Source organism: Chenopodium album, chromosome 11 (genome assembly GCF_948465745.1).
Source record: "Chenopodium album chromosome 11, dcCheAlbu1.1, whole genome shotgun sequence".
Taxonomy (NCBI): Eukaryota; Viridiplantae; Streptophyta; class Magnoliopsida; order Caryophyllales; family Amaranthaceae; genus Chenopodium; species Chenopodium album.
The window spans coordinates 52,597,639-52,668,552 of NC_137844.1; the positions used below are offsets into that span (position 1 = coordinate 52,597,639).

General features: G+C 32.8%; 8 protein-coding genes, 1 long non-coding RNA gene and 2 other non-coding genes across 11 annotated transcripts; 6 read left to right on the plus strand and 5 right to left on the minus strand.

Annotated features, from left to right (window-relative positions):
* Window positions 1-3,013: 3,013 nt before the first annotated feature.
* Window positions 3,014-4,903, plus strand: LOC145569157 (uncharacterized). The gene is made up of 6 exons (XM_081628518.1): window positions 3,014-3,436; window positions 3,519-3,636; window positions 3,718-3,799; window positions 3,924-3,975; window positions 4,053-4,107; window positions 4,202-4,903. Exons 1-6 carry the CDS (start codon window positions 3,059-3,061, stop codon window positions 4,522-4,524), a joined length of 1,008 nt encoding a protein of 335 aa, XP_081484644.1. The 5' UTR covers window positions 3,014-3,058; the 3' UTR covers window positions 4,525-4,903.
* A 1,525-nt stretch (window positions 4,904-6,428) lies between these two features.
* On the plus strand, window positions 6,429-7,878 carry LOC145569158 (uncharacterized). Its single transcript, XM_081628519.1, has 4 exons — window positions 6,429-6,830; window positions 6,927-7,044; window positions 7,198-7,279; window positions 7,406-7,878. Exons 1-4 carry the CDS (start codon window positions 6,429-6,431, stop codon window positions 7,494-7,496), a joined length of 693 nt encoding a protein of 230 aa, XP_081484645.1. The 3' UTR covers window positions 7,497-7,878.
* A 3,874-nt stretch (window positions 7,879-11,752) lies between these two features.
* On the plus strand, window positions 11,753-12,553 carry LOC145569160 (uncharacterized). The gene is made up of 3 exons (XR_014096058.1): window positions 11,753-12,162; window positions 12,252-12,372; window positions 12,458-12,553. It is a non-coding gene; the product is annotated as an uncharacterized LOC145569160 (long non-coding RNA).
* Window positions 12,554-12,564: 11 nt separating this feature from the next.
* On the minus strand, window positions 12,565-14,153 carry LOC145569159 (uncharacterized). The gene is made up of 3 exons (XM_081628520.1): window positions 14,014-14,153; window positions 13,059-13,166; window positions 12,565-12,954 (listed from the first exon to the last, which is right to left on the minus strand). The coding sequence occupies exons 2-3, from the start codon at window positions 13,129-13,131 to the stop codon at window positions 12,752-12,754; spliced, it is 276 nt and encodes a 91-aa protein (XP_081484646.1). The 5' UTR covers window positions 13,132-13,166; window positions 14,014-14,153; the 3' UTR covers window positions 12,565-12,751.
* A 9,523-nt stretch (window positions 14,154-23,676) lies between these two features.
* On the plus strand, window positions 23,677-24,173 carry SP1L5 (SPIRAL1-like5). The gene is made up of 2 exons (XM_081628521.1): window positions 23,677-23,929; window positions 24,040-24,173. The coding sequence occupies exons 1-2, from the start codon at window positions 23,705-23,707 to the stop codon at window positions 24,112-24,114; spliced, it is 300 nt and encodes a 99-aa protein (XP_081484647.1). The 5' UTR covers window positions 23,677-23,704; the 3' UTR covers window positions 24,115-24,173.
* Window positions 24,174-35,628: 11,455 nt separating this feature from the next.
* Window positions 35,629-38,501, plus strand: LOC145569162 (putative polygalacturonase). Its single transcript, XM_081628522.1, has 6 exons — window positions 35,629-35,764; window positions 35,877-36,227; window positions 36,663-36,780; window positions 36,903-37,077; window positions 37,159-37,229; window positions 37,664-38,501. Exons 1-6 carry the CDS (start codon window positions 35,729-35,731, stop codon window positions 38,374-38,376), a joined length of 1,464 nt encoding a protein of 487 aa, XP_081484648.1. The 5' UTR covers window positions 35,629-35,728; the 3' UTR covers window positions 38,377-38,501.
* Window positions 38,502-39,028: 527 nt separating this feature from the next.
* LOC145569163 (mitogen-activated protein kinase homolog MMK2-like) lies at window positions 39,029-43,529 on the minus strand. Its single transcript, XM_081628523.1, has 6 exons — window positions 43,233-43,529; window positions 41,685-41,814; window positions 41,297-41,434; window positions 40,396-40,728; window positions 39,704-39,887; window positions 39,029-39,592 (listed from the first exon to the last, which is right to left on the minus strand). Exons 1-6 carry the CDS (start codon window positions 43,409-43,411, stop codon window positions 39,420-39,422), a joined length of 1,137 nt encoding a protein of 378 aa, XP_081484649.1. The 5' UTR covers window positions 43,412-43,529; the 3' UTR covers window positions 39,029-39,419.
* Window positions 43,530-57,863: 14,334 nt separating this feature from the next.
* Window positions 57,864-61,635, plus strand: LOC145569164 (heat shock protein 83-like). Its single transcript, XM_081628524.1, has 4 exons — window positions 57,864-58,142; window positions 58,240-58,381; window positions 58,992-59,272; window positions 60,095-61,635. Exons 1-4 carry the CDS (start codon window positions 58,002-58,004, stop codon window positions 61,628-61,630), a joined length of 2,100 nt encoding a protein of 699 aa, XP_081484650.1. The 5' UTR covers window positions 57,864-58,001; the 3' UTR covers window positions 61,631-61,635.
* TRNAA-AGC (transfer RNA alanine (anticodon AGC)) lies at window positions 59,439-59,511 on the minus strand. Its single transcript has one exon. It is a non-coding gene; the product is annotated as a tRNA-Ala (tRNA).
* Window positions 59,848-59,920, minus strand: TRNAA-AGC (transfer RNA alanine (anticodon AGC)). Its single transcript has one exon. It is a non-coding gene; the product is annotated as a tRNA-Ala (tRNA).
* A 1,028-nt stretch (window positions 61,636-62,663) lies between the features above and the next one.
* Window positions 62,664-70,346, minus strand: LOC145566837 (uncharacterized). The gene is made up of 9 exons (XM_081626125.1): window positions 70,214-70,346; window positions 69,443-69,572; window positions 67,213-68,097; window positions 65,725-65,743; window positions 65,260-65,346; window positions 65,103-65,151; window positions 63,975-64,248; window positions 63,709-63,838; window positions 62,664-62,923 (listed from the first exon to the last, which is right to left on the minus strand). The coding sequence occupies exons 1-9, from the start codon at window positions 70,344-70,346 to the stop codon at window positions 62,840-62,842; spliced, it is 1,791 nt and encodes a 596-aa protein (XP_081482251.1). The 3' UTR covers window positions 62,664-62,839.
* Between the last annotated feature and the right edge of the window lie 568 nt (window positions 70,347-70,914).

Consider the following 70,914-nt stretch of genomic DNA (forward strand, 5'->3'; position numbering starts at 1 on the left):
TCACAAATTTTCAGAGGCATACTTTCATTTTTTTTCTCCATAAGTTTATCTATAATCAAACAAGCTAAGAAAAATCCTTTTCACAATCATAATTTGCATCAAATTTTTTTTATAAAAATAGTTTTTTATCAAAACAAATAAAGCCCGCTTAAGAGGAAAAATAGTTGTATATCTTTCAATTGATACATCAAAATACAAAATTATGCATATACATTCAAGCTGAGTTGTGAAGAACAAAAAGAAGAAACGAATTAAGTATTAAAAAAAAAAAAAATACAATATATAAAAGGATAGCTAACTAATTAATTAATCATGGACGACCATCGACCTTCAGCACATTAGCTAAGAAATGAAGAACATCTGCAGCAATTCTGATTTTAATCATACCCCTCCTTGGTATTCCTCTGCCTATAGTATTTCTTGAACAACGTTTTCGACCGTATTTTGTACTGCGTTTAACAGTCGAAGTATTGCAAACTTTAGTCCTACTCATAAAAATTGTATTTTTCACGTTGATCAGTGTAATTAATTATGTAGATGGTTGTAATTTCCTGCTGAGAAAATTCTTTAATAATGAATATTGAGGAGAATTTGTTTGATTGAATAATTTCCCTCATTTTAGGGTTTATTTATAATTTGAATAAACAGAGAAATCAGATATATAGAGGAGGTTATCAAATTTTTAACTTACAAAGGAGTTGTAATTATGTTCAATAATTGTAGGCAGTTTGCCAACTGGATTGGTCTAGCTGTGATTCTGTTCAAATATTTTATTTTTCCAATTAGTCAAACTAAAAATATAGTTGCATGCATTGTTAAAGTTGTTGTTTTTGATTTGTTAACCAAGTTGACCAATGTTTTTGACTGCTAAGTTTAGTGAAGTAGTCCGTATAAATGTATAATACAGAGGGGACCTTCCACTGAGATTATTTGGGATCTGGCCCCTTGATAAATTATTGTAATGAATTTAAATAAATTTATTTTACCTATAAAATATTTGGACATAGTGATTAGTTTTAAGCGAGAGGTAAGAAATTCTAATTACAGCTTGTCTAATATTTTTTGCCAAGATCCGCCACTAATATAATATAATACATATGATCCACGTGATAATTATTGATCTTTTGTGATAGGGATGTGGACTGTGGAGGCAACCCTTCTAAAAATATCCAAATTATTTATGTTTTTTTTTTTATTAAATTTATTAAAACCCATAATACGAGTACTTCATATAAAAACTTGACGAATACCCATATGGATTTTTATAAAAAACTGAATTGTCAAGTATAGGTATAATTAATCACAAAGTTTCATATGCGGCTGGCCGCACCGTACGGCCAGCCGCAATATAATATTTTTTTTTTATTTTTTTTCTCTCTCTTCTCTATCTCCCATTCTCTTTCCTATTTTCTTCTTCCCACCTAAACACACTCCTTTCATGAACTCTCTTCTATCTCTCCTCTCTCCTCTCTCCTCTTTCTCTCTCCTATTTTCATCTTCTCTAGTTAGCCCACTCAAATTAAACAAGTTAAATGGAGCAACGGTGGTAGGGGGTAAGGAAGCTCCTCATACTCCGTCGCCGAAAAACAAGCTAGAGGTTTTAAGGCCAAATTTAGCCATGAACACTCTAGATCTAGAGTTTTTATGGCTGAATTTGGCCTTTTTAGCCATATTTCAAGTGAAATTCAAAGCTAATATTTGTTTTAAGGTATTTGTTCGATTTAATTTTTTATTTAACAATTTTAATGGTTTTTAGTGGTACAGGAATTGGTGGTGGTGTGGTGGAGTTTAAGGTTTTGAGGACGGCGGTTGAGAAAGGTTGGTGTTGGTGGTGGTTACGGTGGGTTTGGGTGTGGGTTAATGGTTACTAGGTCGGGGGCTACTAGGGGTTACTAGATTGGTCAGGGGTTACTAGGTCGGTTAGGGAGTTACTAAGGGTTAATAGGTCGGTTAGGGGTTACTTAGGGTTACTAGGTTAGGGGTTACTTGGGGTTACTAGGTCGGTCAGGGGTTACCAAGTCAGTCAAGGGTTACTTGGTCAGGGGTTACTTTGTCTGGGGAGTTACTAGAGGGGTTACTTAAGTGAGGTTACTTGAGGGGTTACTAGAAGGGTTACTGATATGGCATTTTGCCGCACCATAAACGCGCTGATAATTAATTGAAGCTAATAAAGACAATGCATAACTAAGCAAACAAATTAAGCAAAAAAATTTGTTAAATGAAATAGTTTTCATTTCAATAGAAGTATTGTAAAGAAAAGCAAAAATGAAATGTACTGTATAATTTTAACAACCAAGAAGGGGGGAAAAAAATTCTTTTTTGTTGTCTTTTCTAATGTTATTCAATTTTTGGAAGTGCTTTATAAGCCAAACTTTCTTTTGGTGATAGCTAAAAATTTCCTCTGCTTTCATAGATTTGATTGATTAGCATGGTGAAATTATATACTTCGTATATCAAGTTTTAATGTTATTTATTGTGTCAAATTATGAATTTAGGGTTTATAGCTCTATTGTTGATTTGATCAAGTTGAAATAATGAACATTATAAATTAATTCACGCGAGACGTACAATATTTCTAGTGACATAATTATATATTTTATTTTATTGTGCTACTCCAATAAGAAGAAAAAAGCACCGCTTTAAATTGTTTAATTAGATCAAATTGAACTTTGTCGATAGTACGTGAATTGTTATTGTTTGTAGATACACCAATACGCGATCTCTAATGTCATTGTGGTAGATAAATGAACTTGTTCAACCAGCATGAAGTAATTGTTGTTGTAACCAAGGAAGAAGGATAATATCATCATCAAGAGCGCGAAAACGGATCAAAGCACTGATTCCTGAAGTAAAGAAGTCATTCCAACAATAATGGGAAGAAGTAAGCAAAATATCCAATTCCTTGCCTTAATCACAAGGCAAGAACCACAGTTGTTCCATCTAAAAGAAATAAACAAACACTTCTCCTCTACTCTACGTACATACCCTGTAATATATACCACAGTTGTTCTTGCAGTTTAATTTTCTGCAAATACACCTTGATCTAACAATTTGAAGGATGGCTTTTTCACCTTCCTTCACTTGCAAAAATACGCCTAACGTTTCTCAGTTCGGCCTAACATCTCTCACATATATAGCCTCTCCAACATGTAGAAGAAACCTACATGTACCTAGAGGGAATGAAGTTAAACTCGAGCCTAATTTCGGGACAACAAACTTGAGAAAATGTATCAGCCACCAAAGGAAACCCGGGATGAGTACCACATTAGCAGCAGCAGATTCTGAAGTCAACCGTGAGGTTCACTTCTTGTCTGATATCGTCGAGAAGTTTTACAAATGCATCAACCAGGACAACAAGAAGGAGCTAGAAGATCTCATCTCTAGTGATTGTCACCTTGAGGATTCGGCTTTCCCTTACACAATCAAAGGGAAGAAGGTTAGAAGCTTAAATGTTATCTACTTGTATTACACACGATCAAACTCGTATCAAACAGTACATTCTAAATGTTTTCCTGCAGGAAGTTATGCGCTTGTTAATTCAGCTAGCTGAATCTATGGGAAAAAGTGTCAAGTTCAAACTAGGAACTGTTTGTGAAGGAAACGACGAGCTCACAGCTTCTGTAAATTGGCATTTAGGTAGCAAAATCTCTAGTTGCTTATTTAGCATAAACTAGTCTATATATACATTGAAATTTAATCTACTGTCATACTATGCAGAGTGGGAGGAGTCCCAAATCCCTTTCTCTAAAGGCTGCAGTTTTTTCCAGTGCTCGAATAAAGGCGATAAACTTGTAATAAGGTACTGTAATTAATTATTAATAAGTCTAAGAAAAACCCATCATTCATATCTTATGCAATACACAAATGAGTATTCTGACAATTCTTAACAACAGTAACAAATTTTACATTGCATTTTATTTCAGGAAACTACAAAACATTACAGAGTCCCCTGTAAAACCGGGTATATTAGCTATGGTATGGTCTTCTTAACATCTCCCTGCATTATGATCGCGTACTTAAGAAAATGTTTTGATAACAAATAAATTTAACAGGCTTTGCTTAAGATGGTGAGATCACTCTTCGACGAATTCCCTAAGGCAGCAAAATGTAAGCAAAAACTTCATTCCAATTTCATAATGTTCCTACAACTACTTATTTCAAACGCGTCACACTGACATTACACATATGTAACACATGACAGGGTTTTTAAACAGTCCACATATCATACTCCGTGCAGTGTTGAGCATATACGCCTTATTCGTAGCCCCCTTTGTAAACCCTATTATAACATTCTACATCACACTATGGAATATCGTGGCTCGGGCACTTGGCTACGTGATGAGTTTCTTGCACATCGTAGGAAGAATTTTTAATAAAAACTCTGCATCAACTGACATTGATAAACTATCAACTGAGATTGATAAACCATCAACTGAGATTGATAAACCATCAACTGACATTGCTAATGATACCTCAAATATGGAAACTGAGCAGGAACCTAGCAGTTTGCCAGAACAAACTTAGGCATTGCTAGTGATGTCCTGTTCCGAGCACGAGTCCAACATAGTAAGGGTAACAAACGGTCCGAAAATGGGAGGAAGCGGAGGCAGCCTGATGAAGGCCACAATTGTTCTCCTTGATTTACCAGTCTATTCATTTCAATTATTTTTCAGCTCTAACAAAGGAGCAATACCACCTCTTGTAGATACCAATATAGTAAATGTAATAGACCTACAACTCTACAAGTTTATATTGCTTTTCATTGAGTTTGGTTATGATTTTTCTTGATCATTTGAACTCAATGTCAATTGCACCTTTTGAGCTGCTCTCCATTGCTATAAGGTATTTGTAAAAATTACATTATAATTTGAAAAGTATTTTGATGTTTATATGTTATCTAGTACTTAGATCAAATCTTCTCCTTTATTTTGTTTGTATTAGAATGGATATTCCTTTTCAGTTATGCTAGAAAAACTTTGTATATTAAGAGATATAAGGTCTACTTATGTATTTGAAAAATTATACTTCATTCGTTCCTTAATTTTGTAACATGGGGGTTTATGCATTATGCATCACAAATTCACAATGCACATTTTCAACCTTGAATATAATTAATTAAATTAGAGTAAAAAATACAAATAAACTATGATTATGTGTATACTGAAACAAACCTAATCAAATGGTAAAAAACACCACATAACTATATTACTCTAAAACTTTTGTTTTACACATAAATCACAATATATAATCGAAGAAAAATGTGTGAATGTTGTCGTGCAAATCTATATATATTGTTAAAACAAGTCATTGTGTACATCATATATTAGACATGTGTTACTTTCTTATGATAATTTTTCCGCCTAAACTTTTATGAGTCAATGACATAATGGTACATATTTAAAAAGCAATAAAAGTACGAAATTGATATTTTAAAAATAAATTACGAGTACAAGAAATTCAACAAGATTTCACATGATATTTTCCTTTTTTTTTTTCTTATAAATTAATGTAGAGTATGTGATGAGAAATGTCTGGTCAACATTTGAAATGTACCCACTATTTCAAAACACAGAGATAAATGCTTTGGAAATTGGAATAATTGTTGTTATGATTGGGAGATTAATGGCACCGCGCTAGGCCAACTCACGTGATGGAGACATAAGTGCCAACTAAGCACATTACTGTGCATGTCAGGCCGTGGGTGAAGTGGTAAATCACCCTTAATTGGGAGAACCATGACAAAACATAATATGGCCAAGCACGACAAAATACACTAAAATTAGTAAGACTTGGTTTACAAACACAAGTTAGGTGCAATGGCAAGTGGGCTTAGGTTGTGCATAGGTCAAGCCTTAGAAAATTTTGGTACATAACTACATACCCCATAGGCTAAGCCTAGCTAGCCTTAAAGCGCATGAGTTCAGTACACTGCACAACCCTCAGCCAAAAGCCAACATTATTTCTTAAACAAACTCTTCCTACTTTCTTAGGATGTTATTTTATATTTTTTTTTTGATCTTCTTGCATTGTGTTTTCTCGTGTATCATGTACGGAGTACTTTATATCTTTAGTTCTTTATTACATACTTTAGCAACTCAAATTGCTGCAGAAACTGTTAAATACTTCTTACATACTCAAGCCCTGATTTCATACTTGATTTGGACATTTCAATTCGCAGAATCAAAACATACCAATAACTAGTTCATATTTAATTGTTGTTGTAACCAAGTAAGAATAATACTCAAAAGCAAGAAAATCAAATAAAGTAGTGATTCCTGAATTAAAGAAGTCATTCTAACAATGGAAACAAGGAAACGAAAAGTCCAATTCCTTGCTGTAATCACAAGGCAAGAATCTTGTTCAGTGATGCCTTGCTGTAATATATATACCACAGTTGTTCTTGCAGTTTTTTGCAACTAACAAAAAAAATGGCATTTTCACCGTCCTTTACTTGCAAAAATAAGCCCAACACTTATCACAAAAGCCTAACCTCTCTCACCTATGTAAGCTCTCTAGCCCGTAGAAGAATCCAACATACACCTAGAGTCAAGGTAGTTATCCCCAATCCTATTTTCGGGACAACGAATAATGTCAGAAAATGTATCACCCACCAAAAGAAGCCTGAGATGAAATGCAAATTCACAGAGAACTCAGACTTCAGTAGCTTCGATATTAACCCTGCTTCAGTTTCAGATGTCATTGAGATATTTCGCGTATGCGTTAATAATAAGAACAACACACAGAGGTTGAAAGGTCTCATCTCCAACGACTGTTGCATTGAGGAGCCTCTTAAACTTCCCGGAATACCCGAGAAAACCATCGGGAAGGAGGTTACAAAGCTCAGTTTTAACTAATTACAAACAAACCACATCATTCGAAAAATTTCTAGCACTTCACCATTAATTTTAAATGTAATTTTTTTGCAGCGTTGCATCTGGTTGTTAACTAAACTGGCTGATGTTATCAGTAGTAAAAACCTCCAGTTCAAACAAAAATACATTTGTGAAGGAGAAGAACTCACGGCTTTCGTGGAATGGATTTTAGGTACCATGCTTTCTAGTTTCTATTCATTTATTTATTTATTTATTTTTTTTTTTTTTTTGAAACATAGTTTCTATTCACTTAATTAATTAACAGTATAAACTACTTTACTTGTTTACCACATACTGTAAGCTAGAAAGCCTTATTTGCTTGCAGAGGACGCAGCGACACAAATTCCCAAATATAGTGGGTGCAGTAAAGTCCAGTGCTCGAAAGAAGACGATAGACTTGTAATAAGGTAATATAACAGAGGAATAACCAAACATATATGCAAATTCTCATTTCATAATAAGCTAGCTTGCAATACACAAAGTAGAGAATTCCGACAATACTAACAAAATACTTCGTACACATTTCATTACAGGGACATCCATCAGTTAACAGTGCTCATCTTTATCGAAATCGAAGACTGGAAAACAAAGCAAGAACCTAGCAGTTCGCCAGAACAATCTTAGACATTGCTATTGCTGTCCTGTTTCAACCACGAGTCCGAAAATGGGAGGAAGCGGAGGCGGCCTGCTGAAGGCCACTATAGGGTCAGCAGCCTTGTCATATGCAATAGTCTTCCTAGCCTTACCACTATCTTCACTTCTTTTCCATTCTTTTTCGACTGTTGTAGAGTACCAATAATTTATCTAGTGAAAATGAGTATTTTACGGTTAATGTATTGTGATGAAATGAGTTTATTATTCTGCATTTCGATTATAATTACCCAATAATCCTTGAATTGGATAAAATCATAATCTGATAGGTTTTGCCACTGAGCGTAAAGCCAATCTCCTGCATGTACTCCTTTTCCCTTTTCGAATCTTGACACTATGTACAAAGTATAAGATTAGATAATCTTCTAAATTACTCTCCATATATAAAACATATGTTTGGTCTTAATATATAAATTACTACTAATATAGTAATATTCAATTGTTAAATTTTTCTTAAGTCTCTTTTTTTTAAAGCTACGATTATATAATCTTCTAAATTACTCTCAATATATAAAACATATGTTTGGTCTTAATAGATAAATTACTACTATTTTTTTTTTTTTTAAAAAAAAGATAAATTACTACTAATATAGTAATATTCAATTGTTAAATTTTTCTTAACTCTATTTTTTTAAAAGCTACATTTGTTATTTTTGTCCATTTTTTTAAGAGCTACACTTTGACCCTGTTCTGTTCACCTTATTTCTACTTATTTCAGGGTTAATAAGTTCAGATAAGATAAGTTCAAGAAAAATAAATTCAAATAAGTTATAATAAGGGTTAATCAGGGCTACCCAAGTTTAATTTATAACTAAAATAAGTTCTAATAAAGGATAATAAGTTTAGACAAGTTCAAATCAATTCAAATAAGATCAGATAAATTTAGATAAGATAAGTTCAGACTAGTTAAGATAAGTTCGAATAAATAAAAATCAGGTGAATAGAACGCACCCTTCTTTTTTTGGAAGTCTCTAACAATTTAATATTTTATCTTTATCTAATAATGGTACCTACTTTCTCTTACTTTATCATTTCTCACTCTTCCAATCGTCCTCACTTTCTTTCACACCACTTTACTTTTCAATAACATAATAACCTATTATTAGTTTTTACAATTGTTTTTATTACTTTATCTACAGTTCTACACCATCACTAACATCTTATTTTATTAAACATCCTAAAACTCCACCCAATCTTATTTCTGGCTTTTAAAAAAAAACGGAGGTAGTAATATACAACTAAAGAAGTTAAGGTAAAATACATTCCCTATACTTTACCATTTACAACATATTTAGTCCCTCATTTTTCAAATGAGGCAAAGAGGTCCCTCAACCACCCATGACTCACCATTGCTAGTGGTGGAAAAGTTTAGTCATCAAAGTTTAGGGGCTTTCAATCCCAACTAAGCAAAGTTTAGGAACTGGGAGTGATGACTAAGCGAAGTTTAGGGACTAAAAGTGATGGACTACGCAAAACTTTAGGAACATAACAATTAATGTCGAAGGATTTTAGTACAACCAAAGTAAAATTAAGTTGCTACTCTTTGTGCTCTTTGGATGGATAATTAACTAGTATTATCCATTTAAATAATGACAACATTAACATATCTGATGTTAAAAAATAATAAAGAATATTAGAATATAAATAATTATATGATATGCAAATAAATAGATAAATAAATATATCATATATTACGTATAAGCTAATAAATGATATAAAAATATACTATGATTTACATAAACAAATTGATATATTGACACATATAAATTCCTCTTAATAAAAGCATCTAATAAATTAACACACTTCTTACAAGTGCGCCCGATGCTCAATTGGGTCTCCCAACCAATCTTTAGAAAGTCGTGCGAAACAGGAACATCTTGACAGGAGAAGAATGGGTTACTAATGCCAAAGCCTCCATACCTTGGTCAATCAGATATATTACAGAAAGTCATTGATGGATTGAAATTCAAATTAAAAAAAAAAAAGTGCAATTAAAAAAAAATGTGCAATTGAAAACAAAAAAAAAAAAAAAAAAAAAAAGTACACCATTTATATACTCATTTAAAACTCTTATTCAATTCTAAAAAAAAAAGTACATTTTAATGTTCTGTTTATGTGGGCAATGATACTAGTGAAAATATTTTTATGGGAACCATGAAAGGATGAATAACAAGAACCATCAAGAAAGAAGTAGAAAGAAATAATATTTTGCTTTTAATTTTTAAAATCTAATGTAATTTGTTGTAATAAAAACTGATTTTCAAACATAAAGTTATGAAAATAAAAAATAATAATTTTCAAAATTATAATAAATAATTGTTGAAATCATTATATTTTTTTTATTTATAAAATAATAAAAATGAATTTTAAATATTTTTTATATTTAAATATAAATCAAAATAAAATGCTTATATCTTTCCAAAAAAAAAAAAATGCTTATATGTATATTTTCAATTGAAGTTGATATGATTTTAAAAAATATCTTAATTAATTTCTTATAGTTAATATAATATCTTTTTTTCAAAAATTAAATGTCTTTGCCTTATTATTAATCGTTAAAATCAATATAGTCCAATCATCATGGAATTCATTAAAATATGGACGAGTCCCTAAACTTTCCCTTACAATGATGAGCTCCGTCACATAAGCATACTTGATCCCTAAACTTTCAATAGGCAAATGATTTTGGCACACCCAAATTGATTTGGCACTACCTTATTTGAGAACACAATTTTCTATACTCTTCTCATATAGAGATGTGCCAAAATCAATAAGTGATATGCCAAAATCAATTTCCCTTTAAATAGTGTAATAAATTATGTCTAGTCATCTTATTAGTCCCTAAACTTTCATTATTTAGTAAAGTAAATATCAACTCAACATGAGAAGGTCCATATACTTTCTTTAAAATATTATTTTATTTTATATCACATGGACACTTTGGTCCCTAAACTTTGGTGAATCAGCTTTTTTCCATCGAAAAAGTAAATTTTGGGTGATTAAGGGACCAATTTGCCTCACTTGAAAGATGAGGAACCAAAATACTACAAATACTAAAGTTAAAGGACCGTATTTTAACTAAACTCACAACTAAAGATAATACTCCTTCCGTCTTATAATACAATACCTCTTTTACTTTTGGATAAACCAAAATACAATAATGCCTCTTTTTATTTAAAGGATGTAATTTTTAACATTACTACCCTATTTTGAGGAGTTGTCATTTTTCTCCTTTTTTTTTTTTTTTTTTTTTTTAATTTTTAAATTTTTTTTGTTTTTAGTTTTTACTTTTAACATCAATTTCCAACACTTTCTTTACTATCTCTTTAATTATTCCCAACCATTTTTTCTTACTCTTCATCTCTCTAACTCCACATACACATATAGAAATTGTTATATACACTTAGGTGTATGGTGCACCTAAGGGTATTATTTGCTCATTTCAATGATTATTGCTCATTTTATCATCAAATGAGCAAACAAATTTCTTTGGATGTACCGTACGCTCGGGTGTATATAACAACCTCTCATACACATGTATTTTTAATCATTAGTTTTAAGCAATTTACAACTTTCTTGATTCCCACGTAAAAACCCAAAGAAACACTATATTATGAGACGGGGGGGAGGGGAGTATTTCTAATCATTAGTTTAAAGGAATTAACTTTCTTAATTCCCACATAAAAACCCAAAGAAACATTGTATTATGAGACGGGGGAGTATTTTTAATTCAAAATAATAGTATTTTTTATTCAAAATAATTCTCACATAAGAATCCTTCGATTGCTACAAATAAGTTAGTTTAAAGACCGTATTTAACCTTATCTCAAATTAAAACGGATGGAATACTTTATACAGAGTACAATATATAATCAAGCCTTGATTTCTTAGTTTAAATTCGCAGCAACAAAAACCATCTAAAGACTTGTTTTTGTAATTGTTGTGTGACCAAGGAAGAACTATAATCAAAATGAAAATCATTCCAGCAAGTAGCGATACTTGATTGAAGCAGCCATTCCAGCAATGGCAAGAAGGAAACGAAAAGTCAAATTCCTAGCTGTGATCACAAGGCAAGAGCCATGTTTGTTGATGCCTTGCTCCGGTTATGATTCATTCTACATCTATATTCTCTACAAGAGAGTAATAACACTTCTCCACACTTCATTATCTATATATATATATATTTATACACACACACAACACAGTGGTTCTTGCAGCTTTCTGTAACACCTTGATCTAAGGTGCAAATTAATAAGATGGCTCTTTCCCTGTCTTATACTTGCAAAAATATGCCTAACATTTCTCACAGAAGTCTAACTTCTCTCAGCTACGTACGCTCTCAAGCCTGTAGAAGAAACCTTCATACACCTAGAGTTATGGTAGTTATCCCCAAGCCTATTTTCAGGACAACAAACATCAGAAAATGTATTATTCATCGGAAGAAGCCTGAGATGGGATGCAAATTCACAGCAAAGTCAGACTCCAGCTCAGAGTTTAACGCCGTTTCAGATGTTATCAAGAAATTTTGCAAATGCATCAATGAGATTAACATGACAGAGCTAGAAAATCTCATCTCCAGAGACTGTTACATTGAGGATACACTATTTAAACCGAGAAGGAGCATAAAAGTGGGAAGGAGGTTAAAAGCTTGATTTTACCTACTTAAACATAAGCTAAATCTGTTCATTTTCATGCACTTAAGCATACATTCTAAATGTTTTCCTGCAGGAAGTCCAGAAGTTGTTATATACAGTTGCTACAATTTTGGGTATCCAAAATCTCCAGCTCGAACTAGTAGAGCCTATTCCTGGAAAAGAAGAACTAACGGCAACTGTAAATTGGCGTTTAGGTACCATGTTTTCTATTTACTTAATTGGCATAAACTAGTATACTTATTTCACACATATAAACAGGTAGAACTTATTTGCTTGCAGTGCATAAGGACTCACAAGAGCTTTATCATAAAAACATAAGAGGACTTAGTACATTCCAGTGCTCATATGAAGGCGATACACTTGTAATAAGGTAACAAGAACAGTAATAACCAAACATCCAAAATCTCACTTCATAATATAACTAGTTTGCAAAGTTGCAATACACAAAACTGAGAATTCAGACAATCCTAAGAAAATAATAACAGATTTTACATTTCTTTGCAGGAAACTTGTGAACATAACAGAGTCAAATGAGGAAACAAACCAGGAACCTAGTAGTTCGTCAGAACAATCCTAGGCATTGCTATTGCTGTCCTGTTTCGACCACGAATCCAGCATAGTAAGGGCAACAAGCGGCCCGAAAATGGGAGGAAGCGAAGGCGGCCTGCTGAAGGCCACTATAGGGTCAGCAGTCTTCTCCTCTGCAATAGTCTTCCTTGCCTTACCACTATCTTCATTTCCATTCTTTTTCGGCTCCAACGAAGGAACAATACCACCTGTTGTACAAAATACCAATATTTCATTTAGTGAAAATGAGTGTTTTACGGTTAATTAATTGTTACAAAATGAGTTTATTACTCTGCATTTTGATTATAATTACCCCATGATCCTTCAATTGGATAAAAGTGTTTCTCAATAGTTTTTGTCAATGAACGCGAAGCTGATCCTCGCATGTATGTTTTATCACCAGTAAAAAAAACACTAGATTCTGCAAAGCAAAAATCAGATAATTTCATAAAATAAACTTAGTTTACTGTGTAAAACTCACTTAAATTTTAATACATAAATAAATAAAATCCTAAACAAAAATGATTTGTAATAGTAAGAACAAATATTGAATTTCGATCAACCAACGACTATACCCAACTCCTTTACACATGATGTGCAACTTTTGAATTTTATTTATCTGACAGATTATACCCAAAATTGCACATAATATGTAATAGAGGTAACATTAGTAATTAATAGGATCAATTTATTAAAAAAAAAAAAAAGGATGAATCAGGAAGAAATTAGAAAAAGTGTCATATGATAGTAAACATCATCTTCCCTATCAACTTTCATCATCTTCATCCTCCATATTAAAAATCAGATTATAAACCCTAATTAAATTTAATCTTAATAATTTATTTTAATCCTTTATCAAAAAAAAAAAAAGAAAAAAAAAGAAACACACAACTTTAAGTAGCAATGTGTAACAATTAATTTTGAACTTTAAATAAATAAAAAAAAAAATCAGTAAAAGTGAAAATAGTACAAAAATAAATCAATTGAAAACCAGAATGATCCAATTCTAAAACTTATTTTTTAAAAATGAAAAAGGCTAAGAAAGAGGATGAAATCAGGAAGAAATTAGAAAATGTGTCATATATAGATATCCCTAATTAACTTCTCATCATCTTCATCCTCCTTACTTGCTAGTTGCTACTATGATTTCAATCAAATATAAAATCATAATTAATTCAGCAAAAACTATATAAATTAATTGTAGAAATAAAGTATTACCAAATACAATAGATAAAAACAAAGTTGCAGGAAGAGAGGAAGAATTGTACCTGAGAATAGAGATATTGAAGAAGGCAGTGAATGAATGAGATCGATAGTATTGAGGAAAAGAAGAGTGATGAAGAAGTTGGAGGAATTCTCCAGAGTTCTTACGTGGCGCTATTTTAAAGTGCTTTATTAATGGCAATGACATGTGAAAGTATCTCCTTTATTTTTGTTTGGGTTAAAATGATGACTCTTATTCTGTAGAGCCCATGATATTATGGGCCAAAATAATCCTCTTTAGCCAAAGTAACATTGCCCCAATTTGACATTTTAGCATTTTTAAAAGCAGCGTCTTTTTGGTGTGGGCAGCTGCACTACACTATACAAATTGACATATACCAAAACAGACCGAGTTTTCATGATCAACCGATTAATCCCTGATCAAGTAATTCTTAATCAATCGAGTAATCTTTTGCTGACCGAGTAACCCCGACCACATAATCCCTAATTGAATAACCCCTGATCAACCGGCAACCGAGTAACAATGGCCACACCATGTGGCTAGCCATATATGAAAATTTGTGTTTCAAAAAAATGATATAACAGATGTAACAAATAAAATGTTACTTAAAAACATTTTGACACTCTTTTTCACCAATTGATCTTGTAAGTATTGTAATAATAATACATAGTAATAATAATTGAATTGAAATGAAAATAGCTCCACGTATAAGAACAAAACCTTTTTTTTTTTTTTTTTTTTTATGGATAATCTTTGCCACTTGTTTAATTAATCATTTCTAAACCTATAGTAAAAAAACAAGAAAAAAAAAACCACTTTAATCCTCAATTTGTATAGAAAACTTTTTTTAAAAAAAGAAAAAAAAAATCAATTCATTAATAAAAAGTCATCTGGCATTACAAATGAAATCTAAATTAACAAATACATAAAATTGAAACAAATTAGGGTTTTCTTTATCAAAGATACAATCATTGAAAAGATCTTGCACTGTGATACATCTCTCACACACATCGCTAGAATATACAACCATTTTGGAGAGACGGTCTAATGATTTGTTGTAGCCATAAGGATGATTTTCATCCGATTCGCTTGAACGCATTTGAAAACTTAACAACCGTTGCGATCCCGAACAAATTTTTACCAAAGAACTGATAATAGGGTAAAAGATGATTACCTTTTTGATAAACCCTAACACTAAACATAAACAAACAACTAAACTAACAAAAAAACTAACGAGTCCACCTTAGGGAGACACTCCACCATAGAAAAACGGACAAATATCTACACTACTTGTGTAGATTTATTGAAAACTAAATCATAAAACTAAATAAAATTAAGAGAAACTAAATTATTTCAGTTTAAACGACCAAGATTTTGGAGAAATCCTAAAAAAGAGGGGGTGAGAAAGGCGATTTTAACAAAGTTTGAGGGAACTAGTTAGAAAACCCATCTCCTTAGTTATAATGTAACAATGTTTTCAATGTTATTTTTTGAATTTACAACACGTGCTACGTGCATATACAGTTGGTAATCATATTCTCTATTCCATGATAAATTAATAACTGACACACTTCAATAGTCGCGAAGTATTTTTTTAAATAAAACTGAGTGGTTGATCTTAGTGGTATATTGTCATAATTATAGACTTGCAGTGAAATATTATCAAATTGTTTATTACTCCATCCTTCTTATATAAAGCGTCATATTATGACTTTTTGCACCATTTATAACCAATGTTAGCTAGTAATTTATACACTATATAGTCATGTAAGTACCGTTTGAAATCATCTTAATATTAAGTGGCTTCAAATATATTACTCCGTATAAGTTTTCCATATAATTAATAACTAGTGTGTGACCCGTGCTTCGTTCCGGATGGTACTTTAAATAATTTCATTTTTATATTAGATACTTTAAAAGTAGGTAAATTAAAATACAATGATCAAAATAACATATTTTTGGATTTATTTTGTTTTTATTCTACGTTCTAATACTTGTATTTATATATAAATGTGAATTAATAGAGCATGATTTATTTCTATCTTAGATGGTAATACATGTTTTTTTCTTTCAAAGAGATTTTGTGTTCGAATCTCTTTGTAACATTTTAAATTTAGATCATTGAATGATGATGTGGATGATGTTAAAGGTTGTTGAATGATGATGTGGCGTAGTATTTGTGTGACAAAGGATACACGTGTCACATACACAAATTTAAAAACGCCTTTTAATATATAGTATAGATTTTAGTGTTTGCTTGTTATTTCTAAGAGTTTTAGAGTTGTCAACTATTAACAAACTAATTAACATTGAGTATAATAAGCCCTTAATTACATTTTGTCATTGGTCCTTTTCTCCTAATCCTATGCAGTCATATATAAGATCTAGATAAGTTTAAATAAATAATGTCAAAGCTAATTAATAAATTTAGATTAGATAATACGGAGTACCCCTTTAACACAATTGCTATTTTTATTTTTACTTTTTCTCTCTACCCACAGTCTCTATCCATACTCGCACTCCCTTTATTTGCGAGTAAAATATTATTGGAAAAATTGGCCGCAATAACACCAACTATGACAAAGGTGCGTGTAGTAGCACAACCTTTCGAGGGTGCACTCAACATCACAAACTATGCACTTGGGTGCACATAACAACGTAAATGACATTGGCAAAATTTAGATTTCTTATGAAAGTGAAATCTTAAATAAAATGCTTTTTGTTAAATATATTTTTGTTTAATTCCATTTTACTTAATTTTCCATCTCATATAATTAAGTAATCATTAAATTGAATTATTTCAAAAAGTTTTCGCCATTATTTTCTATTGTTTGTTTCTTCAATTACTTTTTTTTACATCTCATGTGATGATTGACTTAGTTTCTCTTCCATTATAATTAATTTTTTTTTCCTTTAAAGTATTCTCTCTCAACCTCCACAATTTAAGTGTTGTATATCAAAAACAAGAAAATCAATTTGGCATATCCTAAAATCCAATTCTAAAATCATTTTTTGAATTAAGTATTTAAAATTATTTTGTGGGGTTTGGTATTAGAAAGTTACCTATGTATCCTGAAATCTTATAGAATAAAGGTATTCAAATGATTTTTTTTTAATTTATCAATTTAGTATTTAACTAAGTGGAAAGGAAAAGAAAACTAAGTCAATCATGTGAGACCGATATTAGAAAAAGTAATTGGAGAGCGAATAAAGGAAAATAATAGCACAAATTTTTTTTGAAGGAATCCGCTTAATAAAATGGTGGAGTTTAAGAAATGCTTAAATGAAAAAAAATAAATAGAAGATAAGGCTAATTTAGTCACACATGATGGAAAATCATATAAGTTTAAATAATATTTAAATAATTATTATAAAATAAAAAGATTTCACTTTTTCCATGGAACCTTAGTTTATTAGTGTCATTTATGCTAATATATGCACCCAATTATATAGTTTGTGTGGTAAACCGCACCCTTAAAAGGTTGTGCTACTACACGCACCTTCATCATAATTGGTGTTGTTGCAGCCAATTTTTCCAATTAAGAGGGCACGTACCTACTATATACTTTGTTTCCATACTATATAGCCTTTTTGATTTTTCATTTGATGTAACTTGAAGAGATAACCTTAACTAACAAACATTTAACAACAAACACAGCAATGCATCAAGATACTATTTATGCAAATTAAAGTGGTTATTAGGACAAATCATTGGTAATATAGGTAGCTCATTATACACATAGTGCCGCACTTAGTGTGACTTACCTTGTTATCGGCTTTTGGTAAGTACGGAAGATCCCCTCTACCCACCTAGCTCCCCTCTCAAATCATAAACAATCGACAATGACAAATGGTACTCCTGTTCGAAAACTAATAGTCATCTAAGTCATGCTTATTATCCTAAATTCCTGATTCATTGTGATTGAGTATATGATAATTTCATTATGGAGCGGTAAGGGTTGATGGGATTGATTTTTTGACACGTTGACTGACCTTAGCTTGACTCTAATAGCATGTTAAATGACATCTCAATCAGGGAGGGGATTGAAATCTAATTACTCAGAATTGATTTCCGAATCCGGAATAGCTCAAAAGGTGAACCAACCGCGAGTGAAACACCAAAGAAAAAAAAAATGACCACTCAACCCAAAACTAATGGTTGATACCAACGATTGATTTCTATATTCTATCAATTCAAGTAGCACTATTAATTTCAATATACTCCTCAATACTCAATCTGTTGAAACCCATTGTAGCCCACTTGTGAGTGTTTCACATTGAAGAAAGAGGAGAGATGATTTCACTTTATATGGTAGAGGAGTATCTCTTACATTGCCAATTGGTTTTAGTATGAAACCTCCTTAGCCTTGTTTTTTGACTAAAATCTCTTCCTCCTTGTTCGGGTTGCCCAAACCCATTTCATATTGTTTCAAAATTTAACATGGTATCAAAGCCCAGGTTGCGGGTCTCTTCTAAACTGGGCATTTAATCATTATTGGATAAGGATTTACCTTGACGGGATATCCAGCCCCTAAGAGGATCATTGATCTAGCCTTATTTAGTTAACTCTGAATTTCTAAGGGCACTCACAAGTGAGGAGCAGTGTTGAAACTCATTGTAATCCACTTGTTAGTGTCCCACATTAGAGAAAGAGGAAAGATGATTTCACTTTATAAGGTAGAGGAATTCCTCCTACTATTGCCAATTAGTTTTAGTATGGAGCCTCTTTAGCCTTGTTTGTGGACTAAACTCTCTTCCTCGTTATTCAAGTTGTCCAGACCCATTTCATATTGTTTCAAAATTTAACACAATCTTAGTAATTACTGGCAGTAAATGTTTAATGGTGAAATCAATTAACTACATGTCGATACACAAATTCTCCTAAAGGCGGGTGTAAATTAATTTAATTATTATAAGACGAGTCAAAGTTATCTGATGTTAAAAGTATTTAAAGTTACCCTTTATACTACAAAAAGTTATTTATTTTCGAATAATAAATTTTATTTTACAAAAAACTTAAAATGTACTTCCTCTGTTTCTTTTTAGATGACACGTTTCTTTAGTCACATTTGTCAATGCACAAATTCAAACGTTCATATCTTTAATTACCGATAAGTAAAAATTATAAACAGTTGATAGTTTGAAAATATATACCGTAACGAATCTAACAAGACCCCACATGACTATATTTTCTATTACGTATAAGTCACAAAACACGATCAAAGGGGAGTATGTGAATAGTACTAAAGTCAAAACATGTCAACTATAAAAAAACGGAGGTAGTATTAGACTAGTATGTAATCATGAATCTATATGAAATTACACATTAAAATAAAATTCAAACCAACGACAAATTAGAAGTTACACTTTAAGGGGTTAAAGTTAAAAAAAAAAAAAAGTTAAAAGTCACCCTTAATTTAATGCAATTATTTTTTTATTTAAAGTTGTAAGAGAAAGCATAAACTCAGACAACATGATAAGTTTTGCTAGAGTGAGTTTGTTGAAAGTTCATGTCAACAGAATCAAGATTAATTAGTTGATTCAGTTTGTCGTTGGATTTTATACATCAAAAATGAAAATAAGTCCCACTGATGGAATTAGTAATCTAGCATCCAGTCAGGAGACTAGCAAAGGTAGTAGTAGTAGACATTAGACATTATTGTATGCTCCACCTACAAACTAGAAAGCACCTAACTAGGCTTTGAAAGATGAGGGCATTACAGTGTAATTACTAATTAGCTTTTGTTCACAGGGTTGCAAAACTTGATTAATCATCTTTATATGATACCTTTTTCTATAAAATGTTTCCCTTGAATGTATATTATTACTTCCTCCGTCCTCCTAATTAATATTGGATAGACAATAGTGTTGTAAAGAAGTTGATAAAAGGTGAGAGGAATCACAAAAACCATGTGAAGCTATTGAAATACATTATAGTCCACTTGAAAATGATGTCCTATATTGGAGAATAAAGAAAGATAGTACTACTCAATAAATTAGAGGAGTTATTCTTGCTATCGCCAATTGGCCTGGTTTAATTTTAGTATGAAACCCCTTATGACAGAACTCTCCTCCTCGTTGTATAGGTTGATAGGCCTGTTTGATGAAACATTCGGGAACCGAGGAAGTATTAAGAAAATGTTATGAACTTCGCAATTTAAAATATAACTAATTGGAGAAATTTAATATAATGGTTACGTTAATTTGAGTCATGCTAGGTTGAGGCTCGATAAAGCCTTCTTCTTACCCTACTAAAAAAAATGCATTCCATGTATTAATTAATCAAAATAGTGATAATGTAGGGGAAAAAAAAAAGAAGGTTTTATTATATAGGACAATTGGTCCAAACTCCCAACTCTAGAATGAAAATTGAAAAAAAAAAATTTACATAAAAAAATATATTTTTATAACATTGTCTGTAGAATTAATTTTAATTAGTTGAAATTACTACACTTATTGACTTGAACTAACTATGGCTCAACTACAAACATTGACACGAACTTATGTACATAATAAAATTAACATGAACTTGGACGTACGGTTAAGACACTCACTGAGATAAACTTAATAAATAAAACTAAAAACGTCACCAGAATTGTCTTTCACTGCAAATTTCTTGCCATTGAGTGTCTTTAGTATGTTGTTTATGTCATTGAGTTCCTTTAGCGTTCAAGTTCAAGTTCATGTAAAACAATGTATTCGAGTCATATAGTTCATGTCAATAAGTGTAATTTTGCCTTTATATTATATTGTTATATAAACTAGTCTCAACTTATTTTAGGAATAAATTAAAATGTTAAAACAAAATCAAACCAAATAGGGCTTTGCCTTTAATTAGTATGTACAAATATAATTTTTGAAGGAAACTCAACTAAAAAGAAGAATTTAACAATTACTATTTTGGGACTGTGGCTAATTTAATCAAAGTGACAGATGATCAAGTGAAATCGACTATGTAGTGTATCTTTGGCCTACAAGCACCCTTCCAACCGAGCTTAGGCTATCATAAAATAACAAACTCAATGTTGCTACTTTTGATTGAGGACAACCCCTAATTGAGGGGTCTTAATTGAGCACTAAGATATGCATATTTGTATTTGTGGTCAATTACCTTGATTGAACACCACAAATAAATCTTTAGCTTTTGCTTAATATTCTGATTAGGTCCCAAAGCCACATCAAATTGCAATGACTATTGATGCAATATTGGGTCCCTAACTTTTTTAAAACCAGTTTAGTTGATGGTATTTGTTGAGTTTTTATGATTATATTGTGGAATTTAATTTGATCCGACTCTTTTATAGCTTGGTTTAGATTCTTCAACTTTTTCATCATGCTCAGTATGAGTATGTTATCACACACGTATAAAGTGCTAAGACATTTTAATAAAGAGAGTTTTGATAATAATAATAATAATAAGCTCATTTGACTTATCTAGAGACTTGACTTTAAAAATCCATTATATCAATTGTTTGGTAAAAAGTTGATTCAACGAGTTAGTATGCTCTTATTGCTTAACCCTCTAATTTCTAAAAAAAAAAAAAAAGAGAGAGAGAGAGAGAAAGAAAAGAAAAACCTTTTTAGGTTCCTCAGCTCGGCTGTAATCTTAAGTAATTGACAACTTTGTGTTATATACCAAGTACCAACCTAATATATATACTACCTTGTTCTAGTAGTATCTTCAAAAAACGTAACATGTTAATCAAATAGTAATGATCATTAAATAATACCGATGTGCACCAAAAAAAAAAAAAAAAAAAAAATATCGATATACTTTTCATATCTAGTTAAGTTGGAGAGTATAGAATAGAGATTTTACTTAATGTCAATCTAAAATTGCCAATTAAGGATGTAAATGACGTTGTCAATCTAATTGCAATATGCGATCCACATGTCTTTTACTTAGTATAATAGTGATGGCTTGCTTGATTGTATGCGCGTCACGTCGTCACATATGATATAAACGGAAACAGCCTTTTTTTTGAATATATATTGTTATGATTTAGAGTGGAACTAATTGCAATCAATAGCCACAACAACAATGAACAAATAAGTAAGCAATCAATCAATGAAGAAATAAATAAAGTAAGTGGAGACGATGTAACCATGGAAAAACCTGAGAACCGAAGAAAAAACCCACTTTGCACTATAAAGTAGTATTGATAGTGAATGAACACGAGAATACAAGCATGAATTGTATGAAATTCAAATGCACCTCACAAAACCTCTTATAAACCCTTAAATAGTGTTTAATATTTTGTGAATAATGAAAGAATGACAAGTACAACGTACATATATATTCTCCAAGCATTAAATGAACAATCAACAACTAATTAAGAAAAAGGCGCGTGGAAATAATTGGGGAATTAAGCCCTTGTGTGAATGCCCTTTTTGGATGCGCAAAGGTCATCTTCTCTTTGAAATCAGCTTTGTGCGGACGCACTCCTTTAAATTACCTTGCGCATATGTTAAATGTTTGATTTGTATATATCATCATAGTAAGCAAGCCCTTGCATACGGGAACGTGCCCCTTTGTGGCCTTTTGCGGATGCGCATGCAAGGGCCATCCTCTCTTTGAAATCAGCTTTGAATCCTTTACCTTGAGCATATTTTAAATGTTTGACTTGTATATATCATCATTCTAGTAAAAAAAAAAAAAAAAAAAAAGGGAGTGGGGGGGGGGGGGGGGGGGGGGGGCTTGTTCCAATAACGTTAGCTTATTAGAATATATAGAGATATGTAAACTATTTATGGCTTGTATATAGGATTGTAATTAGAGTAATTTAACTATCTATCTTTTATCCTTTGTTGGGTTGTAAAGGTAATATATTCCAATGAAATCACTAATTCTAGATGTATAGGAGAATTAACCAGGCCACTCTCTGATGTGGTATCATAATTTTAAACAATCCTATCAAACCCTACTCTGATCTCTCTCATGCCATTTTGCATTACACTTTGTATATAATATGCCATTTTGAGTTGGCTCTTAATAAGATAAATTTGATAGTGTAATATGATATCTTGGATTTCCTCTCAACTTGAAAATTGTTGCATAAACATGAGTGCAAATAAAGATGATTATATAAGCAATAATAATCATCAAAATGATCGAGCAAAATTTAACATTGGGTGTATATGAGAATTTCACCTCTAAAATAGTTTTTTTTTTTTTTTTTTTTTAAGGGATCTCTTTTAGTCTTTTATTCTCCTTTAAGCGCTCTCTTTTTGACTTGTTACTTGTACCAGAATCAACAAAAGAGTAAAAAAAAAAAGGTTGTGTTCTTTATTATGATTTGAGTTCGATTTATCTGAACTTATTTGCTCTTATAGAGTTGAGCTTGTACATCATCCAAGCACTAGCGGTGGTGCTATAATTATTAATTAACTGTTAACCTCATAGATAAAACATGTAAAACACCACAAATTGAAGACAGCTAGTAACTTTAAACTGTTCCATATAGCTAGCTAGGACAGTGTGTTTATTCCTTAATTATTCACCTAATATAACAACACCGTAGAATTATACACAATAATCACCCATCAAATCATATAATGCTGATTGATGTACAATCATGTCCATCTAATTAGTACAAATATATATGGCCTCACTGTATTAGGTGGGATATTAGGATAATCACTTTAGAAAAAGAACTATCAACTACCTTTCTATATATTGTCAAATCTGTCATGCCCTATCTTTTTGCTAATCACATTTTTCTTTAAGAAAAACCATGAGTAGAGGTGAAAGTTATGGTGGTGGGCAAAGCTCCTTGGGCTACTTGTTTGGCTCGAAAGAAGGGCAACCGGCGAATAACCCTCCTCCATCACCATCTAAGGCTATAAACCCGCCTTATGGTACTGACATAGAAGAAGAAAATTCCTCTCCACAAAAGGTAGACAACACCAACAATAACTATCATAGAGCACAAGGCCCTAATTCAGGAAATTTCATCACTGTGAGTACTAATTAAATTGATAATTTTTCGAAAATTCTCCGATTAGCTTTAATTTGTAGTTTGGTATATGTACTAACAAAATCAAGATTTTATTTTGTTTTCATCTTTAGGATCGTCCATCAACAAAAGTGAAATCTGTTCCGGGAGGAAGTTCATCACTCGGGTACTTGTTTGGAGATAAGTAGTGATTCCCTTGTGCTCCAAACTTGGTGTTACCCTAAGCTATGTGAAATAGATCTATAAATAATTGAATGTTTTTTTTTTTTTTTTTTTTTTGGGTGTGAATTTGTGATGTGCCTAAAATAAGGGGTTTTTTTTTAGCTTTTATGTTGTTCACTTAGCTTGTTTGTGAGCAAAGAGTTTGATTATTGATGTACTTAAATATATTCTATTCCAGTTGCATTGTGTGTACGTGTGAATTCTTCTAATTCTAGGGTTTTACTGTTTGTAAAATGTAAATTTTGCAAAATTTATTAATGAATTTTTCATCTGTGTCAAAAGTTATTAATGATGATATAAATGGACTATGTATTTCAATAGCCTGGTTGTGAGATCAATCACATGACTTAAGTTTGTTTGAACTGGTTATTATATATACTTGATGAAAATCTATGTTGATATTAGATCTAGGGATTTTTTTTATCTTGTTAACAGGATCTCATTTTCTGATTTCGAGTTCTTACTCGATCTCATCATGATGAGATGTAAGGCCCTTTTTTTCATATAGAGCACCTAAAGCACAGTTTGATTGTAAAGTTATAATTTTTATGCTCTCGAGAAATTGATGCACTAGAAAGCTTTCAATGTAGTTTCTTTTATATACAATACTTGATCTTTTACCCATAATATTCTATATACATGAAGCATAAGATGGATATAAATTAGTATATCTTCTACTTCATGCATCTAAAAGTATGTATTATCTTGATTATTGTTGGCATCATATACTATTCTACGCTCGCTCCACTGATGCAAATCAAAACAAGGCAACTATGTTCTTGATCTATCATTTGGACTACACCCCTTGATCTTGCTTTCTTTCTAATTATTTATGCAATTTAATCCTTATTTTCTTTTTTCTCTTCAATATATACATTTAGCTATTGATGATCTACGGAAACTATTATTGTAGGATCTTTCATTATACAATCTATACATGCATAAGGGAAGTTACTCGATCAAGTAAGTATTTAATTGTAGGATCATAATCACAATTTTAGGATCTTTTCATCTCTTTTCCATGCTAGACAAAGTTTATGTCTACACAATACTTGCTATTTGAGTGTAATATATGTGTTGGAAAATAGCTATATGGTTGAAGATGAGTTGGTGTGTATGCAAGTGTGATATATATTAGGACTTCATCAAATAAACACACAGAACTAATAAAGCATTAGGTCTTGTTTCCTTTCACGATCCAACCAAAGACAAACTAGGACTCAAAGCGTAAATTAATTAAGTTGTTTTTAGTAATGACTCAAACAAGCATGAAATAAATTTCCAAGTAAAAAAAAAAATTAAAGAGAAAAAACTTTTGATTAGGATTAATGTAGTAGAAATTTCACCCTAGAATAACTTGGAATAAAAGTTCAAATCTTTGAAGAATTTATATAAGAACAAAACTAGAAATTAAAGCTATATATCATAGTCATTGATTAAAAGGAAAGGGCTAAAAGCATGAAGAACAAGGAGCAGTCTCACTCTTTCTCTTTTTAATTCTTAGCACTATTTAATTGAACAATGTTTGCACTTTGTTAAACATGCATTTAGAACAATTTGTAGTTGTACGTACCAAACAAATTAACAAAATGCATCATCTTACCATGATATTAGTGTTTACAATACTACGTGTGTGTGTATATATATATATATATATAGGATATAGGATATGATAATAGCTGTCTTATCTTCACTCTATCGTTTTCTTGCTTCAACAAAATTTATAGTAGGAGGTTGATTGTCTCTTTATAGATTATAAGCCTTGCTTTGATGAATTGGTGATCTTCTATACGTTGTATGCTATAGACAGATAGCCTTGATCCATATATGCTATGACAAGCTAAGTCTGGCGCGCTGGCTTTGTTATGTTCTGCCTGTAAGTTAGGCTGTAAAATCTTGTACACGTACTTGGTTGTGGCATCTTGAGACTAAAGGCCATGATAATGCATATGAACAACCATAATAATGTTAAGAAGACAGTATGCATTTAACTTTGATCGATTGTTCTGTATGGAAATGCTTAGCTTGTGAATGTGCAGTGTGAACTTGTGATAGTATAATATTTTTCCTAATGAATGTGATTACATATTAGATTGTCAAGTCTGAATTGAAGTTGCCACTTAATTTTAAATAGTTAGGCGACATAAGTTTTTTTTTCTTTTTTTTTTTTTTTTTTTCTGCATGGGAAGGTATAATTATTATGGCCTCTATTGATGTAAAACGTGTAAAAGTCTTTAAAATCTTATATTTCCGGAAGTTGGGTATTATTGGGGTTTGGGGGTGTAACAAAGTTGCATCCGGACTCAGTAGTAGTCATCAAAGAAAAATAAGGTGTGTTACGCTACTTTTGAAAATAAAAGTGTGTATGTAATCTCTGCAAAGCTAGTCTGAACTTATTTTGTTGTGAAATAAGTCGAAAGAAGTTGAGCGCAACAACTACGTACCTTACCTAAACAAATTTTTTGTCAATATCGTAAGTGGTGTTTTATTCTTGTTTATAGTTTGTCCTAGTTCTCAACGTTGTTAGTTATCAACGTTAAGCCGAGGTTTAGGCATGTCCCAGCTTTTGGGGGCACTTGAAAATGCCAAGTTAGGTGATGTTCCTACGCTGTTTAATTTGCATGTCTCTTAGCTTGCTTTTTCCTACCCTTATTAGTGGAGTTTTAATTGCTATCTAAAGACCCAGTTTTTAGGGAACTATTTTCGTCCAATCAAATTTAATTAGTATATTTGTATATTATATAAATTTATAATTGAAGCACATTTGTAGGGTAAAGAGGTTACGTCAAAGCCGTTAAGCTCAATAATGCATTTTTTTTTTATTCATTATCATCTTGATATAGAGTATAATAAAACCAATCATAATCCTTAAATCCAAGTTAAACTTTTAATCAAATCAGTTATTTATCATCGTATCAAGAGCCAGCATAATTAAAAATAATAATATAGGTTACCTCATGTTATATCCACATTTCAATATAACCTTGAAGGATTATTTGGTTGGGTGGTGCTTTAACACATATATGTATGGTATAATATGTATCAGAAATAATAATAATTTCATTCTATAAGATATTATAAGTATATGGAATTCTATTTACAGTTTTTTTTTTTTTTTTTTTTTTAAAGGAAATACCAATTTCATACTTCCTCTGTATCTTTTTAGTTGATACGTTTCTTTAGTCACGTTTGCCAATGCACAACTTCAATCATTCATATCTTTAGTTGCCGATAAACAAAAATTATGAAAATTTGATATTTTAAAAATATATATCGTGAATAATCTAACAAGATCCCACATGACTATATTTTGTATTACGTATAAAGCACAAAACATGGTCAAAGGAGAGAGTGTGAATAGTGCTAAAATCAAAATGTGTCAACTAAAAAAAAAACAGAGGTAGTATATTGTTTAGTTAGTGTGATTATATGCTTGTTGTTTTTAATCTTTTAATTTCTTTTGAATTAAATTAAGTTAGGATTGCAAATTTTAAATTAAACATCAAATATCATGTTTTGCTAGGTCTAGATCCGGACCGAACTGATAAAATAAAAAAAGTTTAAATTACTTGATCGATTTTAGGATTTCTTCTTTATATTTAATTTTTTTTTTTATAGATAATAATGTAGAAATAAATTAATTATAATCAAAATAATTAATACTCTAGAAAGTTAATGGTTATTATTCTTTGTGTAAAAAAAAAAGGTTATTATTCTTAACATGGCACCAAAGCATCGAAAAACCCTAAATTTTTTTTTTTCTCCATTGATCTTGTATTTCCTTTTCCTATGACCCCTCATCTTTTTCCTTATCATTATGCTTGTGCCTTCGTTATGGTGATACACAAATACATTGTTGTCTATGCCCCCTTTAGAAGATAATCAATTGAGGTTGAGTTGAGTTGGATCTCACTATCACTAATATCTATTAGATGTAAATAATATAACCGATGGGTAATGTAAATTAAATCAAGTTTTTGGTGTAGGAACTAATTATTGGGCATTCACTAAATTTGAACTAATAATTGGGCATTCACTAAATTTGGGTATAATATGAAATCAGCTCGATTCTTGAGAAATATAATTCTGACATTTTTTTTTTTTTTTTTTTTGACATTTTACTCTCCCTTGCTTTCTTTTTCTTATTTAAAAAAATTAACTATACAAAAGGAATTTATAATTTATATACATTGTGTACACGTTGTAAGCTAAGCTACTCCGTATAAAGCTAAATATACAAAGAGTATCATGCGTATTTTGTCGATAAATTACAAATAAAAAAAAAATAAACAAAAAAAAAAACTAAACCATTTACAAATAAAATAATACCTCTAAAGGCTGTAAGTATGAGTAAAATTTATAAAATTCAGTATTTTGATAATATTAGTAAATAAATAAATTGTGTAAAAGTCAAAACATAACATACATAATACATCGAGGAAGTACGAGTACATGTTTTATGTGCTGTAGGCCGTGTAGCCCTTTTAGCCTTGTAGGTTTACAAATGCAGGGCTTTTCATATTTCATACAAAAAAAAGTACAGGTACGTTGTATGAGTATCAGATATTCAGATGGAACAAAGACGGCCTTTATCTCCAAATTCATTATGGGCTTAAAGGGTGGCCTACCATTTACAAAATAATTCGTTAGTATTCGATGAAAGTGGACTTCTCTAAATTATGATGGCCCAAATTAATCAATGAGCTACTTTGCCATTAAGTTTGCATTATTAGCCTTATTGCATGTTATTGGCCTTATGGCACAATACTACACTCATATTATTAAATTGTGACTCGAAATCTAGTAGGGCTGACTTTCAATGCAGATATCTCTCAAATTACAAGTGATTTTGAGACGATTCAAGTTGGTGGTGATAGCTTGGTTCAAGGTCTTTCCAACGATAGGTCATATGACCAATCTGATAAGAAACGAGAAAGTTATGGCCGTTTTACGAAGACCTATCGAAGCTGGAACGATGTTGACGAAGTGCTCGGTATAGCACATCCGTGCCTGGACGAGTTGTGTGTTATTTTGGTCCAGTTTTAGCTTAATTATTTTAGGGAATATTTCCTAAAATTTTATCTTTTCTATGACGGCTATTTGAGTATAATTGGGGAACAATTTTAGGGTTTAATTAGGGTCTCCTTATGTTATAAAAGGACGTTTTAGTTGATCAATTAGATCATACCTTTTGAGCCATTACATTTAGGACTCTTCGTATTATTCTCTCTTTCTTTCTCCATTATAGTGAAGAAGCTCTCGAATCCCCCACCCGTGGATGTAGGCCTATTTTTTTGACCGAACCACATAAATCCTTATGTTCTTTGTTTATCTTCTTTATTGCTTTTCTCGTTCTTATTTTACATTGATTTGTTCCACATTAATCAAACACAATTACACCCTTACCTCCTAACACATATGTTAATATGTAGACATGTTTTTTTAAGTTTTATTTTATAAAGATCTTATTAAAATAATGTTCTTTTTTTGACAAAGTATAATGTTTTTTTTTAGGTATTGGTTAATTGATAAATCACTGCGAAGTAACATATATAGTCGCAAATACTCAGGTAAAATCTTATTAATACATAAACGTAAATTACACATGATTAAACATAGTTCACATTCAATAGTGCAATTTTCCAAATTTATCAGGTGTTGGTTTATTAAGTATAGTATGATGTTTCATACTTGAACGTATAACGAACACTACTTTCAAATATCAACTATTTAAAATACTTCATATTATCTTAATTCATCTACATTATTAATATTCTATGATTGTCTAATGATTTCTCATTATATAAAAATAAGTGTTTGTGCATTATAAGTTTTAAATGTAGTATATGTTCATCAGGGTCTGTTCTTTTCAGTTCAGTTCAGTTTACTTTCAAATTTCCTTCTCTCGTAAACAATTCATTTCAACTCTATTCAGTTTAATTCAGTTCAGTTCACGTTCAGTTGTTTTCAGTAAATCGGAACACGCCCTCCATATACTTTTTTTTTTCCTTCGAATAAAACTTTCATATTTTAAATACTTATTGATTAATACTCCGTAAGTAGTATGCCTCAATTCGTGTAATTGCATATTAGATTGTGACAAGTTATTAAAGTAATTGTAATTGGTTATACTTTATATTATTACAAGTATTTAATTTTATAGTTTATTTATACAATCATTGACCAGATAAAAATTTGTGTAAAAAGTTTTATAAAAGTGTAATTGTATGACCTTTAATTTTATTATTTTGTGTTAGTTTTATTTGTTTGGTTCAATTATATAGACAACATTTAAAGAAAAACAAACCTAGTTCTCGTTTCTCCTTCCTCTTCTCTCCTTATCTCTTCTAGGGTTTCTCCAAAATCTTGGTCGCTTAGGCCGGGAAATTAGACTATTTGCGGCCCTTTTCCCTTAATTTTATTTAGTTTTGCAATTTAGGTTTCAATAAATCTACACAAGTAGTGTAGATATTCGTCCGTCTCCCTATGGTAGAATTGTTAGGTTTTGTTAGTTTAGTTGTTTGTTTATGTTTAGGGTTTGTTTGTGTGTTAGGGTTCATCAAAAAGGTAATTATCTTTTGCCCTATTGTCAGTTTTGTGGTAAAGATTTGTTCGGGATTGCAACGACTGTCAAGTTTCACTACTAGAATTCGGGCAAATTGCGACCGTTTTTTTACGACCGTCAATAAAACGGTCGCAAAAATAAAAATCTGCGACCGTTTTAAAGGCGGTCGCAATTTTACGACCATTTTAAAGGCGGTCGCAATTTTGCGACCGTTTTTTACCATTTGAACCGTCGCAAGTATATTTAAATAATTTTTTTTAATAAATACATGTGAAAATTAATTAAAAATAAAAATAAAGTAGTTGCGACCGCCTAAAACAGTCGCAGATTACGACCGTTTTAACTCACAGTCGCAAATAGTCGCTAGTTGCGACCGTTTTCAACAGTCGCAAATAAAGTAGTTTTTTTTTTTTTTTTTTTGGTATAAAAGCCCACTAACCCTAGCCCTAATTTCTTTTCACACTTTCAGCAGCCGCTCCTCTCTTTTCTCTTTCTCTCTCCTCTCTCTCTTTTCTCTTTCTCTCTCCTCTCTGTCTTCATCTTTCGTTCTCTCCGATCCATTCCTCTTCTCCTCCATCATTCCTCCTCTCCTCCTTCATTTTTTGACTTTTATCGCCGGAAATCAGACACACTTCAACGAAATAGATCGAAAATCGTCCAAACATTCAACCGACACCAACCGTCACCACCATGTCTTTCACCACCACTATCTCCACCGTCACAATCTTAAGGCTTAACAAGTTGATGGTTTTTAAGGTCAAATTCGACCATGAAAAGTCTAGATCTAGACTTTTCATGGTCGAATTTGGCCTTATTAAACCAAATTTAAGGTGAAATTCGAAGTCAACTCGAGATTTAAGGTATGTTATCGTGTTTATACTTGTTTTTCTGATTTTTTATTCGAATTTTTTTGATTTTTTGTTCGAATTTCAGCACTCGAATGTTAATTTTTGTTCATTTTGGGATTCATTTTCGTTTTCATTTTTTTGTTAATGTTTGGGTTTGATTTTGTTATTTTTGTTAATATTACTATGTATGTTTGATTTTCGTTTCGATTTTTGGGTTGATTTTTGTCAATTTTATTTTGGTTTGATTTTTTGGATGATTATGGTTTGATAATTGTATCATTTTCGATTTTGTGGTTTATTACTTCGAATTTTGTCTGTTTTTTTTTATTAATTCGAATTTTTCCATGTTTTAATCATTGGAATTTTGTCTTTTTTTCGTTTGAATTTTTGTTTGGATTTTCTGTTTTATTTGGGTTTGATTTTATCTGTGTTTTGGGTTGATTTTTGCTAGTTTTCGTGGTGGGTGGCTGGGGTTTTCGTGGTGATTGGGTGGTGTTTTAAGTTGTGCAGTGTGGTGGGTAAAGGTGATTGGCTGGGAAAGGGCAGTGGGTGGAGTTGGCTTGGGTGTGAGAAGTGGGGGGCGTAGCTGTGAAGAGCAGGGGTGGTGCGTAATATTTTTTTTTTTGTTTTTTTTTCAACTTTTAGCGACGGCCAAAAGCGGTCGCTAATTTCACTAATTGCGACCGCTTCTTTTACCGGTCGCAATTATTTATATTTGCGACCGTTTCCTTTGCGGTCGTTGAAAATAACAAAAACGGTCGCAATAAATCTGCGACCGTCACACAGTCGTAATATTTTTTTTTTGCGACCACGGAAATAACGACCATCCCTTTACGACCGTTGACGGTCGCAATTATGAATTGCGACCGTTTTTGCTGTTTTCTGCGACCGTTTGAGGCGGTCGCAAAAACCTTAATTTTTAGTAGTGTTTTCAAATGCGTTCAGGCGAATCAGATGAGAATCATCCTTACGGCTACAACAAATCGTTAGACCGTCTCTCCGAAAAGACTGTATATTCCAGCGATGTGTGCGAGAGATGTACCACAGTGTAAGATCTTTTCAACGATCGTAGCTTTGATGAAGGAAACCCTAATTTGATTCAATTTTATGTATTTGTTAATTTTGATTTCATTTGTAGATGCCGAATGGCTTTTTATTAATGAATTGATTTGTTTCAAAAAAAAATATATAGACAACCTTTAAGAAGTAAAGGATACATTTGATGAGTAATAAGATAGTGGATAGAAACAATAAATAACTGAAATTTTAGTTTGTTGAGCAAATTCGTATTATTTTCACAAGCCGAATTTTCGTACCCCCATCCCCACATTCCTGGATATGTCATTGTCATAAAATAGACTATTTATGTTAATAGCATCATAATATTCCTAAAAGCCAACAAGAGACCCCAAGCTTCTCTCATACTCCATTGTTACATACTTGAATAGTTTGCACCAAGTACCATGGTGCCTCGCCACCCAAAAAAAAATAACCATATTAATGACTGATTAACATATGCTATATGTTGTGTGGCTAGAAAATTGCTAAGCACATAAATGAAATCATACGAACGCAAAAAGGGCATTTTGTATGATAATTTGTTATGAAATGAAGTTTTTGTTCATGTAGCTGACCCCATCATTGATATTAAGGCTTCGATGTTGTTGTTTATTGGTTACAGAGCATATTGTCTTCCGCAAACCCTAAACTTCAATTCCTAATAAGATAATACTTAAATTCTATCAATATTAAACATAATTCTATCTTAAAATATCACTAAGATAAATGTTAGGTAAATATAACATATAAGTATAATGAGGACTCATAATACTATGAGAAATATGATAAAAGGGATTACCCAACATCTATTTTGTTTTTGTAAATTGGCACAATATGCCTAGCGCAATGGCCCACTGGCAATATGCTCAGAAATAGATAAATCTACTACATTGAGACACTAGATTCAGAGAAATAACCGCTTGTTTATTCTGCGAATGGATTGGATAGTCCATTCATGCGCATGAAAAGTTGACAACCTACCGAAAGTGATGAAAGAAATTGTATTAAATGAATGCAATGTATACAATAGGAAATATAAATAGGGAACAACACTTAGGAAAATTATGTGTAGTACTTGTGAATATTGCAATACAAACAAAAGAGTTAAAAAAAAAACAAAAAGGGGTAGTGTAAGTGTAATGTGTAGTAGTGTTGCCCTCCACTTAACATAAACCCGTGAGAAACTTAGGTGGCCGCTAATAATAATATTATAGGATGATCTCACGTCGCGACGAACTTGTGGCTCACGGGTTCTATACTTTGTGCAAAATGCTGTCTGACAAAACTTTCCTCATACTTTGGGTCCCATTACCCACCATGTTCATGCCATCAAGCCCATGATCATAATCTAGAGCTGTTATAGGTATCGAATGAGTCGTGTAGATGTGATTTGATTTTAATTAATCTATATTACATAGTACTTCGTATATAGGCTAGTTTGGTTGTATTGGCTCGATATCTATTTAAATGAGATTTAACAAATTAGTGATAATTCATGTTTGTGTTGAGAAATCATTGTTGAGTTTTAGGTGGTGTTCAATTATGGATCAAATAAATTGGATTGATTGTGCTAACAATGGTCTTGAGAAGGTTATTGTTAATATGGTATTACTTTTTTTTTTTTTTTTTTGACAAATATGGTAGTACTAAAATATATTTATAGCAGATAGTAATATTAAAACAAAATTTCATGATCAACTATTACTACTTTTAAGATTACCTTAAGTAGTTATAGTAGGTATAGTTGATTTCCCTAAAAAAAAAGGTAGGTATAGTTGATCAAATCAAATTTGTTTATTTAACTTAGAGAGTTAGAGGTGAGGTTGTATTGCCGTACAATATAGATTGGCATAATTATGTTACATTTATCGTCATTTTTTATCACCTACCAAATATAGTATAGAAACCCGAACATGTTACTCTAGAAAAAAAGTTATTGGTACACCTTATACATTCTTGTTCTTACAAAAATGGCTTGAAAGATTGCTCTATTTGCTCAATGCTATTAATATAGGTTAGTGCAACAACCATTTGATTAAACCTTCACTGGAAAGTTTTGAGAGGAATTTTAATTAATTGACAATAATTTTGGAGCTATTCTTGTAAATGGCAGTAATAAAAAAAAAAAAAGCTGTTGTGTAACTAAGATTATTCGGTACCACTAAACTAACCAATTAATTAGTTAGTGGTAGTTTTTGTTGTGGAAGCAACAAGTAGTAGTGGGTGTTGAGTGTGCTCTTCCGTTTTCATAGTGGACTCTGTTTATTTGATTATTTATCTTATCTTTTACCATGTAAATCCTTATGCACGTTATGCTACACTAATTTGGTGCATATGTATGGTTGCTTACTTAATACAGAGTCGTGTTTATACTTATCCTATTTCAAAATACTTGTGACACGGTTTTTTTGACACGTTTATGAGATCAGATTAGGTTAATTGAAGAGAGTACACACTCCAGATTGAGGAGTTTTCCCGAAATCCAACATTTAAAACTTTAAAATCGCAATCCAATGAGAATTTGGTTTATGACATTTTGTGTTATCAATTAAAGTTAAGCAGACAAGATATAGTTGAGTGCACAACACTGAAACCAGTAAACAATCGTCATCAACGGTTAATGTTGTGTGCACACAACTTTGGCAGGCAAGAATATTTGCGTCACAAATTTGCAGGATTTGTTGCAACCCTTAGCTTCTATGATAGGTTACTGAATGGAGTTTACACTATAAATCAAGCTCGGCTCGAGTAGCTCATGAATACGGTAGACTATACTCCGTATCACAAGTCGCGACAACGACCAACACATAGTCCATTATCCATACGACAATACTCCATACTCCACAGCACATTCTATAGGATAAAATTAAAACAAACTACTAGCTGGCTAGCTGCTACAATCCAAGAATAATATAAGGTCAGTCCATAACCATTAAGAAAACAGTAATAACTTCCGTGAACTTTGTTGATTAATTATTCTTATATTATTAAATTTTGGGACCCAAAAAGCAAAACTTTTCCTTCCACTTTCTCTCAAATATATAAATTCACACATACACAAATTCATCATTCATACAATCCAAAACTAAACCACATTATTCCCAAAAAATGCATCTAAAGGGAATTTCTTTAACAACTTATAAGGTAACAAGAAACATAGTTAAACAACCTCTCTTTACATGTTCTTTTGTATAAAACTTTGTTTACATTTTAATTAAATATTTTCTTTTCTATCTAAATTTAATTTTTGTTTCAGGTACAAAAAATGGGTGTAGTATTATTTTGTCTGGTTTTTTTAGTTGGAATAATCATGGATACGAAAGGCGTCGAAGGAAGAAAAACAAGGGCGGTGTTGGAAAATTTTGAGTATGTTGCAATGAGCTGCAGAAGTCATAGTGCTTCTATTACTGACTTTGGTGGTGTAGGTGATGGAAACACCTCTAATACTAAAGCTTTTAAGACAGCCGTTGATCATCTTAGCCAGTTTGAATCGGACGGTGGAGGTTTGCTGTTTGTTCCTGCTGGAAAATGGTTAACTGGAAGCTTCAATCTTACTAGTCATTTTACTCTCTTTCTTCACAAGGATGCTGTTCTTTTAGCTTCTCAGGTTTGGTTTTTTTTTTTTTTTTTTTTTTTTTTTTTTTTTTTAGTCTTCTAATTATTACGGTTTTTTTTTTTTTATACTTGTATTATAATTTTAATGAAATATTATTGGGTGATTTTTTGTTAGTTAAATATAGTTACGTACTATTGCATTGGTTATTAGACTTATGTCTTAAATTACATTGGGTGACCAAAACTTGACTTGCACCCAATGTTTGTTGAACTTGACCCGATCCAAACCAACCTGATAATTTCAGTAGTAAGATCCTAGCCAAATGGCTAAACCCTTAAATATGGCTTGAACCAAATCACATTCAAATGACTCGTTTAACACCTCTAAACAACGTGTGGTATGCTAGACAAACCCATAAATATAAAAAATTAAGATGGTGTTAGTTCATTTTTTCATATGCTAAAACACACATTACTCCTACAACAGGACATGAACGAGTGGCCATTGATCGCGCCCTTGCCATCATATGGTCATGGAAGGGATGGTGGTGGAAGATATGCCAGCCTAATCACTGGTAGCAACCTCACAGATGTGATAATCACAGGTACACTACTCAGAAATTATAATTAGCATGCACTTCAATGTTGTAACCAAAGTTTGTCTAATCATAGTATTAATATACATTAAAAAATATATTAATATGGAGTTACTATGTTACATTAACAGGGGAAAATGGCACAATTGATGGTCAAGGTGAAATGTGGTGGCAGAAATTCCATCATAAGCAGCTTAAGAATACAAGGCCTTACTTAATAGAGCTTCTGTATTCTGACGGTATTCAAATATCGAACATCACTCTCATTAATTCACCTTCATGGAACATTCATCCCGTTTATAGCAGGTAAACTTACTTTGATTTTCTTTTTAAGCATCATTTACAACATTTTTTATACAATCTAATGATAATTTTTCATCATGACAGCAATATAATAATTCAAGGCATTACAATCAGTGCTCCTGTTAACTCTCCTAACACTGATGGGATTAACCCAGGTATATTTTGGTTCTTTGATAAAATTTGCTAGTTTTTTTACTATAGTGCTTTACTTTAATAGATGTTTGAGTACTCCTAGTGTTTCCCTTCACTATTTATGTAGTGTATAGACTGTATACTAATCTAGATTGGTTAACGATAACATATCGAAAAATGTTCTGTGATTCTCTGAGAGCTGCAATATAACTCCAATCCCTAGTGAAGAGAGTAGTTGTGATAGTATATCACATGGTTATGGACTTATGGTGATACCTTTGATCATTGTAGTGGTACCTTAAATGGTTATGGTTGCGATTGTTAATTTGTTGAAATAGAATGTACAAACTTTGGTACCTCCAATTATATTAAGGGGTAATAGTCTAGACATGATGAGGAGAAAGAAAAGTTATTGTTAATCTAATTACATGTGTTTTGCACTGCCCTTTTGGTGCAGACTCCTGCACAAACACTAGAATTGAAGACTGCTACATTGTCTCTGGGGATGATTGTGTTGCTGTCAAGAGTGGGTGGGATGAGTATGGAATTTCCTTCGGAATGCCCACGAAGCAGCTCATAATCCGTCGTTTAACATGTATTTCTCCAACAAGTGCCGTGATTGCTTTAGGTAGCGAAATGTCAGGAGGAATACAGGATGTCAGGGCAGAGAACATAGTGGCCATAAACTCGGAGTCAGGAGTGAGAATCAAGACAGGAGCAGGACGAGGAGGTTTTGTGAAGGATATATATGTGAAGGGGTTTACAATGCATACAATGAAATGGGCGTTTTGGATGACAGGGAATTACGGGTCTCATCCTGATGACAAGTATGATCCGAATGCTCTTCCTACTATAAAGAACATCAACTACAGAGATATGGTAGCTGATGATGTGAAAATGGCAGCTAGATTAGAAGGGATTTCGGGTGATCCTTTTACTGAGATTTGTATATCGAATGTGACCATAACGATGGCTGCTAAACCAAAGAAAGTTCAGTGGGCTTGCACTGATGTTGGTGGGATCTCAAGCGATGTAACACCTAAACCTTGTGAAGCGTTGGCTGATCAAGGAGCTGATCATAAAACAGAATGTGAGTATCCTAAAGATCCTTTGCCAATCGACGATGTCAAACTCCAAACGTGTTCTTACAAGAGAAAGAGGTATCTTTGATGGATGAAAAGCCAGTCTAGAAGCAAAGAAGATATGAATGAAAGTTTACATTACTCTATTCTTCTGTCTGAAATGTATTGTTGCTTTTTACCATAGAGAATGAAGGATTTTACAATGTGATATCATATACTGTTTCGATTAGATCTATGGAGTATGTTTCAATTTCCCTACCAAAGAAAAAGGGAGCTAGCTTAAGAGAAGCATATCAGTGTATTTATGGAAATGAGATTGAGATTTGAGAAGCTGGTTAGAAACTCCAAAACCTACTATGAATGTGTCAAAAGAGAAAAAAAAAATAAAAAAAAAAGCTTAAGAAACCTTATCTATTACCCCGTATCTTATGGTACCGAGATATACTAGATTCCTTGCCTAGAGAATAATTTTGCTCACTCTATCAGAAATTGATAGTCACAAAAGATGTCACATTTCCTAAAATATTTTAGATTATGTATGAATTATCTAACGTGCCGTTTCTTAAAGTGACAGGGTAGTGATGGAAATAACACTAAACTATTATAAAGGTATATTCATAAAACAATGTCATATTATTGAATATGAGAAGTGAGATAGTGTGAACTAATTCCGGACAAAAAGGATTGATGACTATATATTCTAGTTACTAAGGATGAGAAATTGCAATAATAGAAGGTAGTTCTGATTAAATACAGGCTGAATGCAGAGAATGTATTCAACTTCAGTAAATATACAGAGTCAAGAAGTTCTGAGCAAGTTATACAAAATAAACTAAAATAAGTATTTAAGAGGTCATATAATTGTCCATAATCTAAAATTCTAGCTATAGAGAAACTCAAATTTCCTTATTTTCCTATTTCATCAACTCTTTTACAAGGAACCGAAGCTAAATACATAATCCAAATTGGCTAACATTTCGGAATGAAAGAACTGGTGCTGACTCTTGACAAATAGCTTCATTTACCTAAAAAGGCGGTCTCCTCCAAGAATGAGCAGCGTATGCAGGAGTAAAAACTGCAGAAGACTACCTTTTGTAGCAGAAGCAAAGCGATTTGTCCTGTCATTTTTACTTAATGAGCGGGATCTGGGTTGAACTTCACTGATTCCTTCCAGATGAGCTCTTTCACATTCTCTTCTGTCAAGGATGATTGCTCGAAATCAAAACGGAAAGGTGCTGAGCAGATGGGCTCATCATTGATATCATGGAGGGAGGCCAAGTATGGGTGACACAGTGCTTCATCCACTGCAAACAGATGAGCACACAAAGAAGATTAATCAAAGATGAACCAAAAAAGTTCTCCATTTTAAAGAGGAATACTAGTAAATGTAAATACAAAATGGTTTTCTTCAGTACCAGTAACGCGTTTGTTGGGATCAAAGACGAGCATCTTCTCCAACAGATCAGTGGCTGCTGGGGACATATTAGGAAACCTTGCTGAGAATTGCTGTTTTGGGTACTGTGGAAGCTGTTTCACGTATCTCCTGGCATGGTTGCTCCGCAGAAAGCCCAGGCTCGAATCATCTGGTGACCCTATCAACTTTTGGATCCAAAATGACATAATGTTTCAGTCTGATTACTGAGAAACAGAAATAGTACACATAATCTTAATTTTGCAGCATGCTAAGTTTAAATGTACTAAAGATACAACGTTTGTGTACTAAAGGCATCAAACAATGGTACAATTTACATGCCTTATGAAGAATGTTACAATCATGGTAAATCATAAATAATGTCAGCACAATGTGACATGAAAGCACCAAAGCACTTAGAAAAGTGGCATATACACTAATGTACTTAAATCCATGAAATTTATAATATATGCATGATCATTTCTAGGCCATATACATAAAACGTTGGCTATTATAATTAATACAGATAGAATTTACCAGCTGACGAGACATCAAGTATCAAGCTAACCTCAGAGGATGCCTTCCTCAAGCTTAACCAAGTACTTCAAAGTCTGAGCTTCGAACTTACTTCCTCATGAACTGAACTTCAGAGGAATAAACTGTAACTAGAAGATAAGAGGGAGGGCAGAACTTTACCTCAGTAATAAGCCTCAGCTGGTGAACATAATCTTTGCCTGGGAACAAGGGTTCTCTTGTCATGATTTCACCAAATATACATCCAACAGACCAGACATCAATTGCAGCTGTGTATTCTGAACAATTAAGGAGCAACTCAGGTGCTCGATACCAGCGAGTTACAACATACTCGGTCATAAAATCTGTCTCAGTGGTGGTCCTAGCCAGCCCAAAGTCTCCAATCTTTAGGTCACAGTTTGCATTTAGAAGTAAATTACTAGGCTTGAGATCGCGATGCAAGACCTTTGCAGAGTGTACATATTTTAGACCGCGTAATAGCTGGTATAAGAAGTACTGCAATCCACAAAAAGTATCAGTCTCTTTAACAACTTGGATGGAGCAAAGTTAACAGCAAGTTGAATGGGTAAATAACATGTTTAAAACAGTGGAAATATAGATTTATTCAAACTTCAGGGATATCCCAAACCGTTAACTAGTTTCAAACACTATCCAAGTACAGTGGATTGTATCCGTTTACCTTGAGAATCTTTAAGTTTAGTTTAACAGAAACAAATGAACCACAATAAGTTGCGTTTGGTAGAGAATGAAATCATTTTTCAGGAAAACAGATTTTCTCATTGGTATAGGAGTGAAAATAATCTTTTGGAAAAATGTTCTCTCAAGGGTGGAAAAGAGTTTTCTTTTCAAAGGAAGCAATGTCATATTTTTCTCCATATTCTTTCAATTTCCTTCTCATTCATTTCCCTTTTTCACCTTCTCTAGTAAGAATCAAACAAAGCAAACTGATTTGAAACTCGATTTCCATTAACATAGAATTCTTTTCCCTTTGAACCAAAGAAAGCCTAAGAATGACTTGGGGATTCCTAAGAACTTGATCTCAATTGCAGTAATCATGACAAACCTGGCAATGATCATCAGTCAAAGCTTGGTTAGAGCGAATTATCTGATGAAGATCAGTGTCCATCAGTTCATAAACAATGTAAACATCATTGAATGCTTCTTTCTTTGGTGGTCTGATGATATCCTTTATGGCAATAATCTGCATCAATACAAGAAAATTAAATTCTGATAAAATTTAGAGACTACTGCTACTCCATACTAAAAGTTACATTGGGACAAATAGGAGACATGCATCATGAAAGATTTGGGCATTCACCATTAACCTTGCATGAAGATGTGTGCAATTGCAGCAAAAAACTAAATGCAATAATCAGAGATTGTACTTATGAAAAGCGAAATCTTTACAGCTAGAAGGCTAACACATAATGAAACTGCGAAAGCAAGCTCACATTTTCATGATCCATATGGCGAAGTAGTTTGATCTCTCTCAGAGTTCTTTTTGCATCTACTATATTGTCAAATGCATTACCAATCTTCTTGATAGCAACCTCATGGTGTGTCTCTGAGTTCACAGCAGCACTGGAAAGAAAGAATTGTGTTATTTCTCTGACAGTTGTAAACCCGTATAGCATAAGTCTTGCCCTACATCATGTAAGCCAACCAGACACAAACTCTTTCCTATGTACTTTGAGACAGATCACACTCGATGAAAATGTCTACAGAAAAACCAAATAAGCACAAAAGGCAAGCAAAAGGGCAGGGGGAAAAAAGACAGCAACCTATGAAATTTCCTTCGGCAAATTTTCTCTTTTAAGTTGAAGACTACAATACTTGTGTAATTCAAAGTCAAGTAGTGATAGCAGCATCCATCCTTCAAAACTAATTTAGATTAAAGATAACAATACACTTATCAACAATAATCACAGTTTCACAGCTTCTACTTCAAGTCATGGGCTACAAGAGATACTTTAATAAAGTTCAATCGTAATCACAACCTACAACTGAAGATAACAATGCATTCATCAACAATCACAGATTCACAGCATCTCATGGACTAACAATAGCTACTATAGTAGTGTTCATTATTAATAACAACCAGCAACCGAAGGTAACAATACATTTATCAACAATCACAACATCTATTTTCATTCATGGACTAACAACAAAGACTATAGTAATGTTCATTATTAATAACAACCACCAATTGAAGATAACTTTAAATTTATCAACAGCATCTATTTTCAATTATGAACTGATAAGAAAAGATACAGTATTTGCTCATTAACAATCAGAAACACCAATTTTCTGTTTTGATCTCCCAAAACAAATAAATTAGTAGATGAATGAATAATAAATTCTTATGATTTTTTTATTTGGTTTTATCAAAGAAATAAAGCTCTTCAGAAACATGCAAGCACAAGAACTTCTCAACCTCATTCATACATGCTTCAAAATTATTAGCAAGACACAATAAATAGTCAAAGTTTCAACTAAGACATCAAAAGAGACAAACACACTATATATACAACCCCCCCCCCCCCCCCCCCCCCCCCCCCTCTTTCATTTAGCTCTAATAAGTCAATCAATATCAATCAACCCAAATTTTAATTTTAAACCAAATTAGACAACACCCATCAAAATTTCCAAACTCAAACAACCTTACCCATTAGAAAACCTGTTAGTCTTATTAACTACTTCAATTCGTATTTACCTACTTTGTACGAAACAGTCTCACAATAACTTATTGTCACTTAGACAACATTTTCTATTTATACAAATATGGACTAAGTTTGATATGAGACACCGTCTTCAGACTCTTGCTTGCATGCTCGTTAAAATTACACTATCAACGTGACTATATATTGTTTGGTATCCATTTGGTACAAGAACTTGTTACAAGAAAAACACACCAAAATTCAAACCCACATAATAAATGAACATTAATTAATTAAGAAACAACAGCTAAGAAAGATTAGAAAAATGAAATAAAAACATACCAAACGAGGCCAGAAGCACCACGACCAATGGGACGAATAGGAGGAACATACTTAGAAGAAACTTCAAATAAACTGCCGTGGACATTGTACTGAACATAACGACCACCGTGCGTCATTACACCTTTTATTTTAGATTCTTGGTTTCCTTCTGTTGAGTGCAATGCTTCGAAACAATCCATTTCTTCTTCTTTCTCTCTCTTCTATACAATAGTAATAATACTAGTGATTTTTTTGGAGTGGGAGAAATGTGAGTTTTGCAACCAAGCAACGGGAAAAAGAAAGACTCGATTTTTTTGACCTCCCAACTAATTAATTATTTTAGGGGTGGAAAAGAAAACAAAGGAAATGAAATTGTAGAAAAGAAAAGCCTCTTTTTTCAAATTCCGTGAAGTGCTAACGGACTTCTTCTTCTTCATGGGTTTCTGTTCCACGCGTCACCTTTCTATGATGTTGACAACTTTTTTTTTTTTTTTTTTTTTTTTTTGTGTGTTTGTGTTTTGTCCTTTATTTTGACCATTAATAATTTCTTATTTTAAATTTGTAAAATGAAAATGCTACATATAGCCTTAAGCCCTTAAGAATTATATATATAAAAAGTTAAAAGAAAAAATACGGAGTATTAGGGCTTGATCTGATTTATTGAACTAAACTGAACTAATTGGAGCTAAACTAAATAGAACTGAAATGAATTGTTTATAAGAGAAGGAAATTAGGAGTTGAACTGAACTGAATTGATTGGAGCTGAAGTGAACTGAAATTAAACTGAAGAGAATAGACCAATAAAATATATTCATTAATTACACTAATTTGCGTGTGAATTTGTCATGTATTCCAAAATTAATATTTCCTCCGTTTTTTTATAATTGCAACCGTTTGACTTGTACATTATTCATTTGTTTTACTTTGACTATCTTTAATGATTTATACTTAAGTAAAAATATAATCGATCATGTGAAATCTTGTTAGATTCGTCTCGACTTATACTAATTATCAATTGTTTATAATTTTTACATATTGGTAAATAAAGATATTAACGATTAAAATCATGCATCAGTAAGCGTGAAAAGTGAAGTGTTGCAACTAAAAAAACAGAGGAAGTACAAAATAAGGAAAGATATTTATAAATTAGAAAAAATAAAATCATGTGGGATCTTATTCGATAACATAACTTTGCAGTTAGGGCACGTTCTTTTCAGCTTATATATAGAGTGTTAATATTTGCCTTCCTTAAGATTAGCTATATGTACCTTAAGATAAGTGTTGTACAAAATAACTTTGCAGTTAGGGCATGTTCTCTTCAGCTTATTTTCAGTTCCTAATTTCCTTCTCTCATAAAATATTCTGTTCGGTTCAGCAAATCAAAACAGACCCTTAATATTTAATTTTTCCAAAAAAAAAAAAAAAAAAAAAAAGTTATAAGAGAATAAAAAAGTTTGGGCAGGAAAAAAATTAAAAGAGAAGCTGACACGTGTATAATTTAGGGGAAAGGGTAATGTTAGCGATTGTTATTTTAATATTAATTAAAGATATTATCCTCTAAAAAAAACATTGAATTGATCAAACTAGGTTGGACTATGAGAGTGAGGGATAGTTTATGTGGTTAGAGCTTCTCTTCCGATTCTAAGAGGTCCTGGGATCGATTCTCACCCCGCCCTTATGGCTCTCTAAACACCAAAAAAAACTAGGTTGAACTATTAATAGCTTACGAAAAATTATTTCAAAAATACTCCCTTTTTTTACCCGCTATATAAGATCATGACAAATTGTAAACAATCCATTGTGGTCTCGTGGAAGTAATAATGTGTAGTCTTTTCTCACACTATTATCATACTAGATACGACCCAAAATTCGCATCATTCAAAGTTATTTTCCCTTGTTTCTATACAAATAATACATGGTCCATTGAAAGTTATTTTCGATTCCCTGGTTAAAAAAAAATAAAAAAAAATGGTCATATATATCTTGCATTACATTATACTATTCAATTTGTTTTTACCTTTGACTCGTGGAATATATTTTGGATCAATTACATTGATCATGTCTTCGTTGAAGTTTCAATTAAATTGTGGTATATGCAACCATATGTAACTTTTGACCAAATTTTTATGCCCTTATTACCTTGTGGTGCACTTCTAAATCCCACCAACCTTTCTATTGTATGGTTTAATTATTTATTATTATATCAATTTACTTTATTTTTCATTTTGTTACATAAAAAAAAAGTGATATAAAAAAGAAAATTTGGTGGATAATGTTTCAACACTTGCATGATCAAAATTGAATAGGAGCTTAATCAAGTATGTTTTCTAGAGGATTTGGTAGTTGTGGGAGTTCACGAGACATGAGCTCTTACTCACAAGCATGACATTGTTGTAAGGTTCTTTCTCTATCCAAATGTCACTTTTTTAGGCAAAAATTAATTAAAAGGACAAAAAAATTGCCAACCAAATTTAGTTCTTCCATATATATCTCTAAATTTGCTTATAAAAATTTCCCCATTCGATAGCATGAGAAGCCATATTCTCCAAATTCACTTTATCTAAGAGCATATCCCTGAGCTTATATATATATCCATGGATTTGATTAGACGGGCGATCAACATTACATACATTCATTGATGCAATAATAATATGTAAATAAACTCAAAGCTTGGGTTATATTTGAGTTAAATGCTCCGATTGTTTTATATATGTGGGTGTATATATTAAGGGTTTTGATTAACAAATTGTAACAAGAAATTTGAAGATTGGCAGTAAGCTTAGCTTATAGTAATTGAATTAGATTTTGGAGTGCATTATGGAATTACATTTAAAGGTATAATAAACATATATACAACAAAAGGTTGAAGTTTTAGTCTAGCTATCAATTTAACCGATTCAACATAAAAATGTCCAAGACTTTAATTTAAACAATCAACATTATTTATTTTTCAATCAAACATAAACATATATCTCTATATATATCTTGTTTATTATTTGTGATAGCTATTGTGCATGATCACATATGAATTATAACATTTAAAAAATAAAGTGGTGCTCAAAGCTAAGTTTGAGCATTCTTATTTGGTTCAAGATCGAAGAAATTTAATGGCATAGCATCGATGTGAGTTTGATCACATTATATATGTTCTAAGCTTGAAATGACATTTGCTAGAATCACATACGTGTTTGAAATGCTAATTTTCAAGATCTTTAATAGATAATAGTTAATTAATAATAAAGATCTGGACAAAATAGCAGAGAAGATGAAAACTAAGAGAAAAAGAGGTAAAATTAATTTTTGGTATTTTGATTATGAGCTGATAATTTACATTAGAAGAAGAAGAATATATAGTGTAAGAACTATACAAGGAACTTCTAGAAGAAGTTTGTTATGAAATAACAAACTCTAACAAACTTGCCACATCAGCAAGATAGCTCAACACCCCCCCTCAAGAATGATTGGGTACAGAGAAACCAGGCCATTCTTGAGATGAAGCATGAGTAACCAAACCAATCTTGGACACCAAAGAACGATGTTGATCAGTTCCTAATGGCTTTGTCATAATGTCTGCAAGCTGCAAGATAGAAGAAACATGTTTCAGCTGCAAAATACCAGATTGAACAGCCTCTCTAACATAATGAACATCAAGCTTTTGATGTTTTCTTCGAAGGTGCTTCGTGCGTTCATGAAAACAAGGGTTTTCTACTATATGTTGCGCTGAAACATTATTACAATGAAGAGTAATTGGTGTTGGAACATCAACATTTAACTCAGCCAACAACCTCTGAAGCCAAATAATCTCATCTGTAGTCTGACCCATGCTTCTATATTCTGCTTCAGTAGAGCTCTTAAAAACCACCTTTTGCTTCTTAGTTTTCCAAGAAACCAAAGAGTTTCCCAGAAAAACATAGTATCTTGTTAGAGATTTACCAGAATCATCACAAGCTCCCCAGTCTGCATCACTGTATGCAGATAACAAAATAGCAGAATTGGCAGGATAGAACAACCCCAAGTTCACTGTACCCTTTAAGTACCTCAAAACATGATGAGCAACATTGAAATGTGGAACCCTAGGAGAAGCCAGAAACTGACTCAATATTTGCACCACATAGGAAATATCTGGCCTTGTCATATTCAAATACAACAGCTTGCCAATTAGTCTTCTGTAAACTTCTGGATCTTGCAGCAAATCCCCTTCAAAATTGCTTAACTTCAAACCCTTGGGAAAAGGGAAAGAAGCTGTTTTGCAATTCAACATATTCTGATCTTTAAGAAGATCCAAAATATATTTCCTCTGATTCAATAAAATTCTAGAATCAGATCTTGAGACTTCAATTCCAAGAAAATACTTCAAGGATCCTAGATCCTTGATTGTAAAAGCAGAATGTAATGTTGTCTTCAAATCAGAAATAACACTTGAATCATTTCCATTGAGCAACAAGTCATCCACATAAGCCACAAGAACTGTGAAAGAATTATCTTTTGTTAAAGTAAACATGGAATAGTCTTGTTTTGATTGAACAAAACCCCAACCAATCAGAAACTTAGTCAATTCCTGATTCCAACACCCTAGAAGCTTGCTTAAGACCATAAATTGATCTTTTCAGTTTACAAACCTCACCAGGCTTTGCCTTAAGATAACCTGGAGGTGGTGTCATATAAACCTCTTCTTCAAGGAACCCATGCAAGAAGGCATTGTTTATGTCCAATTGTTGAATGTCCCATTTCTTCACAACAGCAAGAGCCAAAATGACCCTAACAGTAGTCAACTTTGCTACTGAACTAAAAGTATGTTTATAATCTTTGCCAGAAACTTGCTTATCACCCCTTGCCACTACCCTTCCTTTGCATATTTCAACTTCACCATTTGGTTTAAACTTGGTTTTGTAAACCCATTTACACCCTATTGCCTTTTTGTTAGGTGGCAATGGTCTTAAAGTCCATGTATCATTAAATTCCAAGGCCTGCAACTCCTTGTTCATGGCTTCTACCCATTCAGGATGGTCTTTAGCTTGATTGTAGGAGGAAGGTTCATAAGCAGAAAAAACCAAGGACAAACTATGGAGATTTGATTCAGACATATGAGCAAGGGATGGTTCAGAAAAGACACTGAATGATGAAGAAATAGAATCTGAATCAGATATCTGTCTATGAATTGGTTTAGCCATTACAAAATCCTTAAATTTTGCAGGAAGTTGAACAGGTCTGGAAGAAGCTCTAATTGCAGGAATACCATCATGTGCAGTATTATTGTGATGCAAAACAGCATCATTATCAGAAGAAGAAGGAGAAGCAGAATGAACTTTCAGAAGTAGAAATGGGAATATTAATGGAAGAATTAAAATCTGAACTGGAAATAAAATGATTTTCTGAGATAGAAGAAGGAATAGAAGAAGAATTATTATGAGGAAGAAAGAAAGGAACAGAAAAATCAAGAGCTGGATTGACTAAAGAGGGAGCAGAACAAGGAACAGGACAAGATCCTGCATCAGAATCTGTAGTTTCCTTGAAAGGGAAAACATGTTCAACAAAATGAACATCTCTACTTAGGATCACCTTATGAGAAGACAAATCATAAAGTTTATACCCTTTCTGCCCATACAAATATCCAATAAAAACACACTTGGAAGACCTAGGAGCAAACTTATCACTTGTCTTCAAAGCAGGATAAGCCAAGCAACCTAATACCCTTAATGAACTGTAATCAGGTTTTCTTCCTAAAACAACCTCATAAGGTGTTTTCCACTGTAAAACAAAACTTGGAATCATGTTGATCAAGTATGTTGCAGATAACAAACAATCACCCCAAAACTTAAATAGAAGCCCAGCATGTATCCTTAAGGTTTTAGTTGTTTCTAGCAAATGCCTATGTTTTCTCTCCACCCTAACATTTTGCTGAGGGTTCCCTGGGATACTCCTTTGATGAACAATACCACAATCAGCAAACAAAGCATTACAGGCTTCTTGAATGATCTCAGTCCCATTATCACTCCTAATGACTTTCACTTTGAGATTAAATTGTGTATGAACATACTTCAAAAAGGAAGCAAGGACAGAAAAGACTTGAGTCTTGGAAGAAATCAAATGAGTCCAAGTCACCCTTGTGTGATCATCCAAAATGATCAAAAAATAACATGCTCCAGACAAGGAAGGACTGCTATATTTACCCCACAAGTCAACATGCACTAAATCAAAAGGAGCCACAGCATAGGAAAAGGAAGATTGAAATGGCATTTTATGATGTTTACCAAACACACAAGATTCACAACTAAAATCACAATTGTTATTGAAAACACCTATAGATGGAACTGATAAATGTCTTAAATGACTCAAAGAAATATGCCCTAACCTAACATGAAACAAGTCAATACTAGGTTTTACAGTAGAAGTAATATTGTTATTCACATTACTAAACACAACATTCTTATTTTCATCCTGTAAGACAGAAGAAATGCTATTGACAGACTTAACTGAACTAGAAAACTTGTATAGACCTGACTGTCTTGAACCCTTAGCTGCAACTCTCTTAGATGCTAGGTCCTGAAAATGACATGAATCTTGCTCAAAAACAACAACAAGATTATTATGATCTAAAAGTTTTCCAACTGACAAGAGATTGTGTTTGAAATCTGGAATGAAAAAGACATTATTGAGTATGACAGAATCAGTCAACTCAACATCACCAGTGTGTTTAACAAATTTAACAGTTCCATCAGGTAATGACACTTTAATTGGATTTTTAAGTTGTTTTAGTCTGGTAAACAATGCCAAATTAGAAGCCATGTGATCAGATGCACTGGTATCTACTATCCAGCTATTATGATCAAACTACTGTATAAGCAAAGGTGAAGGAGAAGCAGAGAAAGTACCAGCAAAGTTCAATGAAGCATCAAGAGGATTATCCTTAGTAGCACAAGCATGACTCCTTTGCATCATCTGGAGAACCTGGTTGTAAACGGCTGAAGCAAGCACAGGATCTACATTGTGACCACTTACACCAGTATGAACAGAACCAGCAAAATTGCACATCAGGTGCTTTACCAAGAATTCCAGTAGAACTGCCATCTAATACTGCCACATGTGCAGCAGAAGAACTAGAGACACCAGATTTCTCCTTATTCCACCAATCTGGATATCCATACAGCACAAAACACTTCTAAATTGTGTGACCTTTCTTCTTACAGTGCTGACATAAGACATCATTCCTAGGCTTCTTAAAATCTCTCTTGCCAGAAAATACAGGTTTAGGAAATGTCTTAACAGCATCATTCAAAGAACTAATCTCAGTAGTAGAAACAACATTCAATTTGTTTTGTTGTTCAACCTGCTGCAGAGTATAATATGCCTTATGAACAGGTGGAAGAGGATCTCTACCTAGCAAATTTGTCTTAGTCTGATCATAATCTCTGTTTAAACCAGAGAGAAATTGCATCAACTTATTACGTTGATCAGTTTCAAAAATTTTCTTCAGAATACCACATGTACATGACTTCAAAGCACCACATGTACAATCCGGAAAACCTTCAATCATTTGTAATTAATCCCAAACAGACTTCAATTGACCAAAATATTCAGCAATAGAAGAATTATTCTGCTGAATTGTAGCCAAAGTACGATGCAACTAAAAAATGCGAGGTGCAGTAGTATGACCAAAACGCTCATTCAATTCACTCCACAATTGAAAAGAAGAATTCACAAACATGAAGGATTCAGCGAGTACCTTATCCATGGAGTTAAGGATCCAGGACATCACCAGATAGTCATTATGGATCCACTTCTATTAATCCGCAGAAGTAGTAGCAGGTATAGGAAGCGATCCATCAACAAATTGAAGCTTATTTCTGGCAATTAACGCCATCTTCACAGTTCTACTCCAATTGAGGAAGTTCGAACCAGTCAAAATGTGATTTCCAAACTGCATGCCAGGATGATCACCATTACTGAGATAATAAGGAACATTGAAATTGATTCCAGAAGAAATCGAACCCTGAGAATTGTCACCACTCGCTATTAGAGAAGAAAGAAGAAGATCGATCAAAATCAATCGAATTCCAAGAATTAGGTCAAAATTAAGACCAAAATTCAAGAAAATCCAGAAGAAAACAGAGAAGAAATCAAGAAGAAAAGGATTTCAAGAGGAAATCAAGCGAAAGAATGAGAAATTGAGCCGAGAAATCAACGAAAAACCAGAGATCGTCGCTCTGATACCATGTATAAAATAGCAGAGAAGATGAAAACCGAGAGAAAAGAGGTAAAATTAATTTTTGGTATTTTGATTATGAGCTGATAATTTACATTAGAAAAAGAAGAAGAATATATAGTGTAAGAACTATACAAGGAACTTCTAGAAGAAGTTTGTTATGAAATAACAAACTCTAACAAACTTGCCACATCAGCAAGATAGCTGAACAAGATCAGTGATATTAAAATACATCAAAGATCAATGAGTGAGTTTCACAAGCCTTTTTAAAACATTTATAAATTATATATTTTTGCAACACTTATTAGTTGTTTGACCATATTATAAAGCCAATTGCTATACATTTACATACCAAACACCCCCTTTACCTAATTACACGATTGCCTACTTATGTGCATATCCGAGATGCACAATAAGATGCTTGGCATGGATCGATCGATTAAGCTTTCGTATTTTGTGCCTTCTAAGCTAGTTGGTCTTTGACGTGATTCATGTATATATATCATTCATGTGAATGAAACGATATATGAATAATAACCACACACACTTAGAGATATATCTAGCATTTTATTTAACGTGCCCCAATAATTGATCTGACTACCATGTAGACATTTTACTCGATCTATTAAACTTATAAGCTAGATTTCAATCTTCAATTGAACATGAGCTAGCTAGTACTGAGTACAATGTTTCTCCAACGATTGAATCTCTTAGCTTGCCTCGTTGAGTATTACATACTTTGGCTAATGAATTCCGAATTAAGGTTTATCTAGAAGCTTCAGCTCCCAATGTACCGTCTAACTGCGATATTCATTCGAGTGCTTTTTAAGGATTGAAAAAAAATTGTAATCCTTTGAAAATGATTCAGACCAGAAGCCAGAAATTTCTATGAGTTTTGGAATTGAGAATGTAGCCTGAATTTTGTCCCTTCTTTTGCACTGCCACACAAGTGCATGGACTATTTTCTATTAGATATTCGACCGTGTCTACTGATTTTGGCGCACCTCCTCGTAATACTGTTGATCCAGTACTAAAAGATCTTCTCGGCCTGTCATATAAACCAAAGATATGTTACAAAATGATACGAATTTATTATTTATTGCATGATAATTAAAATAAAAAAAATTAAAAAAAAAAACTAAAAACTAAAATATAGATCTAAGCTATGTTATGATCGATTAATTAAAATATGTCTTGAATCAGTTAGCCCCATTGAGCTAGTATAACGAGGATGTCATACATATTTTATTATGATCTAATTAAGAAGATTATTAGAAAAGGAAAGAAATGGGAATTCTAAGTTAAAATGTCCACCAAATTCAGGGATTTTCCCTTATCATAGTCTCATAGATCCAATGTTTTTACAACGGTCGTTTGAAATATGACTATCACATTATTTAAATGATAAACATCAGTTGATTATTTCACATTGTAATACGGACATAATTAGTCTTCTTTTTTTTTTGAAGGAACATAATTAGTCTTCTAACATCACATTGCAAATATAATTTTTGAAAATTTGATTAAAAAAATGTTGATAATACTATTAATTTTTGAAAATTTAATAAACAAAAAAAATGTTGGTAATACTATTTTATACCAAATTATACCAAAAATAAAGTAGTATAATTTATTATATGGAGAAAAATATGTCAATTATGAAGTACATTATCATTAAAATATTTTGGTAGTCATATTTCAAACGACTACTATAAAATTTTCACTCATATACCATATCATCATACAACATTCTTTGGGTTAATTAAAGATTAGAAGGATAAGAATCGATCATTAGATAATATTGATGGGTTATATAATGATCTTAGATCATGAATTTCATTACCATCTATTTCCATGTTCATTAGGGTCATTACAATTTCATTTGTCCAAAACAACAACATTACGTTAAAAACAAAAGAATTAATTACACCTAGCATTCTAGCAATAATTAACAATAGTCTAAACACATTATTTTTCTTTATATAATGATGATATAAAAACACAATTTAAATGGTTAACAAGAAATCTCACCCTAAGAGAACAGAAACAAGGTGACGACGTTGGCCAACAACAAGTAAATCAACCATCAATTCCTTACACCTTAGCAAAATAACAGCCCCTTTATTATCCAAACTCCCTTGTTCCACCTTCTCAACCCAAACCCTCGAATTCGGAAACGTTCCTTTACATGCCCTCTTCATAACCTCTAGGAAATCTTTGCCACCACCGCCACCACCACCCTCCCCGGCATCAGCCGTGGGATCGAAGTTAGATATCCCTGCCAACCCGGGGTCGGAATGACGTCTAAAAAATGATTTTATCAACAAGGGTGATTTTTTAGAAGGTTGTGTTACGTGCATGAGAATTAGGTCATCATTGTCTTGCATTGCATGGGAAAGAACGTATTGTAGGGCGGCCACCGACTCTGCGGTGGCGTCCGCCACCACCATCACCCTCCGTTTACAAGAGGGTGATGCGTTCGATTTCCATGCCATGCAGTTGTGTGGAGGTGTTAGTAGGGGAGGACGCCGCCTCCCCCCATCGTGTAGAGGGCTCGAGAAGGTGGAGGTGGAGGCGGTGGTGGCGGTGGTGTAATTGGAGGGTGTTAATTGATAACATTTAGGTTTTACATGGTTAATTTTTTTTTGAAAGATGCATTTGATTGGAAATCTAAAGATGTATTTGCCTTTTTTTGGTGACATTATTTTTTCCTAATTCATAGGTTAAATTATTGGAGTATTGTGATTATTTTTAAATTTGGGTTTGTGACTTGAGGTTAGATTTCTTGAATCCAGCTACAATACATGACCAGGTCATATTTCCTAACTATAGAGGTTTACGTACTTTAATTATGGAATTATAGATAAGGTGATTGGTTTCGAGCAATGCATTATTCATAAATGTTTGTATTGTGAACCTAATTAAGTGTAAATTATTTGGCGAGAAGAATATGACAAAACTCTAAACACAACTAAAACTATGATCAATCTTAATATTTTAAAACTATACATCTAGATACAATCTTACATCAACCTTTTTTTTCCTAATATGTTGGTGAGTACTCATGATCAAATTTAGGCTCCTTAAACAGGAAATTCCAACAAACAAATTCTTAGGAAATCGAACATACGAAGTGTTATTTAACTCTTCTTTTATATATACTCATTCCGTTCCTAAATATAATTTTCATTTGACTTTTCACGGTCTCCAAAATGTGACGCAAAATGTCTATGTCTCAATTTTTTTTTTTTTTTTTTTTTTTTGAAAATCATCTCAATGTATGATTCATACTATCAATTGTTTATAATTTTTACTTATATTGATTGATAATTGGAAATCGATATTAATCGTTGCACTAGTGCATTAGAACATGAGATAAAAGAAACACATCAACTTTAAAAAACAGAGGAAGCTAAGTACATTGTTTAAATACGAGATATTTATCACAAAAAATTAAATTTATTCATAATTTATAAAATTTAAAGATTGTGCTCAATTAAATGCTACGCTTAATCTAAAAAAAAATAAAAAAATAAAAAATAAAACTAAGCTTAATCAAAGACGTCAGATAGCATTTTGGAGATGGAGATAAACTTGGACCAGCTAGTGTAATCCTAGCGGGTTCGTTTGATGTGCTTCCGTCTTCCAACATTTCAGCCCGCTTGAAAGAACAAGAATTTTAACTTTTTTTTTAAAAAAAAAAAGTGATTGCAATTATCACTGCAACGTCAAGCCCAAGTGATTACAAATTACATGATCCAGCCCACAAAGTAACAATGTATGGGCAGCAACTTTGTTATTATTAATGGAAAAATTTGCAATTTGTAGTCATTTAGTATTTTGTAAATTACTGTCATTTTAAAAAAAAAATTGCAAATTGCAGCCCAAAAGTTGTTACAAATTTTAAATTACAACCTAATTTAATTTTTTCATCGATTTGCGTGTTGAAAAATGTTCGGTTAAGGTTTTAGCGGCCATTTTATCCCTTTAGGATCCAAAATGAGCTCGATTTTGGCAAAAAATTAAGGTGGCCAGGTGGGTGGGAAGAAAAAATATGAACAAGAAAAAGAAAGATGAACATGAAGAAGAAGGTGGGAGGAAGAAGGTGATGAATAGTAGCAAACGGAGAGTTAGGGCCTGTTCTCGTTGTCTGAACTGAACTGAACTAAACTGAACTTATTAGAGGTTAACTGAACTAAACTGAATATTTTATGAGAGAAGGAAATTAAGAACTGAACTGAACTGAATATTTTATGAGAGAAGGAAATTAAGAAATGAAATGAACTGAACTTATTAGAGCTGAACTGAACTAAATTGAACCGAACTGAACTACAAATAATCTGATGACAGGATTGCAAATAATCTGATGAGAACAGGGCCTTAACTATGTTAACTTTGAAAATCTGTCCAACTTATCATAGTGGCCCACAAATAGTAAAAATATTTTTTTTTAATTAAAAAACACAATTTTCAGCGTACCATATTCATAAAAATGCCATTTGATAAACATAATTTGTTTATCTAGATTATATTCTTTAAAAAATTATGATAGGAAATAATATAGGATTAATGATTATTCCTAAAAAAAATCAGTTAAATAAAGTGAAAATTCAAGTGACAAACTTTTAAATAAATCGGATGTACAATAAAATATTGTACATCCGTTATAAAGTTACCCTAAAATAAGCAAAAATTACCCTAATATGAATAAAAGTTATGTTAGTATGTTAGTTCCTAGTGGCTACTTTTGCGGAATATAAAAACAGAATATAAAGGAACTTGCTAAGCACACAGTATTTTACGAGGAAACCTTCCAGGACACAAATGGAAGTAAAACTTCGACCCTTCTAAGGGATTTCCAAAACCAAATCACTTCACTATAATAGGGCAAACACACAAGTTACAACCTATTATACTCAGACCTTTACTCACAAGTTCCAGATTGAACTTGCTACATAGTAGGACCCTATCCTACCCAATCTAAGTCCCACACTTAGATTCACTCGTACTCTCTAAGTACTACACTCTCAGCTTCACACTTGAAGCCTACACAACTGTATGCAAAGTTATATTTCACACACTCACCCTAGAATCCAACCAATACAAAATACTTGACTCCTAGTATATGAAAGGCAAGTTACACATGAAACCCGAAACTAATATGACAAAGTTTTAGGCTTGGCAAACTTACACAATTAAGCACAATTCGAATTCTTCATACATAAACTCACAGAAAACTATGAAATGAGATTTCTACTATTTATACAAGGTTAGCTCGTATAGATTGTAGGGTTTTCAAAAGATAGATATATTAATTTAACAAAATCTCAAAAACACGGTTTTTTAAGTAAATCTAATTAGAAGAAAATCTTTTTGGAAAACTTATCAAAGATAGATTATCAATCGAATAATATCTTTTGATAATCAGTTTTTAAGATATAAATCTTTTTAGAAAATCTTTTCTTAAAAACTTATCTTTTTAATCTTTCCTATTTTAATTAGGTTTGCCAAGCTCTTTGCCACGCTTCTAATAGGTTTCACGCGTAATCTTACTTAACATATTTACTAGAAATCTAAAAGATAAAATCTTAGCTAAATTAATCTGCTGCGCCAATATTCTGTAAACATAGGATACTTGGGCTTCATGCAGTCCAGGACTAAGTTCTTGTTGTCACTTACACTTAGTTTGAAACTGGAACTTCGCAGGCTAAGTTCTTTCAGAACTTGCTGTCTTCAACGCAGACCAAGTCAATACCTCAACTTGTTGTCTTCAAGTTCCTGTTAAGGAACTTAGATAGTTCTTGTTAGAGAACTAAGTTCCTGTTAGGGAACTCTTCTTCTATCTTGTTTAACCTTTCTTTGGAATCTCTTCATGTCTTCTTAGATTTCAAAGTCTAGTTCACCTGTTCTAGTCACACACTTAGAAAACCCATTATTAGTCGAAGTTTGCTTGAGTTTAAGTTCATCATCATCAACACCTTTAAGCTTCAACAAGTTACCCTAACATAAATAAAAGTTACAAAGTATTTATTCCTTATTGATAAAACTTACCCAAAAACCTATAAAAGTGACCCTAAATTTGATGAAAGTGACCCCTAATGTACTGTAAATTATTGTACACCGGATGTATACAAAAGTTACTCAATTCAAGTTTATCTCTGAGATAAATATGGAAATAAATCTGCTCTCACAATATATTGTTTTACTTTTATTTTTTAAATAATAAAATAATAAAATGACACGGAAAGTAATACATAAAGTTGTGAGAGAAAATTAAATTGGAATGTTAATCTCACATATACCCATATACGGGTAAATAATTTAAAAAAAAAAAAGAATTGACAAAAAGTCTAAAAAGCTCGGAAATGCGTTCCAAAACCTTCCATCTACTACGTGTCTACGTACATTCAAGATTGCCGCCATAAAACCAAAGAATTTACCCGAAAATCCCCCTTTTTTTCTCCCTATATAAAAACCTCTACTCTTCCTTTCTCTCTCTTCAGAAAACAAAAATCATCTGAATTCTGCTGATCAATTCACTAATCATCAACTCCTCAATTCCTCGATAATCTACTAAGAACTCATCAATGGCGGACGTTGAGATGTCAGGCGAAAGAGAGACCTTCGCGTTTCAAGCAGAGATCAATCAGCTTCTGAGTTTAATCATCAACACTTTTTACAGTAACAAGGAGATTTTTCTTCGTGAACTCATCAGTAATTCTTCTGATGTACGTTTCTCTCTCCTTAAATTCTTCAAAATTATGATGAAAGTGAATGTTAATTGATCGATTTTGATTTTGGTTTTATTGGCTAATTTTTTTGTAGGCGCTGGATAAAATTCGACATGAGAGTTTAATTGATAAGAGCAAACTTGATACTCAACCAGAATTGTTCATCAGAATTGTACCTGATAAAGTTAACAAAACTCTCACTATTATTGATAGTGGCGTCGGAATGACCAAAGCAGGTACGGAGTACTCTGCTTCATCTCAAATCATCATTTCAAATTTTTTTCGCCGTAATTTGAATGTTTCGTTATTCGATTACTGAATAATTTTTGTTAAATGATGTTTGAATTTATTGTAATTTTGCTAAAATGTTTAGATTTTAGGGTTTTTACTTGACTGATTTGGTTTCGTAATGAATTCGACAAATCAATTCTACTGTATATATTTTAACCTATCAGTTGATCTATTGATTGAAATTTAAAATTTCTGTGTGATTTGCTCAATGTCTGAATTAATTCGGTGGTTGTCAGTGATCAAATTAATTTTGAAATTCTTGATGAATTTATGTGTCGATCGGTGTATTATTGGTAGTTTAGGTGCAATTAGCTTCATAAAGCCTAAGATCGCATATACTCGTACTCCACATCATTTTCCTTGATAACATTGAAGTGGTACTCAATCAATTTGCATTTGTATCTGGCATCATGATGATCATTTTGTTTGTTTGAATTTGTTTAATATGCAATTTTAGAAACTAAAATTGTTAGCCTTCTACGACTCTACGTACAACTCTATTACTTCTTCCTTTGGCAAAATTTTTGTGTGACGATTAATTTTGGATGTTTATAGAGCTGGTGAATAATTTGGGAACAATTGCGAGGTCCGGAACCAAGGAGTTCATGGAGGCTCTACAGGCAGGTGCTGATGTGAGCATGATTGGACAATTTGGTGTCGGGTTTTACTCGGCGTATTTGGTTGCTGAGAGGGTGGTGGTGACAACCAAGCATAATGATGATGAACAATACATTTGGGAGTCTCATGCTGGTGGCTCTTTTACTGTTACTAGGGATATTAATGGAGAGCCTTTAGGCAGGGGTACTAAGATCACCCTCTTCCTCAAGGATGATCAGGTAAAATCTTCATACCATTCTTTTGTACTTGCTAAATTGCTCAATTGTTTGTATATGTATGCAGTATGCTTTTCCTATGGTTTTGGCTAGTATAGCTTGTTAAAATTACTGATGATGTTGGACAATCCACTCATATATTGATGTTAATAAAAAATGACAACAAAAATGGAGATGCGGGGTATCGATCCCCGTACCTCTCGCATGCTAAGCGAGCGCTCTACCATCTGAGCTACATCCCCATGAATGTGCATTATTAACTGTGATCAACCAAGACTAACAAAGTGTATGTTATCTGTGCTTGATGTCAGAACATTTGGATTATTTGAACCCATGGTTGGATTATGCTGAAAGGTGGTGGAGGGCACCAGCTTGCTTTTGTTTACATTTGTTTGCAAGTGTAGCTTAATTTTAGGATTGGCCTGAATTGGTCTTCAGACTTAAAACTCACATTTATTCACAGAAAATGACAACTTGCATGAGGAAAAAAAGAGCAAATGAAAACTGTATTCTGTTATGTGCTAATTATAAGGGTTTTTGTGAGGCGTCACAAAAAAGGATTAAAATTGGATGTGGATTGGAGATGCGGGGTATCGATCCCCGTACCTCTCGCATGCTAAGCGAGCGCTCTACCATCTGAGCTACATCCCCATGGATGATGGTACACTTTTAGAATTTTTATTTCAAAAAAAATATTGGAATGTAAATAAGAATGCAATTTTTTTTTTTAAGCTACATTTTGTGTTGTCATTCCATATTTTGGTAAGATGTAGCCGTATGTTGCTGGCTTGCTGCATATATAAATATGTTTCAATTATTTTGCAGCTGGACTTCTTGGAAGAAAGGACGATAAAGGACCTTGTGAAGAAGCATTCGGAATTCATAAGCTACCCTATCTACCTCTGGGTAGAAAAGACTACTGAGAAGGAAGTCAGTGATGACGAGGAAGAAAAGGAAGAAGAGAGACAAGTTGAAGATGTGGATGAAGACAAGGAAAAGAAAGGCAAGAAGAAAAAGATTAAAGAGGTGACACATGAGTGGCAGAAAATCAACAAACAGAAGCCAATTTGGCTCAGGAAGCCAGAAGATGTTAACAAAGAGGAATACTGCTCATTCTACAAGAGCCTCACTAATGACTGGGAGGACCCTCTTCACTGGAAACACTTCTCAGTCGAAGGGCAGCTCGAGTTCAGGGCTATCCTTTTCGTTCCAAAGAGGGCACCATTTGATCTTTTTGACACGAAGAAGAAACTTAATAACATCAAGCTTTATGTCAGGAGGGTGTTTATCATGGACAACTGTGACGAGTTAATCCCAGAGTACCTGGGATTTGTCAAGGGAGTGGTTGATTCTGATGACTTACCCCTGAACATCTCCCGTGAAACGCTGCAGCAGAACAAGATCCTTAAGGTCATGAGGAAGAATATTGTCAAGAAATGCATTGAAATGTTCAGTGAAATTGCTGAAAACAAAGATGATTATGCCAAGTTCTATGATGCATTTTCCAAAAATATAAAGTTAGGGATTCACGAGGACAGCCAGAACAGGGCTAAACTAGCTGACTTGTTAAGGTACTACTCATCAAAGAGCGGTGATGAAATGACTAGCTTGAAGGACTATGTTACCAGAATGAAAGAGGGCCAGAAAGATATTTACTACATCACAGGCGAGAGCAGGAAAGCTGTTGAGAACTCTCCCTTCCTTGAGAGGCTTAAGAAGAAAGGCTATGAAGTTCTCTTCATGGTAGATGCTATTGATGAGTATGCTATCACGCAGTTGAAAGAGTACGAAGGGCACAAGCTTGTATCTGCTACAAAAGAGGGATTGAAGATTGAGGAAACCGAGGAAGAGAAGCAGCAGAAGGAGGAGAAAAGGAAGTCATTTGAGAATCTGTGCAAAGTGATAAAGGATATTCTAGGTGAAAAGGTGGAAAAAGTGGTAGTTTCTGACAGAATTGTTGATTCGCCCTGCGTTCTTGTGACTGGGGAGTATGGGTGGTCAGCTAACATGGAGAGGATCATGAAGGCTCAGGCATTGAGAGATTCAAGTATAAGTGCTTACATGGCAAGCAAGAAAACTATGGAAATTAACCCAGATAATGGTATTATGGAGGAGTTAAGGAAGAGAGCTGAAGCTGATAAGAATGACAAATCTGTCAAGGACCTTGTGCTGCTGTTATATGACACCGCGCTTCTGACCTCAGGTTTTAGCCTTGATGATCCTAACACATTTTCTGCAAGGATTCACAGGATGCTGAAACTAGGGCTGAGTATCGAGGAGGATGAGAACGCTGGTGAGGAGGAAATGCCATCGCTGGAGGAAGATCAAGCTGAAGAAAGCAAAATGGAGGAAGTTGACTAAAAATAAAACAAGTATGGGTTAACTGACATTCTTGCATGATGTAACTTTGCAAGGTCTTAAACCTATTTTCTTATGTACTATGGAGTACACCGTCTCTCTTTGCCTTCTATTTTTTGGCGAAAATACAGGGGGCTGTATAAACAGAAATATCGATGCTCGTAATTAGCACATCATATGTGAGATACGTTTAATAATAAAAGCCTTGAGTTGTTATATAAAATCTGGATGTTCACTTGAATCCTATTACTCTTCATGATCTTCCATTATGTGTCTTAAAAAGCACGATAACAGCCTAACACCACCAAAAGTACATTTAACAACTAAACCCAGTTTGGATTGTATTTTCCTCTCCAGTGATAAAAGCAACAGTTCCTCACCTGGAAAATTTATTAGCCTATATTCATTCTGCTAAAGTGACCTTGTGACCTATTATTCTGGTGATGTTTCAAATTTACATCTACTAACTAATACTCTGTAACCACTTAGCCAACTTGAGCCAAAAGGAAAACAGAATCATGACAGACACAGAACATGCAATCGATGATGTAAAGCAGATTCATCACTCCGGGGTGATTTGGTTTGGAACTTTGGATGATGGAAATGAATTGGAAAGGAAATAATAAAAAGAGGAAAAGGAATTATTTAACTATTACTAACTTTTAAATTGTTTGGTTGACTATGGAAATGAATTGCTTAAACTTTACTCCCTTTGTGTTTGAGGAGGATAAGGATAATGGTAATTGTTACCAAACCATCCAACCAAACACTCTGTAATGGTAACGGTATCGGTTTAATGGAATCCATTTCCTATCCAAAAGATACATTAACCAAACATGCTCTTAGAAGTTATTCCTCTAATTAGAAGTAGTTCGACAATATGTCGAGTAGTTGTTTCATATCTGAAACGTACTGAATTATACCCACTGCTTCAAATTGTGTATCTTAATCATTGATGTGCACATATTCAGACGGCAGTAGCAAAATTTTAGCATAGGCGACAATAAACAGAAACTTAAAATTGTGGCCATGCAGATGATCTCTTGAGTATTCACAACATCCACTAACCAAAGAAAAACTCAAGGTACAAGTAATAATTCTAAAAGGGAGCCCTCTTGCAAAAGATTGTAATGCTTATAGCTTAAACTCAATCCAAAATTGTCATGACATTCAAAACTGGAATAATCCTATTCATTCATAGTAGTAGAATTTTCAAGGAAGATTTGAACTTGGTAGTGCAGCACCAAAGCTTCCAGCTCCACGACCAAAGGCTGGCCTTCCACTTCCACTAGGACCCTGTAAAATGGAATAATAAAATAATTGAATTAATAATCATAGACAAATGTGGTACTGCCAAATACAAAGTATAGAATTTAACCATCGAACACAGAGAATACAGGGCAAGCCCCCTTTATGGACATTATGGTTCAGAAGAGGAAGAGGGCTCAAATGGGGAGATCAACAGGGATGACAGATCTATCCCAGAGACGGGGGTATAATCGTAAATTTGTAAACCTCAAGAGATATTTTAGCTGATTCATATGTAGGAAATTAACAAAAATTTACACACTATTGAGTGGATAATTCTATCCCGCATCCACAAGTTTATGTAATCCTTAGGATGAATAGCAGATTGGCAATACATACAATGATATCAATATAAATTAATTTCCCTAACACAAAAACTGGTAGGCATCGGAGATAACTCAGACATGAGTGGAGCTATCAACTAAGCTCTCTTATCCAAGTCCTCTATAAAAAACCTACCTAACTAAACCAATCCAGACTCCAGCCCTAGATCAGTGAATCAAATCATCCTTGAAGAGGGCCAAACATTGTAAAATAATCTAATGATAGTTCTCATCACTACTTATTTAAACTTCTTATAACAGATTGTATATCTCCATCAAGACTGTACTATGCCTACAGTTTTAAGCTACAGCAGGATGAGCAGCTAGTCCTTCAATAAGTATAAGGTATAACTACATCCACTAATTCACAGAGATATCGATCAGATATTTGATAATCAAATTTGGGGTAAAAAAAATACACATTCAGCACAACCAACAATTCACACTTACCCCAAAAGATGGTCTGTAGTCAGCAGGAGCACCACCCTTCTCGCCAAAATCACCTTGCCCACGAGGTCCTGAACGGTAGCCTTCCCTATCACCAAACCTAGGCCTGTCTCCTTCAAATCGAGATCCACCACTGATTGAAGTTCACCAACAGAGCAATAAGGTCAGAAAACCAAAGCGAAGAACAAATAATAAGTATGAAGCATACGCAAATACCATAAATTTACGCGACTTAAAGCATTCAGAGAAAAAGAAAAGTAGGCAATTACCGTGGGCCAGGTGCACCACCCATGGGCCTGCCAGCAGGCTTCGCCTGCTTCTTTAAGGTAGCAGGAACAATCTCTGAGGGGAGGTTGAGATAATTGCGGAGGAATTCAATACCCTCATTGGTCAGATACCAGTAGTAGTGCATCCATGCAAAGGTTTCCCTCACATACTCCTTTGACTTAAAGCTTTGCATCAGCTTAATAACTTGCAGATTAGGGACATCAATGTCTGGGTGCTTGGCCAAGTTGTAGTCCTTCTTTGCAAAGCAAACTCCCTCTGATAAAGCCACATTAACACTTCTAAATCAGAACAACAAACTCACATCTCTAAATCATTTTGATAAAAGAATGATCCCTGATGCCCAGGTCTCACTGAAACCCTCAAAACAGTCAATAGTAAATGACAAGCAACAAGTCAACAATACAAGGAAAGCTCAACAATTAATTCTCGGGATATAATAAGTAATGCCCTTATGGGATACAATACACAAAGTAGCACAAGCCGTATGCTGCTACATCAATTCATTATAGTAAATTAACACTATTCGTCACCACATTTGACATTCGTGATTCAACCAAATCAGTTTTGAGGATTATTTTCTGTACTTATACAACAATAAAATCATAATCTAATTACCTTGCTAAAACAATTCTTAAAGACTCATTTTACAGTATTTTCAATCAAAACACAATACAGAGTACAATTCTTGAAAAAAGGATAATAAATGCAATCTACATTCAACCAGCAAAGTCAAAGCTGAATATTTCAAACCTAAATTAGTAATACACTGTATTTACCATACAAAATAAACATCAAATGCAACCCAGATTCATCATTTTTTAAAATTCCCAATAATCCAATAGCAAAACAAGTTAAAGCTAAAGCAACCTCATGGTAATTTGTACATACAAAAAACCAATAAAATAACAAAATTACACATTTCAGCTGTTAAATTGATAATCAACCACAAGCCACATTAGCAAAACCCCAGTTAATCTTTTCATATTTCGATAATCTAAACAACTAATTTACCATCAAAAATGAAAAAACAAATGGGAAAAATACAGTCTCTTCATACAAAATTGCATCTACACTACGCAAAAAAAAATTAGAATAGAAAGATGGATGACCTTGAAAGAGGTACTTGCTGATCTCACGGCGGTTCTTCTCAGTGATAATCTGTTCAACAATATCCCAAAAATTTTAATTAATTTTTAAAGAAAAAAACATTGTAAAAAATCTAATTAAAACAAAAACAGCGAATGTGAAATAGAAATAGAAGAATACCATGGTGATGGGAAGAAGAAAAATGATCTGGGAATGGATGTAAAGGTTTGAAACTTTGCAAAGAGTTTTCAAGAGAATGCCGCAATACTAACTTAATTGAAATAATTAGCTTAAATCGCAGAGAAACCCTAGTTTTCTTTCTTTTCTTTGTTTTTCCAACACTTTTTTTTCATTCTTTCTGGGCCTTTAGACTGAGCATTGATCACTGCCTTCATTGGGCTTAACATTAACCATTTTCATTTTTTCCAACTAGGGATTCAAGCCCGTTATATATAGAGGTGACAATCGAGTTGTTTGGTTACAGTTGAAATAAAGACTAATTCGTGTCGATTTAACATCTGGATTTGATTGTTATTTTACTAGGTTAGCACCCATGCATCGCACGGGTTTACCAGTAATTTATTTTTGGATTTTTGTAAAAAAAATTTTTGAGTTTAAAATGTTCATAAATTCATTTTAATTGACCTCAATTATGCTAACAATTCTTATAAAGACTCCAACAGCTTAATATCAACATAAATCACCGAAGTAATAGATACTTATTTAAATTAATTACCTTAATAATAGTTACTATCTATTTAAAATTAATTAGCATTTTGTTTCAAAAAAAAAAAGCATTTGAGCAGGAAACCTTTTCATGAAATAGCTCCACGTGTACAATTTTGAAAAAAAGATGACATCAGCTGTGGCTAGTTTAGTATTAGTTATAAATTTATTTAACAATATGATAATTTTTTTTTTTTTTTTTTTTGGTGAGAAAGTGGGGCAAGCCCTACAAAATGATAATATAATTGTTATTAGGCACATTGATTGTTCTTTGCTTCTCAAACCAATTTCGGATGTATAAAGTTCAAATTTCGAGTCTAGACATCTCTAAATCAATATACTACATCCGTTAATTATTGTCTGCAATTTTGAGGTATTATTTATAAGATATAAAATATTTCAAAGTTGTAGATAATAATTAACAGAGGTAGTACGATCTTGGTTAGACTTAACAAAACTAACTAAAAAACATGCCCAAAATACTCGAATTGAAATGACCCAACACGGCAATCAATGTGTCTATAGTCTATTTTATCAGAATAAGCATATTGACATTTTAAAAAAAATTAAAAAAATAAAAAATAAAAAAACCTCTTACCCAATTTGATCAAGTCTAACCCAAACCAAAATGATACGATACGAAACCTTTTTAATTTGAACAACCCAATTGCCACATCCAAGCTTGGTAAATACATTGGCCTATAGTGAAATCATGTCATGTACTCACGAGGGTTGTATGATTATAAGAAGATTCATTCAGTTGTGACATAAGCTTTTAATCAATTAAATTCCATAATAATTATGATTGTATTCATATAATATACAAGGCGTTTGGCATGTGGGATGGGATTAGAGGGGGTGGGAGAGGATAGAGATAGAATTGGTAAGTCAGATAAGAGTAGATAGAGTGTATAATCCTTGTTTTGGTGTTGGAAAAGATTGAAAATAGTAATTACAAATGGACTAAACCACCATTATTTCATCAAGCTGTTAAATTCCTCTTATCATTCTGTAGTATTTAGGCTCTCGAGTAAAAAAAAAAAAATACACTTCATGCAGGGTTACGTACTATGGAATACATCGTATAGAGTAGAGGTGGAGTAGTGGCGTCGATCCATACCTCAGATCCCTAGATCAAATCTCATGAAGTTTATTTGACGGATTTTCCTTATCTTTTCCTCAAATGAGTCCCCTTCTTACCTTAAAAAAATTATTGAATACATCGCATCATTTATACAAACTGCAAGTTAGCACCTCACCACACTCAACCATTGTATATATAAATAAACAATAAAAAATCAAACCCAAAAGAAAATAAAAATTCCTCCAAATCAAGCCCTTTGTTTGAATTTGAAAGAAAAATCAGTAAACTCTATAGCTCGATCATTTTGCAGATCAATTCCTCACAAAGGAGAAGGGAAAGAAGAGAGCAATGTTCCTGTGTTGGACGACGAAGACGGTCCAAGTTGATGCTCCTCATCACCAATATTGTTAAGAGTCAAACCTTCAACTTGATCCCAAAATAGTAAACTAGGGCAACTTTGTGATTCAATCATTCCCCATCCATTAACACCCACCAATTGATCATGATGATCGCTTTCATGTTGCCTTGGCACGCATTGATTGACCGCCATTCGATAATGTTCTTGATCAATACCTTCACTGGTACATGATTGTACCTCATTTGGAACCATGCTATCCATACTATCTACCAAACTTGGCATATAATTATTGCTATTATTGTTAGTAATTAAATCCAACCCACTAATAGTACTTATAGTACTAGTGGTGCAATTAGTAAATATTGGTATATTATTAGTAGTGCCAATATTAGTGAATATTGGCATGTTACAAGAATTCCAAATTTGTTGTTGGTAAGATGTACTTAATCCCATGGCATTACTACTAGTAATACCAATGTTGTCACCAATAACTGGGTCGATTTGGGTACTTGTGTCGAACATGAATAAGGGACAAGAGGAAGGAATTAGGGTTGTGTTATTTTCTTGTGTGGATATTGTGTCCTCCTTTGTGGGCCCATCTTGATTCACCCCGTGAATTGGGTCGGGTCCAAACCTTATGATAAACGGGTAATTAGAGGAGCCGATGGCTGCTTGGGCTTGCGCGGAAGTGGTGGTGGTGGTGGAGGTGGTGGTTGTGTTTGTGGTTGAAGGGGCGGACAGCGTGGAGGAAGAAATGGGCTTTCGGATCTTTTTCTTGATCCATGAATTCCAATAGTTCTTAATTTCATTGTCTGTTCTTCCTGGTAAGTGGCTTGCTATATGTGCCCACCTGCATATCATTCAAATGGCTATGTCATACGTATAGATATAAATGCAAACTAACTATGGATAATCATAATACTATTATATTCAAACATAATCTTAATTACCTTATTAACCTATGTTACTCTTTATCTTTTTTTTTTTTTTTTTTTGAAAGCATGTTACTCTTTATCTATGGAGTATATATTACACTAATCTATATATTATCTTAAGTTTATATCGTTTGACTAACCACCCACAGTTATTAAAATAATGTGAATTAAAATTAAAGTAAATGAGAATAGAGAGAATATTTATTACTTTTAGTCAATTATATCGAGAATTGACATATATGACAGTTTACGTGAAACGTACAAAAACGATGAACATAAAATGACTATAATATTGAAAAGGATGATGTAACAAATCCACATAAGGAAAAAAAAAATGAAAGTAATACTATAGATTGATAGTTCATACTTGAACAAGAATTTTGTATTACTAAGTAGTTATTAGTTCATATATGACAGTTTACGTGAAATGTACAAAAACGATGAATATATAATACTGAAAAGGATGACGTAACAAATCCACATAAGGAAAGAAAATTGAAATTAATACTATAGATTGATAGTTCATACTTGACCAAGAATTTTGTATTAGTGGTAGTTATTAGTTGACAAAATGAAAAGAAGAAAGGGAAGTAATTAGGCAACTTATGAATAATGCTATGACGTGAGAATTCCAACTGAAAGACAAGCCAGCAGCCAACCTCAAACTTGCTTCAAGGTGTATTAAGCATGTGTAATAGTTTTAGTATTCTAAATTTATACAAAAAAAACGTGCATGAAATTTTCTCATAAATAGTATAAACTTTGTGTACAAGATACATTATATTATTTGAATATTTAGAGTTGATGAAATTCTACTCAAACTTAGTTTAGAAGCTAATGTTCAGTTGTTTAGCAATTAATCAAGTTGGTAGTTTCTACTGTTTACAAATCAATTGATGTTGCTTGTTAATGACAATAGAATTGAGAAAATGAGGGCTAATTAGAATCTATGGTCTATTTGCAAGTATGCAACAACTTGATCAATATGTCATACTCGAAATAGACACCGAGTTCTTTCACCAAAAATCAAAAAAGGATATTGAAAATACGCATCTTGGAGATCAGATGAGGGTTGATCTTGATGATTTGAGCAACATAAAGAGCTAAGCTAGCTAGTATACAATTTTTTTTTTATCTATCGAGTAATGTACTTATTTTTCATGAGTTTTATTACTACTAATTACAATGCATTAGCAACCTTGTATTGCAAGTAGGGTAATTATGAAGGGGAAAAAGTTATTTAAAGGAGTTGAATTGAACCTGTTTCCTACAACTTCATGAAGATTGATGATCAATTTCTCTTCTTCTGGAGTGAACCTTCCTCTCCTTATATCGGGCCTTAAGTAGTTAATCCATCGTAAACGACAACTCTTGCCACATCTTTGAAGCCCTAACAGTAGAAAATTTTGTAGAAAGTGAAGACATTGTTAGAATGTTGATAGTATAATTACACAGAAACTGCCATATAGAAAGTCATAATGCATGTACGTACTTGATTAAATAGTTCTTTAGAATGTATTTACTATGAAAAACTTAATTGAGTATTGAAAGTTTCTAAGGTACATCTGTATGTTTTCCACTATTTTCAATCACAACGTGAACAAATTATAAAAACTTTGATTTTTTTTTTTCCTATCTCATTGAAACCTAAATGAGAAAATGCATGATCATTTTAGCTATGATTTTTTTTTCTGGTTGCTCTTACTTCAATTATTTTTAAGGGGCTAAATAGCTTGATTGGTTTAAACTGCATTTGTTCAATCATAAAATTAGACGAACATTAGCTTAACATTGTACATTACATGCATATTAATTTAGATTTATGTACATACAAATATACTCATATATACCAAGCAAGTACCAAAACGTGCATATATCACATAGACAGGTATATACAAAGTACGTGACTAATGTTTGATGGTAGTGCATGCTCCGAAGAAAGAGTCATATAAACTCTCTCACTACATAATAATTAGTAAGAAAGAAATCAAATTATAAAAGACTAAATGAGGGAGTAAGGGGAGCTCAAACCAGCTTTCTCAGGGACTTCACTCCAACAACCATAGCCGTGAGTAGAAATATATCGCATGAGCTTCTCGTCTTCCTCGGGTGACCATAGCCCTCTCTTAACCTTCTGTTGATTACAACACGAATGGTGCCCCATTTGTGTAGTCACACTACTCCTTGCTAGCTATCTAGTTAGTTCCACACTATATTTAAGTGACTTACAAAATACAATAAAGAAACTTATCAAACTAGAACTTAGATTTTTTAAGATGAATAATCAAGAAGAAAGAAGAATTAAACGAATAAAATTCAAGTAGCAAGTCTCTCTCTAGTTCAAGCCATTTTTATATATATATGGTATTTGTAAAAAGAGCCGACCTTTGAAAATGAAGGAGGAAGAAGAGGGTCCAATGCATGGGACCAATTGCATCTAAATCTAACCCCTTTAAAATGACCTTTCATCAAACTATACATGTTTTTCATCATTTCTCCAATGGAAATAATCTTACTCTACTTCATATAACAATTATGTATTTTATTTTTACATGTAACAAACTATCACGTACACATTGCATAATTATTTATAGACATACCCTGTCCCACTATGCTCCCTCTGTAGCAAGTAGAAATCTGCCACGTCAACATCAAAACTCCAAATTCACCCTTGTTTATCTTGATTCATTTGTCAAGTGATTTGTCATGCATGATTACATGATACATGACAT

Coding starts and splice junctions, on each gene's coding strand:
- LOC145569164 (XM_081628524.1), top strand. CDS start 58,002: ATGGCGGACGTTGAGATGTCAGGCGAAAGAGAGACCTTCGCGTTTCAA. Junction 58,143..58,239: donor TCATCAGTAATTCTTCTGAT/GTACGTTTCTCT, acceptor ATTTTTTTGTAG/GCGCTGGATAAAATTCGACA. Junction 59,273..60,094: donor TCTTCCTCAAGGATGATCAG/GTAAAATCTTCA, acceptor ATTATTTTGCAG/CTGGACTTCTTGGAAGAAAG.
- LOC145569158 (XM_081628519.1), top strand. CDS start 6,429: ATGGCATTTTCACCGTCCTTTACTTGCAAAAATAAGCCCAACACTTAT. Junction 6,831..6,926: donor AGAAAACCATCGGGAAGGAG/GTTACAAAGCTC, acceptor ATTTTTTTGCAG/CGTTGCATCTGGTTGTTAAC. Junction 7,045..7,197: donor TTTCGTGGAATGGATTTTAG/GTACCATGCTTT, acceptor ATTTGCTTGCAG/AGGACGCAGCGACACAAATT.
- SP1L5 (XM_081628521.1), top strand. CDS start 23,705: ATGAGTAGAGGTGAAAGTTATGGTGGTGGGCAAAGCTCCTTGGGCTAC. Junction 23,930..24,039: donor ATTCAGGAAATTTCATCACT/GTGAGTACTAAT, acceptor TTTCATCTTTAG/GATCGTCCATCAACAAAAGT.
- LOC145569159 (XM_081628520.1), bottom strand. CDS start 13,131: ATGCGAGGATCAGCTTCGCGTTCATTGACAAAAACTATTGAGAAACAC. Junction 12,955..13,058: donor TCCAATTGAAGGATCATGGG/GTAATTATAATC, acceptor TTTGTACAACAG/GTGGTATTGTTCCTTCGTTG.
- LOC145569162 (XM_081628522.1), top strand. CDS start 35,729: ATGCATCTAAAGGGAATTTCTTTAACAACTTATAAG. Junction 36,228..36,662: donor CTGTTCTTTTAGCTTCTCAG/GTTTGGTTTTTT, acceptor CTCCTACAACAG/GACATGAACGAGTGGCCATT. Junction 37,230..37,663: donor CACTGATGGGATTAACCCAG/GTATATTTTGGT, acceptor CTTTTGGTGCAG/ACTCCTGCACAAACACTAGA.
- LOC145566837 (XM_081626125.1), bottom strand. CDS start 70,346: ATGGGGCACCATTCGTGTTGTAATCAACAGAAGGTTAAGAGAGGGCTA. Junction 68,098..69,442: donor CATGAAGTTGTAGGAAACAG/GTTCAATTCAAC, acceptor AATGATATGCAG/GTGGGCACATATAGCAAGCC. Junction 64,249..65,102: donor CAGCAAGTACCTCTTTCAAG/GTCATCCATCTT, acceptor TGGCTTTATCAG/AGGGAGTTTGCTTTGCAAAG.
- LOC145569163 (XM_081628523.1), bottom strand. CDS start 43,411: ATGGATTGTTTCGAAGCATTGCACTCAACAGAAGGAAACCAAGAATCT. Junction 40,729..41,296: donor TGACTGATGATCATTGCCAG/GTTTGTCATGAT, acceptor TGTGGATTGCAG/TACTTCTTATACCAGCTATT. Junction 39,888..40,395: donor AGCTGAGGCTTATTACTGAG/GTAAAGTTCTGC, acceptor TGGATCCAAAAG/TTGATAGGGTCACCAGATGA.
- LOC145569157 (XM_081628518.1), top strand. CDS start 3,059: ATGGCTTTTTCACCTTCCTTCACTTGCAAAAATACGCCTAACGTTTCT. Junction 3,637..3,717: donor TTCTGTAAATTGGCATTTAG/GTAGCAAAATCT, acceptor CATACTATGCAG/AGTGGGAGGAGTCCCAAATC. Junction 3,800..3,923: donor GGCGATAAACTTGTAATAAG/GTACTGTAATTA, acceptor ATTTTATTTCAG/GAAACTACAAAACATTACAG.